This window comes from Castor canadensis, chromosome 11 (genome assembly GCF_047511655.1).
Source record: "Castor canadensis chromosome 11, mCasCan1.hap1v2, whole genome shotgun sequence".
NCBI lineage: Eukaryota > Metazoa > Chordata > Mammalia > Rodentia > Castoridae > Castor > Castor canadensis.
This window is the reverse complement of record NC_133396.1, coordinates 97499995-97572083: the sequence shown is the minus strand read 5'-3', so window position 1 is coordinate 97572083 and position 72089 is coordinate 97499995.

Below are 72089 nucleotides of genomic sequence, written 5' to 3'. Positions count from 1 at the left end.
CTCTATTTTGCTAGTTTGCTATTTTCTGTTCCTTTGTTCTTACTTTCTACTCTTACTGTGATATTTGTGACTTGATGGGATTTTTAGTGGTATAGGTTGATTTCTTCTTTTTTTATCTTTTACAAGCTTTTTTACTTTGTGGTTACCATTGAATTTATCTAACATTTATTATAGTTATAATCACCTATTTTAAGTGATAACAACTTACTTTGAATGCACAAAAAATTTAATACTTTAATCTCCCTGTCACATTTAACTTTGACATAATATTTTTATATTTGTATCCATTAATTATAATTGTTATAATTATTTCAAGTATTTTTTCTTTTATCTTTTATATTAGAGTTAAAAGTAATACATGCCACCATTCCAGTATTAGAGTATTCTGAATTGACTATATTTTTACCTTTACTTTGCTGTATTTTCATGTTGTCAATTAGTGTCCTTTCATTTCAACTTAAAGAAGCCCCATTAGCATTTCTTGTAAGGGAAGTTTAGTGGTAATAAACTTCCTCAGCTTTTTCTCTGGGAAAGTCTTTATCTCTTCTTCATTTCTGAATGACAACTTTTACAATTATACTAGTCTTCATTGGCATTTTTTGTTTTGCTTTTAGCACTTTATATCTTCTTATTCTCTAATAGCTTACAAGGTTTCTGCTGTGAAAATCACGATTGATTTATAACAATTCCCTATATGTAAGTAGTAACATCTCTCTTTGCTTCTTTAAAATTTTTCTCTTTATCTTTGACTTTTTGTAATTTGATTATAATGTGTCTGGGTAAAAATCTCCTTGTGTTTGATCTATTCGGTGTTCTTTCACCATCATGTGTCTGAATGTTCAGATCCCTCTCTAGATTTGGGAGTTTTCAGTCATTGTTTCCTTAAATAAGTTTTTCTGACCTTTTCTCTTTCTCTGCTCCTTTTGGAATTTCCATAATTTATATTGGCTTACTTGATGGTGGTTCATAAGTTTCATAGGCTTTGGGCACACCTTTTTGTTCTGTTTCATGTCACATGACCAGTCTTCAAGATCACTGATTTTCCACTGGGGATGTAACACATTTGTGCGTGGAAGCAATGCTAGGAATGCTAGCTATCCTTATCTCAACTATCAGAAACGCTTTGTCTTTCTTATTATTGCTTATGTTTTCTCTTCAACAAAATTAGAGATAACAGCAGAACAGGTTCTGCCTAGAAGCGAGGGGGAATGGAGGAAGAGGGAGGGAGCGGGAGGTGAGGGGGAGAAATGGCCCAAACAATGTATGCACATGTGAGTAAATGACAAAAAAATCATTGATTTTTTTCTTTTGCCATATTCCCAGCATCACAAAAATTAATTAACTAAATTAACGTTACATTGTGATAATATGAACAAATAAAGATTATTGACTCCATTTTGTTTCCTCAGGAATGTATGAATTCTACCCATGGTGCATAACCAAATTCTACCAGAGTAAACAAAGAAATGTTAAAGATATTATATAATGAAAGAAGGACATGTTTGGCTATTTAGTAATAGGTATATAAATACATTTTATTAATGACAACACATAACCACATAGGCACACACATTTTGCATATACACAGTAAAATTTCCTAATAACTTCTGAAATGTTTTAGCTAGTTGGGAACATAGGCAAATTGCCTGGGATAAAAATTCTAGCATTCTTCATTATTGATGTTTGGTTTTATACAATTTAACCTTTCTTTCCAGCCTCAGTTTTCTTGTTTATAAAATGGAGATAATAATAATTTTCCCCAGTGTTGTTATTATAATGAAGATAGTACACATAAAAACACTTAACATAGTACCTAGGACTTAATAGTTTCCATCTGTAGGGGTTATATCTAAGAATCTTTCAAATTGCCATTATTTATCTTATTAAAGTTGATTTCTTCCTACTTATCATTACATATTTACCTATATTTGCTATTACTATTATACTCTAGACTATTCATAAATTGTCTCTTGGTTTCATTTTTTTAGCCTGTAAAACTTAATCTCTATAGCTGTTTTTCATGGGATAGATATTGCACTTTATTATTAAGATTGTCTTTGGACAGATGGAACAAGATAGCAGAAGAGTGAATCTCCAACAGACTGTATGAGTCTGGATAACAAAGAAGAGACTACATACAGAAGAGCAAAAGAACAGAAGAGCAATGAGAACCACAAAAGAGGGAGAGGATAGATGAAAATATGGCAAAGCAGAAAATGACAGAGTAAAATAAAATCAAATTTGCAGCTCCAGTCCCAGCTCCCCCAGGGAGGGGAAGCCAAAGACTCCACCTCAAGTTCTCTCTCATACTATTGTCTTGAATACCACCTCCCTTCTTTCTATTTACTCCCCTCTGTTTCCCATGTTCATCTTCTATATTGCTCAATTTCCAGTCTTTATACCTTTTCCAGTATTAAGCTCCCAGAACATGCTGCAAGGAGCCAGAGTTTTGCTCTCATACAAACTTAGTGGAAAGACAGATAAGGGTTCTGAAAGTTTTCTACTCATTAAAATATTTAGCTTACTGCTGAATTGTTGACCTTGTTTTTGAAGTAGTTTCTCAATTTATGCAAGGAAATGAAAAAGCACTTATTTCGATAGATGCACAAACCACAGTGTAGAAATTTTTTTTTGTAATTTTTTTTTATTCATATGTGCATACAATGTTTGGGTCATTTCTTCCCCCTTCCCCCTGCCCTCTTCCTTACCCCCCTCCTTCTCTTACAACCCCTTCCCCCTCGCTATCTGGCAGAAATTATTTTGCCCTTTTCTCTAATTTTGTTGACGAGAGAGTATAAGCAATAATAGGAAGGACCAAGGGGTTTTGCTAGTTGAGATAAGGATAGCTATACAGGGAGATGACTCACACTGATTTCTTGTACATGTGTGTTACCTTCTAATTTAATTCTTCTTGAACTAACCTTTTCACTGCTTCCTGGTCCCCTTCTCCTATTGGCTTCAGTTGCTTTAAAGTATCTGCTTTACTTTCTCTGTGTTGAAGACAATAAATGCTATCTAGCTTTTTAGGTGTCTTACCTATCTTCACCCCTCCCTTGTGTGCTCTCGCTTTATCATGTGATCAAAGTACAATCCCCTTGTTGTGTTTGCCCTTGATCTAATGTCCGCATTTGAGGGAGAACATATGATTTTTGGTCTTTTGGGCCAGGCTAACCTCACTCTGAATGATGTTCTCCAATCCCATCCATTTAACAGCAAATGATAACATTTCGTTCTTCTTCAAGGCTGCATAAAATTCCATTGTGTATAGATACCACATTTTCTTGATCCATTTGACAGTAGTGGGGCATCTTGGCTATTTCCATAACTTGGCGTTGTGAATAGTGCCGCAATAAACATGGGTGTGCAGGTGCCTCTGGAGTAACCTGTGTCACAGTCTTTTGGGTATATCCCAAAGAGTGGTATTGCTGGATGATATGGTAGATCAATGTTTAGCTTTTTAAGTAGCCTCCAAATTTTTTTCCAGAGTGGTTGTACTAGTGTACATTCCCACCAGCAATGAAAGAGGGTTCCTTTTTCCCCACATCCTTGCCAACACCTATTGTTGGTGGTGTTTGTAATGATGGCTATTCTAACAGGGGTGAGGTGGAATCTTAGTGTGGTTTTAATTTGCATTTCCTTTATTGCTAGAGATGGTGAGCATTTTTTCATGTGTTTTTTGGCCATTTGAATTTCTTCTTTTGAGAAAGTTCTGTTTAGTTCACTTGCCCATTTCTTTATTGGTTCATTAGTTTTGGGAGAATTTAGTTTTTTAAGTTCCCTATATATTCTAGTTATCAGTCCTTTGTCTGATGTGTAGCAGGCAAATATTTTCTCCCACTCTGTGGATGGTCTCTTCAGTTTAGAGACCATTTCTTTTGTTGAGCAGAACCTTTTTAGTTTTATGAGGTCCCATTATCTATACTATTTCTTAGTTGCTGTGCTGCTTGGGTTCCATTGAGAAAGTTCTTGCCTATACCTATTAATTCCAGAGTATTTCCTACTCTTTCCTGTACCAACTTTAGAGTTTGTGGTCTGATATTAAGATCCTTGATCCATTTTGAGCTAATATTGGTATAGGGTGGTATACATGGATCTAGTTTCAGTTTTCTTCAGACTGATAACCAGTTTTCCCAGCAGTTTTTGTTGAAGAGGCTGCTATTTCTCCATTGTATGTTTTTAGCACATTTGTCAAAGACAAGTTGGTTATAGTTGTGTGGCTTCATATCTGGGTCTTCTATTCTGCTCCACTGGTCTTCATGTCTGTTTTTGCGCCAGTACCATGCTGTTTTTATTGTTATTGCTTTGTAATATAGTTTGAAGTCAGGTATTGTGATACCTCCTGCATTGTTCTTTTGACTGAGTATTGCCTTTGCTATTCGTGGCCTCTTGTGTTTCCATATAAATTTAATGGTAGATTTTTCAATCTCTTTAATGAATGTAATTGGAATTTTGATGGGAATTGCATTAAACATGTAGATTACTTTTGGGAGTATCGACATTTTTACTATGTTGATTCTACCAATCCATGAGCATGGGAGATCTCTCCACTTTCTATAGTCTTCCTCAATTTCTTTCTTCAGAAGTTTATAGTTTTCCTTGTAGAGGTCATTCACATCCTTTGTTAGGTTTACATCTAGGTATTTGATTTTTTTTTTTGAGGCTATTGTGAATGGAGTTGTTTTCATATATTCTTTCTCAGTTTGTTCATTATTAGTGTATAGAAATGCTAATGATTTTTCTATGTTGATTTTTTATCCTGTTACCTTGCTAGAGCTATTGATGTTGTCTAGGAGCTTTTGAGTAGAGTTTTTTGAGTCTTTAAGGTATAAGATCATATCATCTGCAAATAAGGAAACTTTGACAGTTTCTTTACCTATTTGTATTCCTTTTATTTCTTCTTCTTGCTTAATTGTTCTGGCTAGGAGTTATAGGACTATGTTGAATAGGAGTGGGGATAGAGGGCACCCTTGTCTTGTTCCTGATTTTAGGGGGAATGGTTTCAGTTTTTCACCATTAAGTATGATGTTGGCTCTAGGTTTGTCATATGTAGCCTTTACAATGTTGAGGTACATTCATTCCTTCTCTTCCTAGTTTTCTTAGAGCTTTTATCATGAAGTAATGTTGCATTTTGTTGAAAGCTTTTTCTGCATCTATTGAGATGATCAAGTGGTTTCTGTCTTTGCTTCTATTGATGTGCTGTATTACATTTATAGATTTGCATATGTTGAACCACCCCTGTGTCCCTGAGATGAAGCTGACTTGGTCATGGTGTATGATCTTTCTGATGTGTTGTTGGATTTGATTTGCCATTATTTTATTGAGGATTTTTACATCAATATTCAATAAGGAGATTGGCCTATAGTTCTCCTTTTTGGAGGTGTCTTTGCCTGGTTTTGGGATAAGTGTAATACTAGCTTCATAAAATGTGTTTGGCAGTTTTCCTTCCCTTTCTATTTCATGGAACAGCTTAAGGAGGGTTGGTATCAGTTCTTCTTTAAAGGTCTGATAGAATTCAGCAGAGAATCTATCAGGTCCTGGACTTTTCTTTTTGGGGAGACTCTTGATTGCTGCTGCAATTTCATTTTGTATTATAGATCTATTCAGGTGATTAATGTCCTCTTGGTTCAGTTTTGGATGATCGTATGTATCTAGAAATCTGTCCATTTCTTTAAGATTTTTTAATTTATTTGAATATAGGTTCTTGAAATAGTCTCTGATGTTTTCCTGGTCTTCCACGGTGTTTGTTGTTATCTCCTCTTTTGCATTCCTACACTTGATCTTAGCCAAAAGGCCGAGAAGCGATCTCTTTTGCATTCCTGATTCTTTATTTGGGTTTTTTCTCTCCTCATTTTAGTCAGGTTTGCCAAGGGTCTGTCAATCTTGTTTATTTTTTCAAAGAACCAACTTTTTGTTTCATTAATTCTTTGTATGATTTTTTTGGTTTCTATTTCATTGATTTCAGCTCTTATTTTTATTATTTCTCTCCTTCTATTTGTTTTGGGGTTTGCTTGTTCTTGTTTTTCTAGGAGTTTGAGATGTCATTGATTTGGGATCTTTCAGTCTTTTTAATATATGCACTCATGGCTATAAACTTTCCTCTCAGGACTGCCTTTGCTGTGTCCCATAGGTTCCAGTAGGTTGTGTTTTCATTTTCATTGACTTCCAGGAACTTTTTAATTCCCTCTTTTATTTCATCAATGAACCATTGTTCATTAAGCAATGAGTTATTCAGTTTCCAGCTGTTTGCATGTTTTTTGTCTTTACTTTTATTGTGGAGTTCTAGTTTTATTGCATTGTGATCAGATAGAATGCATGGTATAATTTCTATTTTCTTATTTTTGCTGAGGCTTGCTTTGTGCCCTAGGATATGATCTATTTTGGAGAAGGTTCCATGGGCTGCGGAGTAGAATGTATATTGTGTAGAAGTTGGATGAAATGTTCTGTAGACATCAACTAGGTCCATTTGATCTATGGTATATTTGAGATCTAGGATTTCTTTATTGATTTTTTGTTTGGATGACCTATCTATTGATGATAATGGGGTGTTAAAGTCTTCCACGACCACTGTGTTGGCATTAATATGTGCTTTTATGTCCTTCAGGGTGCGTTTGATGAAATTGGGTGCATTGACATTGGGTGCACATAGGTTGATAATTGTTATTTCCTTTTGGTGTATTTCCCCTTTTATTAGTATGGAATGTCCTTCTTTATCTTATTTGATCAATGTAGGCTTGAAGTCTACTATGTCAGAGAGAAGCATTGCTACTCCTGCCTGTTTTCGGGGGCCATTGGCCTGGTAAATCTTCTTCCAGTCCTTCATCCTAAGCCTATGCTTATTTCTGTCAGTGAGATGGGTCTCCTGTAAGCAACAGATTGTTTGACCTTCCTTTTTAATCCATTTCATCAAACAGTTCCTTTTGATGGGGGAATTAAGTCCATTAACATTAAGTGTTAGTACTGATAGGTATGTGGTGATTTTTGTCATTTAGTTGTCTTAGTTGTCTGAAGGTTTGATTGTGTGTACCTAAGTTGAGGTTACTTTCTACTTTCTTGCTTTTTCTTTTCCTGTAGTTTGGTGCTGCCTGCCCTTTCATGTTTATGTTGGGTTCCACTTTCTGTGTGCAGAATCCCTTGAAGAATCTTTTGTAATGGTGGCTTTGTGGTCAAATATTGTTTTAATTTCTGCTTATGGAAGACTTTTATTGCTCCATCTATTTTGAATGATAGTTTTGTTGGGTAGAGTATCCTGGGGTTGAAGTTATTTTCATTCAGTGCCCGGAAGATCTCACCCCACGCTCTTCTTGCTTTTAATGTTTCTTTTGAGAAGTCTGCTGTGATTTTGATGGGTTTACCTTTGTATGTTACTTGTTTTTTCTTTCTTACAGCCTTTAATATTCTTTCTCAGGTCTCTGTACTTGTTGTTTTAATGATAGTATGGCATGGGGCAGTTCTATTTTGTTCTGGTCTGTTTGGAGTTCTGGAGGCCTCTTGCATCTGTATGGTAATAGATTTCTCTAGATTTGGGAAATTTTCTATTATTATTATTTGCTATTTCTATTATTTCTATAATTTCTATTATTTGCTTGCATCTCTTCTCCTTCTTCAATGCCCATGATTTTCAGGTTTGATCTTTTGATGGAGTCAGTGAGTTCTTGCATTGTCTTTTCACAGGTCTTGAGTTGTTTAACTAATAGTTCTTCAGTTTTTCCTTTAATTACCATTTCATCTTTGAGTTCTTAGATTCTGTCTTCTGTTTGTTCTATTCTCCTGGATTTCCCTTCCATTTTGCTTACAATTCTGTTTCATTCTTTTTTCTGAGGTTTTCCATATCCTGAGTCATTTCCTTTTTAATGTTGTCTGTTTTCATCCTGAGTTCATTTATCTCTTTATTAATCATGTTCTTTGTTTCACTTTGGTGTCTATACAGTGCTTCTATGGTTTCTTTTATTTCTTCTTGTGCTTTCTCAAATTCTCTATTTTTGTTGCCTGGAATTTCTTGCATGTCTCCTGTACATTTTGGTTGACCATATCCAACATCATCTCTATAAAATTCTCATTGATTACCTGTAGGATTTCTTCTTTTAGATTGTTCTTGTGGGCTTCATTGGGTTCTTTGGCATAGTTTATCTTCATTTTGTTGGAGTCTGGATCTGAGTATCTGTTTTCTTCATTTCCCTCTGGTTCCTGTACTAATTTTTTGCTGTGGGGAAACTGATTTCCTTGTTTTTTTCTGTCTTCCCGTCATTGCCCTTGGTGTTGTTATTGTCCCTGTACTGTTTGCAATTAAGTATTTTCTAGCTTGTAATAATAACAATAGTGATATTTAGAATGAAAGGGTGAGAGGAGAGGGAAAGCAAAGAAGGTAAAGAAAAAGGGAAAAACAAATATACAAACAAGTAAAAAAAAGCAAATAAAAAAGTTTCAGAGATATAAACAGGGAGAGATAGTGTACTAATCAACAGTAAGCTAAACAGGCATTAGAGAGACAGACAGAAGATTGAAAAAAAAATCCAAGTTCAAATGCAATAAATTTCAGTCTTAATAATTTTGGTGTTAGTCCCTCAGCTTCCAATCCTGGAGATTGTGACTCAGAAGTAGTTCTGTCATTGTCTTATCAAATGGGAAAAAAAAAAAAACAAGAAAAAAAAAGCAAAAAAATCCACAAAGTGTCCCAAGTTCAAATGCAATACAGTTTCAGTAAGTTTTTCAGCATGCAGGTGTAGTTTGGTTGTTGTCTCATCAAAGGAAGTGAGGAAAAAAAACTAGTCTGGAGACAGCTTTGTGAATGTCTACCTGAGGCTACAGCTCACCTGCCCACTGCTGTCAGCCTGCTCTTGCTGCAGGTTTTATTTATGCAGATCTCAGGAGTGACCTTAACACTCACCTTGCCCAGCATGCTTTGTTTACTTAGAGTTCTCCAGGGCTTGACCACCACTGTTAGAAGCTTTCCCCTTTCCAAGCACACTGGGGGAGGTGACACTGCACCTGCTTTCTCAGGCTGGCGTGTTTATTTACAGTTCACGTAGGAAGTGGACCTTACCCCCTCTCCTGTGGAGTTTTCCTCCCTCCGCCACTTTTACAAGCATTCCAGCTCCTGGTTGCTGGGCAGGTGCTGCTGCTCCTGCCTTCTCTGGCCAGCTTGTTTATTTACAGTTCTGTGAGGGGTTGCCCTTCCCTCCCTCTTCGGTGCTCAGAGCACCCCACCTTCTTTGCTAAGTGTCTTTTTTGTTGTTGCTTATTATTCAGTTTTTTTTTCCCTGGGTGGGGGTCAGTCTTTCCAGGGGGCTATGCTGATCTGGCCCAGGGTTGTCTGTGGGAGTACCATGTGCCACTTAGCTCTCCTTGTGGTCTGCATCTTCCCTAGTAGTCTGGGAGCCTGCATCTGGCAGCGTGGGGGCCCTCCTGGTTTCTCCATTTAATGTGGAGTGGGGATGCTATGCACAGGCTGGGGGTGTGGAGGAGTCAAAGTTTTGCCTCCTCTCAGTGGTTTTTCCTGTAAGGTGTACCTCCAATGTCTCTCCAAGATTTTACTTTAGGAAGTACACTTTCTGCTTCCTCCCTCTAGTCGCCATCTTGGAATCTCTCCCAGTGTGGAAACTTAAATATGAAAAATCAAGGCAGGGGGTCTCTGCTTCAAAACCTTGCAACAACTCAACAACAGAACATAAAGAAAAGGAATTGATTGAAATAGCTGATAGAAAATTCAGAAGCCTACAGTTAGAAATGACCAAAAGATTCACATAAACAGATAAATGATATTAAGAAATCAGTCCAAGACCTACACAAGAAAGTCAGCAACATGGAAAATAAATTTAGCTAGGAAATAGAAATTATGGCTAAAAAAAAAAAAAAAAACAAGTAGAGATGTTAGAAATGGAAACTTGAATAAATCTAATAAAAAACCACAATGAATAATACTATCAGCAGACAAAATCAAGGAGAAGAAAGAATATTAAAGATGAAGGTATTGCATTCAGGCAATAACAAGGAAAAAAGGAATACATATGATTACAACATATAAGGACTCTGGAAATGATCAAAAGACTAAACCTATGAATTCACAGGGGGAAGAAGGAGCTAAAATATAAACTAAAGTCATAGGAAACCTCTTCAGTGAAATCATAGCAGAAATTTCCCCAACAGTATGTAATGATATGGACACCCCTATACAGGAGGCATTTTGAACTGTAAATAGACATAAGCAGAAAAGAATAACCCCATGTAATGTCATAATTAAAATGCCAAAGCTAGAGAACAAAGAAAGGAGAAAAAAGCTATAAGAGAACACACCAGCTTACAAACAAAGGTGAACACAAAAGAATCACCTGATGCCTCTCAGCATGAACAGTAAAAGCAACAAATGCATGAAGCAGTATAATTCAAGCTCTGAAAGAGAATAACTAAGAATACTAAGTACAACAAAGCTATCCTTCAATCTCATTGAAGAAATAAGGACTTTCCAGGTCAAAATAAACTAAAGCAGTTCATGTCTACACAACCTGCATTACAGAAGATATTCAAGGCAATATTTCACACAGAAGAAGAGAGAGAGAGAACCTGATTGCAATAATGGGTCTGTCTGAAGGGACTATGGAGAGATGGGAGAGGAATAGAGAATGATAAACAGTGAATAATAGAAAAATACAGTACAACACTATATTAAGATAATAGAACAAAATACACTAAAAATTGTTGAATAATAGGGGGCAGGGGAATAAATATTAAGTAATAGAAGGAGTTAATCTAATTAAATTATGATCTATACACATGTGAAATACTACCATTTTATGAAGACAATATTACTCTCATCCCAAAACCAGATAAAGATACCTCCAAAAAGGTTCAACATATGCAAATCTATAAGTGTAATACAGCACATCAATAGAAGCAAAGACAAAAACCACTTGATCATCTCAATAGATGCAGAAAGAGCTTTCAACAAAATCCACTTCATGATAAAAGCTCTAAGAAAACTAGGAATAGAAGGAATGAATGTACTTCAACATTGTAAAGGCTACATATGACAAACCTAGAGCCAACATCATATTTAATGGTGAAAAACTGAAACCATTCCCCCTAAAATCAGGAACAAGACAAGGGTGCCCCCTATCCCCACTCCTATTCAACATAGTCCTATAACTCCTAGCCAGAACAATTCAGCAAGGAGAAGAAATAAAAGGTATACAAATAGGTAAAGAAACTGTCAAAATATATTATTTGCAGATGATATGATCCTATACCTTAAAGACCCCAAAAAACTCTACCCAAAAACTCTTAGAAACGATAAGCAGCTACAGCAAGGTGGCAGGTTACAAAATCAACTTACAAAAATCACTAGCTTTTCTATACACCAACAATGAACAAACTGAGCAGGAATATATGGAAACAATTCCATTCACAATAGCCTCAAAAAAAATCAAATACCTAGGAGTAAATTTAACAAAGGATGTGAATGACCTCTACAAGGAGAATTACAAATCTCTGAAGAAAGAGATAGAGGAAGACTACAGAAGATGGAAAGATCTCCCATGCTCATGGATTGGTAGAATCAACATAGTAAAAATGGCTATATTATTGAAAGCAATCTACATGTTTAATGCAATTCCCATCAAAATCCCAATGACATTCATCTCAGAGATTGAAAAAAATCTACCCTAAAATTCATTTGGAAACACAAGACACCATGAATAGCCAAGGCAATACTCAGCAAAAAGAGCAATGCTGGAGGTATCACAATACCTGACTTCAAACCATATCACAAAGCAATAGCAATAAAAACAGCATGTACTGGCACAAAAACAGACATGAAGACCAGGGGAACAGAATAAAGGACCCAAATATGAATCCACACAACTATACCCACCTCATTTTTGGCAAAGGTGCCAAAAATATATGATGGAGAAAAAACAGCCTCTTCAGCAAATGTTGCTGGGAAAAGTGGTTACCTGTCTGCAAGAAACTGAAGCTAGATGTATGTCTATCACCTTGTACTAGTATCAACTCAAAATGGATCAAGGACCTGAAACTCTGAAGTTACTACAGGAAGAAGCAGGAAACACTCTGGAACTAATAGGTATAGGCAAAGACTTCCTCAATAGAACCCCAGCAGCCCAGCAACTAAGAGAAAGGATGGATGAATAGGACTTCATAAAATTAAAAAGCTTCTGCACAACAAAAGAAATAGTCTCTAAACTGAAGAGACCACCCACAGAGTGGGAGAAAATATTTGCCAGCTACACATCAGACTTATAACCAGAATACATAGGGAACTCAAAAAACTAAATTCTCCCAAAATTAATGAACCAATAAAGAAATGGGCAAGTGAACTAAACAGAACTTTCTCAAAAGAAGAAATTCAAATGGCCAAAAAACACATGAAAAAATGCTCACCATCTCTAGCCATAAAGGAAATGCAAATCAAAACCGCATTAAGATTCCACCTCACCCTTGTTAGAATAGCCATCATCAAAACACCAACAACATGTGTTGGTGAGGATGTGGGGAAAAAGGAACACTGGTACACTGCTGGTGGGAACGCAGCTGGTGAAACCACTCTGGAAAAAAATTTGGAGGCTTCTTAAAAATCTAAACATAGACCTGCCATATGATCCAGCAATCCCACTCCTGGGGATATACCCAAAAGCATGCAACACAGGTTACTCCAGAGGCACCTGCACACCTATGTTTTTTGCAGCACTGTTCACAATAGCCAAGTTATGGAAACAACTGAGATGCCCCACTACTGATGAATGGATCAAGAAAATGTGGTACTTGTACACAGTGGAATTTTACTCAGCCATGAAGAAGAATGAAACCTTATCATTTGCAGGTAAATGGATGGAACTGGAGAACATCATTCTGAGTGAGGTTAGTCAGGCCCAGAAGACCAAAAATCATATGTTCTCCCTCATATGTGGACTTCAGATCTAGGGCAAATGTAGCAATGCGTTTAGACTTGGATCACATGACAAGGGGAGAGTACATACAGGAGATATAGGAATAGGTATAAAACCCAAAGCATGAAAGCGTTTGTTGTCCCCACTCCAGAGGAACTAACACAGAAACCTTAAAGCGACAGAGGTTAACATGAGAAGCGGATCAGGAACCAGTGCAAAGATCAGTTAGAGATGAATCAACTTGGGTTGTAACACATGTGTACATGAAAGCAATTCTAGGAATATTTCTGTATGGCTATCCTTACATCAACTACCAAAAATGCTTTTTCTTTCTTTTTATGCTTATGTCTTTTCTTCAACAAAATTAGAGATAAGGGCAGAACAGTTTCTGCCTGGAAGTAAGGGGCAGAAGGGGGAGAGGGTGGTGAAAGGGGGCAGGGCGGAGAAATGACCCAAACAATGTATGCACATGTGAATAAATGAATTAAAAAAAAGAAAAAAATTAAAAATAAATAAATAAAAGAAATACCACCATGAAGCCCTCTTAAACAATCAATATGCTTGTATGTAAATGAAGGTAAAACAGGTCCTTTCTGGGGGTGGATCCTAATGGGAATGGAAGTGGTTAATGGAGAGGGTGAAGGAAGGCAAATATGGTGGATGTACTTTGTATACATGTATGAAAACAGAAAATGAAACCTGATGAAGGAGAATGATGGAGTGAGTCTAATTAAGATACATTGTAAGGATATATGTAAATTTCACAGTGAAACTCCCCTGTACAACTAATATATGCCAATAAAAATATTTTTGAAAAATCTGAGGGAATCTTTACTCCCTTTTCCTGTATGGTGAGCAGCAAGTGTTTTTTGTGTTTTTTTCCTTTTTTTCTATTTCTCCCCATTTTTATCCTGTTATACTAAATTCCTTCTCTAACAAACCTTAATATTATTTTTATTTTAAAAAACTGAATAAGAGGTACAGTTGGGGGTTGGTATCAAAGGGAGGGGGGAGAGGTGGGGAAGGCATGGAGGGTGAATATAGTGCAAATACTGTGTACACATGTATATAAATGGAAAAATGATACCTGTTGAAACTATTCCAAGAATTGGGAGTATGGATAAAGGAGAATGGTGGAGGAGATGAATTCAAGTATGACATATTTAATATATTAAGAACTTTTGCAAATGCCACAATGTACTCCCCCCCAGCACAACAATTAAAAAAAAGAGAGATGGAGTTGAAAAACAGAAAAAAAAACAAGACTGTAATTTATAGTGAGCAAGCTTGAGTATGATGCCCAAGGTTTGTAAGGATTAACATCATAAAGTATTTTTCATATAAATTATCATATAATTCAATTTTTGTTCCAAAAAATGCTGTGATTTAATTGGCTTACTCCCTTATTTATCAGATTCTAGTCTAAAAAAAGACATCAGTGATAGATGCCTGAAGGAAATATGAATAACTGGCTCAATATTGAAAATGTATTAAATTATAGTAAATACATTTTTAAGTAGGATGGTGGATATAGAGGTATTAATTATATAATCATCTGACTTTTGTGTTTGCCCGAAATACTTCATGTTGAATAAACTATTCAGAAATGGAGAGTCAGATTTGAAAACAGTGAGTTTAATTTATAAGGCTTGATGTACAAGTCACAAAACTACTGCAATTTAATGGAGCTTTATACTTTCTTTATCATAGAGTGAGATTTGTTTTAGAGTTATTTGTTTTGTGCTCCACACTGAGCACTGACTCTGAGATTTGGCCAACAGAGAAATTTATATGTAATTCTCTACATTCTGCGTATATATTTCATCTTTTGTTAAACATGTTATCTTATTCAATATGTTGTATTTCTTACAGTTTTGCTATTTGCCCTGGTTGTACTAAATTTTAATGTTCATTCTATTACATAGTCTGGTATCATTTGCATACCTAATGAACATGGTCATTGAGGTTATTGATTGAACTATTAAATACCATTATATGCAGGGATAATTATGATGGAAAATCAATTGTTATGCCATTCATGGCTAACATAGCCCATTGATATCAATCCTTTTCATATTTATTATCGTTACCTAATAAATGTACACCTTAATACATGTATGTGGTCTATTATGACAACTGAGGTAATAGATACATATCTATCATTCAAAGCGAAATTGAAAGCCTCAGTATAAATATGGTATAATAGATTAGAGCCACAATGTTTTCTTATCTATACAATCAGACATCAGTTGGTAAAGAATTTTAGCAGTCTTACCAAGCTACTTTAAAAAAATATAAAGCAGGTCTCTAAAAAGGGCTTCAATAATCTCACTTATTATTCTCATGTTAAGTGAAGAAATATGACCCTGTGAACATAATATGATTTTTGTATTTGTGGCTTCCAAATACAAATAGAGTTGCAAAATAGTTTGTAATAATTTTCCATTTTGCATTATCTCTTTTGTTTTAGGCAATAATTAATTGATGTGTTGGTTATATTTCCTTATCATTTCCCCAAGAACAGAAATTAGTGAGTCAGAAATGTTCCATTAATCTTCTAATAGTATTGAAACATATTAACAATAGGCATATAATATTTTAGATGAGTTATTAAATATTCTAAATTTGTTTGCTTTACAAAGTTTTAATATTCTACCTATCAGTTATATCATTCTTCTGATAAGACAGGACCCCAGTATAATGCAGTCATGACATCATTGATGAGGACTCGTGATATGTCAGCACAATCAGTGACACGATAAGTTTGTGGCCATCAATGTGACCCTTGACTGCATGGAGATTTAGCTTGTGTTTGCCTTCTTTCCTTTCCCATTAATACTTTTATTTTATGAATTGTTCACAATATTATTTAAAAGATAAATGATTCAAAGAAGGATATTTTCTCACATATGTTGTAAAACTTAGATGTTTTGAAAGGCACTTGAGTAAAAATGCATCATTTTCCCAAATAAAGTTGTTTTGAGATCCTCAGTCCCACAGTTAACTACTGTTGAAACATAGCAAAAGTGACTTGGTAAAATTAAACAGGATTGACAGACTTGAATAACTAGTAAGATACATTTTGATCTAAAATTTAATTTTTGAATTCTAATTTACTTTAAATAATGACAAATTCCTAAATTAACCAGACAAGTATCCAACTGGATCTAATTGAATTAAATCTGAAATAATCCAACTCTTCCTTGGGAAGATTGAGCTCATAGTATAAAGAAATGGCAAAGTACTGCTGAGCAAAACAAAGGAAGACTAAGATTATGGAACTATATAATGTTCCCGATTGGAAAGACAGTATTGTAACACCAACCTAAACAAACCACTTTAAAAATTCTTGCAATGCCAATCAAAATCCAGTGGAATTTTTGGGAGCAACTGGGATGAAAAAAATCATGTTAGGATTAATTTAAAATAATACAATAGAAAAAAATAGGTATTTTCATAAAAGTCAGTGTTGTCATAATGGGAAAGTAATCCTGAGAGACAGTAAATCATATTATTAATATTACACAGAGTTCAATTACCAAAACAGGCCAAGAACAGCTCCTGATATATAGACTAATCAACAAATAATAAATTAAGCATTGTAAAACCAATAAGAAGAAATGATAGGCAATAATAGTTTTGCAGAAACTTATTAGATACACGGCAAAAGGTAAAATTTTATGTTTACTTTCCCAATGTTTATATGAAGGCCAGATTTTTAAAGAACAAGTTATCACAATTCTGAGCACTCTGTATAAGAAAAAAACACACACTGTTACAAATAAAGTTGTTTACGAAAGTGAGTATCAATTTCTGGTGAGAAAAATCACAGTACATTACAAACCTCAAAAACTCAGAAATTGCCCAAATGTAAAATCTGGAAAATACATGTAGTTAAATAGTTTTATGATATTCTCTAATGTTTTTCTGAACACGTTTTGTGTATCAACTCCTTGGTTAATTCTCCTCAAAAATAGTAACTAAGAATATTGATAATGTCATATCAACTTTTAGGAATGTTATCAAAACGTCTATCAAGTTTCTTTTGTGTGTGAGCTATGAGATTACAAGAATTTTCAACAGATCAATTTCTGGTTTCACACACTTCACACCTTGGTGTTCCCCTATTCACCACATATCCGCAGTGCTGAGCATTACTGAACATATTTTTGTTGCATTAGAAACTGTATACATCTTAGTGTGGAACACCAAGAGGTTGTCACAATGAGCAAATTCCTGTTAAGCATTCCTGAGTAGGGACTGTACTGAAAGTGATAGTTAACCACATGAAAGAATTTGAAGAAACCCAAACTAAATGTATCCCAAGCTGAAATTCCTCTTAGCTGGATCTCAAAACACTTGCAACCATTACAATGCAACCTGTCATAAGGGGAACTATAATTGAGGGACTGTATAATGGGGGTGATGGGGGAAGTTTGATAAAGAGGGAACTGTAATGGAAAGAGACACTGATATTACCTGAATTTTGTTAAAATACTTACTTTTGAAAAAAATTCCAAAAATGTATAACTATGTGAATACAGGTCTACAGTATATTTGCTATAATATACCTTTGACTATCCACACCTTATAATTTAGGAAACTGAAACTTGGAAGGTAAAGTAGTCAGCCATCCATGATATCACAGTTTATAAATTGCAAAGCTGAGCTTGGAAGTCAAGGTTGACTTATCCCAAAGACAGTACTCTAAAACAGCAAGCTATACTGCTTACTATATGAAAAAGCTCTTTTGAATAAGCACAAATTCCTCATATTCCAACAAAAAAATGAAACATTTACTGAAGAGGAAACAAATGGTTAATAATCATTAAACATCATTCAATTTTAAAGATATTTTTATTGAATTTGAAAATTAACCTCCAAATGATAATGTACAACATTGATGAATTAGGAGAGGCACATAAACTGCTTCTAAGAATATAAATTTATACAAGTTTCAGTAAATTAAATTTGTCTATTTGGCATAGTGAATTAATAGTTCTAAGAATGTCCATTTCATGCAGTTATTCTACTTCCAGGAAAATAATCTGAAATAAATATATACAAAACTTTAAAAAAGATACCATAGCAGTTATAAGAGGGGAGAGGAAGAATCAGCATCAAGGTATTATGATATAGAAAATGAAATGTTGGTATGTGTCATTAACTTATATTTATAGTATTTCCCTAATATGCCAAATAAAAATATATTTTATGTGAAATATATAATACAATCTCAATCACAGAGACACACGTGTGCATACACACATTTAAACAGAGCTACATAACTACTCCTACAGATAAGGAGCTGTAATTTCAGAAATGACATTATACCATTTTTACTTAAAACAAAAATGCAATTTTACAAGTAATTGCTCTATTCACAATCTACAAAGTAGAATGTCCATTCTTACCTTTCTACCTCTCATTGGCAAGTTCAAAAATGGTGAGGGTGTGTCTACCTTGTGGTGCTCAAAGCATATATAGCTATCAAAGCATTCAACTCAGAGTAGGTGTCTGACGTCTTCAGGGCTAAGCTCACACCCCCCTCCCCACTGCACAGCTGTAGTTGTCTGACTGGTGGTCTCCCAGAGGTGACTGTGTTTCCTTGTAAGACTGTAATAGTGAAGCCCCTGGGCTCTTCCGTGAGGAAAGGCACTATATAAATGCAAAATAGTCTATTTTTATTCATGCTGTCATATGAATAGAGATCTACTTTATGCTAGCAGTTTTTCAAGGAAACTGGTTATTTTGAATATTGGGTTTCTTCTTATTCTAGGGCCTCCATTATCTATTGGGCAAGATTATTTTCTACCCCAGGACAACAGGTGCCTTCCTCAGTACAGAACAGTCATTAGAAATGTCACCCTAAGCTAGCAGTAGTCCACACAGAGAATTATATGATTATCAGATTAATTCCAACAATAGCTGCTCCCAGCTGACTCTGACTCTGACTCTAGTTGCTGATGACTGGCTGCAGTGACACAATAAGCCAACTCTTTTCTACTAATCTCAGCAGTGGTCACCACCTCCAGCATAGGGACATAGTGAAATAGACAGGCTCCACACTCGTCGTATTTGAGCTTAAATCCTGGTTTTCCTTTCAAGACCTGTATCTTTGAATTTAGTTCTTCATTTTGAAATGAACATATCTAGCCATTATGGATGTGACAGAAGATTACATGGGACATGGGTGAAAGTCATTTGGCACAGTGCTAGACACACAGTGATTTAATTCATGTGATCTGTTGTCAATGTACTTCTGCTTCTCTCATTTGGCATCAATGAGAAACGTGTTCAGGACACTATGCTCAGGGAAGGGGATAGGAGAGCAGCTGGAGGACAGGAGTTATGTGGTCTTGTATCTGCCTCAAAGAATTTATAAACTCTAGACATAGAAAGGTCAGAGTTAGTAGTGACCTTAGAAGCTATCTGTGCCACTCCCTTCATTTTTCAAATAAGGATACTTTATTAAAATAAGCCAATATGGTTCCATTGTTCTGACTTCAAAATTATTAAAATGCATACACTTGGCTCGGAGATTATTTGAGTACTATGCTCTTCTTCTGTTCCTGCTCCCCTTTTTCAAATGCTGCATTAAAATTTTCCAGTGCTGAGACCTACACTCCTTTCATAATGTAAACTCTTTCGGCCACCCTGCACCATCATTGAATTATCTTAACTGCAATCTTACCAACCTTGTGTTGGTAAGCAAAGCAAACATGCCCCAGCATTAATGCTCAAGCAAGCTTACAGTTTACCTGAAGTGTTTAGGAAAATCACAACCTTGGGGGGGGGGTGTGCATTAGTCGGGTCTGAATTCAGGGCCTCATACTTGCTAGACAGGTGCTCTAGCACTTGAACCTCACCTCCAGTCCTTTTGCTTTAGCTTCTATTTTAAGAAAGTTTGCCTGGGGCTGACCTCCAAGGATCCTCCTCCTCTGCCTTTCACATAACTGGGATTACAGTGAGGGCCACTTCACCCAGACTCACAGCTTTTGATAGCACCTCAACTTACTGTTTTAAATTCTGAAAGCCTTAAGAATGAAAGAATGTTTAGAGAAGGAACTTTAAATTTATAAGCAAGCCATATGGCAAGGAAAAAGCCCACATTTCCCCTTCATTGTGGCAAACTTCTCACCAAATCAGTTTTAAATTAGGCAGAATGCATTAGCCTTCTGTCCCAAGGAATTTATCTTTCTCATTCCATAGATCTGTAATTCAACTTTGAGAGAAAGAAACTTCCCCTCTATCTCACCTCTGTGGGAGGGAAACCTATTCCTCTCCCCTATGCCTCCACCTCTCTCATCCCATCTTTATTTTGTCTCAATTTTTAAAAGGGAGGATGTAATACTGTAGCTGGCGTCTTTAGTCCAGGCCTTTCTAGTAGTCTCTCTCTAGTCCAACAATCTTAATTTTTCTGTACTATATACTTCTTTGCAGAATGGAAACCCTGTAAATCCTTTCACTGGATAATTATTTGAAATTCAAAATGCAAAATGCATAAATTATAGAAGAAACTAATTATATTGAAATAGTTATCAAATTAGGAAAAAATGTGATATGGGTCCATGTGTGTCTTATTAACATATTAAATAAGACATAGTGTCCAGTCTAGTAACCAACATAATCTCAAAATAGAGATGAGTGCAAGTGTTATTTCTACACAGCTGCAAGGACTGTAATGTGAAATGAAAATATCTGATTTCTATTGATGGCAGCTATAAGTTCTGCCAATCCTACTGTGATTTCTTCTTTACATTTATAATGGAAGGAAACATTAAATTCTAGTTAGAAGAAAGTGAAATGAAAAATGTAATATTTCTCCATTTACATTCAGGGACTCCATGAATTCTTTCCAAGAATCCTTTAGTGTTTGGAGCCCTGTTTTGGACTCCAGCTGATCCTGCCACAGACTTCACTAAGCCTGGCCAAGCCTGGTGTTTTGCCTTATAGCTCTACTTTCTCTCCCTAAGCAGAATTTAAGAATTGCTTCAGGCTTGCTCTTAGAGACTGTTTCTTCTTTCCATACTTTACTTCAAGAACATCTTAAGAAGGCTGTGAGGCATGCCGCAATCCCAGCACTTGGAAGACTGAGACAGGAGGAATTGTAGATTCAAAGGCTAGCCTGTGTTATATAGTGAGACCTTGTACAAAAAAAAAAAAAAAAAAGAACTTAAAAAACTTAGGGAGAGGAGCCTCAAATTTTAAATAGATTAGCAGGAAGTAAATTGACTTTACAAGTTAGGAAATGCTTCAAACAGTAGCAAGCTCTTTCTTCTGTTACCTAAAGTCTTCACCTCAGATATTTACTATAAATAGATGAACTTAATGGTTCATGAAATCTTATTCTCTCTCTCTCTCTTTGTCTCTCTCTCTTTCTTCCTAGATATATGTCCTATATGTTTAGGTTTGCATTTTTCATCCTTTTGTGTTTAGAGAAGACCCCAGAGTTTTCTGTAAAAGGCACATTACTAGAATGGAAGCTGCACGAAGGTTAGGACTTGTGTTATGCCTTGCTGCTTCCGAATCAGTTGGAATTGTGACTGGCACTGCTTCACTGCTTAAGTATCCATTACAAGGGTGACGATGACATTAGAAGGAAGGAAAGTATTGTGCAAATATGAGTGGGGTTCTGAGCATTTTTGAGTTTCCAAGACCAGTGCTGAGAGAAAACAAGCACCCTAAAAGCAAAACAAAACTTTAACTTTACACCTTAGGAAAATATATAAATGCAGGATATGTGATAACCAATCCATTCTTTCATGATACAATCAAAGGTTTTATACAACTTTTAAACCCTACACTGATAGTCTACAAGACATGAAACAAGAGTTACAACTAAGATAGGTGAAGTAAAGTACATAGTTAGCTTTAGTATGTTAGCTATGTGCTTTACTTCACATGCTTGCCAGTGCAGAGGGAAACTGAGGCAAGTGAGTGAAAATCATTCACTGAAGTCTTGAACATCAGTAAAGTAGCTGTACCACCACAGGTGTTCAATACACCTGGGTTAAATAAGTGAATATCTGAGCTAAGAATTCAACCCCAGGCAACTTCTTCTTCACCTCAACCTCTGACATTGTACAGAGATGCTAGACTTAGCATCAGTGGCATCAAAGAAGAACAAGGGGAGCATATTTCACAAAAGGAAAGACTGTAGAGGACAGAGGAGGAATGAGTGGCCATAAAATGTAACTTCAGGTCAATGACAAAAAGGCAGGTTGTGGCGGCACTAATTCAGATTCTGATCTGCTAAAGGAGAGAAAGATGTACAAGGGCACCGAGTCCATGAGGGAGTTTAGAGGGACTCAGCTCTTTTGCACTGCCCAGTGAGGGCATTAAAATGGGAGTCCCTGAATTCACTGGATGTAATTTAGATGCTACTTAGTAGAATTCATTCTCTACATCCATTATTTCTTGAGCATGGCTGAAAAATATTGCCCCTTGGAATGTATCCGCTGACACCCATCTCACCACTTCTAATAGGCAGCTCTATTAGTCACAGATATAATTTTTATAAGCTTAATTTTTATAACACTTGAAATTTAGAACCCTATAATTCCACTGAAACCAAGCACAATGGCTCACACACAGAAATCACTCAATAGTTTCTTTTATTGAATTAATAGTCTCATTTTTGCCCTGGGACAGGGAAAAACTCTGCTCATTCACAAATAACAGACTGTTGTTTGTTTCAAAAAGACAAAATAATTAGGAGCAGAGCCACAGTAGACAGGAGTTCCACACTTCATGATCACAATTGCATTTATGCATTCAAAAATATATAATCAATATTTTAAAAACACCTTCTTGTTTGTACTCTTCAGATGTTAAAAGGAGCTTCTAAAGTTCTCAAAATGTTCCCTTTTACAAATAAAATGTTCCAAATCTCTCAGCAGTCATGGTTTACCTAATCATCAGACTTTAGTGATGCTTGGGTTTAGCTATTTTGCCTTTTTTAGAAAGCAGTGCCCCAAACTCGACCAAGACATTCAGATTTGGTATGACTTGGTCAGAGTACAAGAGTCCATCATAACACTAGATTTGACCTAGGACTTTCTTCTCAACAATTTCTTTCTGCCTCTTTATTTTTTAGTTATGCCTTATTTAAGAACTTATTTTTCAGACCAGGTGAGGTGTCTACAACTGTAATTACAGACACTTGGGAAGTAAAGATTGGGAGGATCACAGTTTGAGGGAGGCCAGCACAGGCAAAAATTTAGTGAGGCCCCATCTCAACTAACAAACCCAGCATGATGGTACATATCTTTGTCTAAACTACACAGAAGGCATAGGGAAGATCATGGCCCCAGTCCAGTCCAGGAGAGAATGAGGAGGTCTGTCTAAAATATAACTAAAGAAACAGGATCATGGCTCAAGTAGTAGAGTTCCTGCCTACCTAGTGGAAGGCCCTGAGTTCAAACCCCAATAATGTCAAAATTTGTTTTATTCTAAATGCAGAGCTTAGTAACTATCCCTGCTAAAATTTTCATTTTGTTGGTTTTTATGCAATTGTTTGATTTTGGGGGACCTTCTGCACTTTCATTCTCCCTTTCTTTGTTTTTCTTTTAGCTCAGAGGTTATTCCTCCGTTTTGATTGTTTTTTTCCTCCTGTGATGGATAATCTTGATGATCATTGAGATTGAATTGAAGATGCCTAGCTCGTTAGGAAAGCTCATCTCTGGTTGTGTCCAGAGATGATTAGAAAAGGAGGACTCTGACCTAATCAATGGTATAATGATTCGTTGATGGATTCAAATTTTGAATAGATTGGAGATGGTGATACTGTGGAAAGTGGTGCGTGATTGGAGAAAGTCAGACACAGGGCTCTGTCCCTTTCCTGACCACCATGAGGTGAGTAGCCTCTGACACAGGCTCCTGCCACCCTGGTTTTCCACTGACTTCAGGCCCAAAGCAAGGGCCAACCTTGGACTGAAACTTCTGAAACTGTGAGCCTCCTTTTAAATTGTTTCCCTCAGATATTTTTCATAGTGATGAAAAGTCTGACTTGCACACCCCCTTTTGCCAGCATTTCACCTGCCTTCCTCAATCATCCCGTCTCCTTTCAAAATGTCTCCTTCCCATGTCTACACTGTTATCAGTGATATTAAGTTCATCAGAAACCATTTAACCATCAAATCTAATGTGTTTTTAAGTCTTCATCCTATTTGAGCTTTCCTATCTGATTTTGGCAGCATTGATCACCACTTACTTTCTTTTCCTAACTTTCACTACAGTACTATGTCATAGTTCCTCTTTTACAACATTAATTTTCTCCTTGATCTTTCCAAATTTGATCACCATTTTTTCGACTTCCCCTAAGGTTTCCAAATTTATGTCACTAGTCTCAATCTAAACTTCTTTCCAGGTGCTGGAAATCTAAATCTAGCACTCCTAACATCCTAAACTCAATTGAAAAACAAAACTATAAGCCTTTGTAATTTTAACCAGAAAGAATCTCTTCTTTCTGTCCTTCAAAATTCATCCTGTGTCATGACCATCAGAGAGGACACACAGATTTGATCAGGTCACATATTACTACAGAATCTAGTACATCCCTGGTCTCTTTAACTTGCTCTACAAAAACCTTCACAGTTAAGTGTTTATATCTAATTTACTCTCTGCCAGACCCAATTCCAAGTGCTTTACTTGTATTCACTCATTAAATTCAGCAACTCTACAAAGTTAAGTACCATTACCACCATTTTAGAAATGAATATGTATAAAAAGAGCAATAACTCATCTAAGGTCAGTAGCTATAAGCGAGGGTCCAGGATACAAACCTAAGGAGTCCGTCCTTTTGATTACACACAATATTATTTTCCAAAATATTGCCTACTTCTTACATTTCCAGATTTGCCTTATCAAAGTCCTCACAACACTTAGGGTTTTCCAAAGTCATCAAATCCCTTGCCTTCTCCCAAAGTCCATGCCTTTCCAGAATACCTGGCTTTGCTTTTAGTGTGAATGTGATTGAAATACTTTTCTGATTTCCTTGCTATCTTAGCATTTTAAGGAAAGAAACAGAGAAGCAGGCAGCTCAGGACCTGGCTTCAGATGAAGTGTAGCCTCACTTTAGACCTTGGGGAAGTCTGATTGCCTCATGTGAGGCAGGACAGCAGGATTACAGACCTTTGCACCTGTCAGCTATTAGGTAAACAACATGGGATGGGGTACTTAGACTGTTGCAACTCTCAGCATCTCAGCATGAGGCAATTTCATTAATCCAAAGAAATCAGTCATCTAATTACCTCTATTAATAAAATTTTCATTACTCTTACACAACATAAGGTTTTCTTAGGAAAAAAGTGGAAAATAAATTATTAATAAATTGATTATTTGTTCATGGTACCATATCAAGGTAAAAGTAGGGATCTTCTGAATTCAAGGTTTTGTGCAAGCAATAACAATAAAACACAATTGGGCTCATGAAGTCAATAATAACCAATACTTGGTTTATTAGCAGTTAACTGTATGTAAATGTACAAAAGCATATACAAAATATTTCTATACCTTGGGTCAAGGGCCAATCTTCAAATCTTTGTTACAATAGTAAAAGAGATAGTCATCAGGAGTACTAGCAAAAATAAATAACATTCTCAGAGGCTCGTATTCATGCAGCACACTACTTCCATCCCCTCTGGATTCTCTTCCATGTTCACAGTGGTTGGCACTCACAAAAGTCCTTGAGTGCCTAACCTTGTCTCAAATCAAGATTATAAACTTGGTGAATAAGTTTCAGCTTGTCCACTATTACCCAAAATTCAGCATTTGAAATTCCATAAATTACATACACTCTCTGACCAGAGCTTTATTTATTTTTCTTCTTTCTTCCTTCTGAACAAGTCTGTCTGAAGAGTATAACTTCAAGAAAGGAAATATCATTTTCTCCAACTTCAAAATATCAATAGCTCTGCTTTTGTGTGCTGACAAAACAAACAGAAACCTCGTGCATATTTTTCCTGAGGGGACATTCACAAAGATGTTCATCTTGGCATGTTTAGTAGAATGAGAGACAATCTAGAGAGCCATTCGACAGAGAATTGGTAAATAAAATGTATGTGCCTCAATTTATGCAATACTAGGCAGCCATTAGAAATAAGCATAACCAAAATGAATACATCATTAAATTTTTTAGTCATATATGCACACAGTCCAAGTGAAAAAATAAATAGCAAAATAAAATCTGAAGCACAATATTGTTTCTGAAAATAATAATTTAAAACTCTGCATATAAACAAACATTGATGCATATTTTATAAGGTAACATGCAAACAAGGATGTACATATTGTACTGCAATTGTTGCCTTTGGAGGCTGGGGAATGGGAGTGTGGAATCAGGACACCAGAAGATATATAAAATGACAGAGCACTTGCTTCAACTACCAAGACTTATACAACATGAACCAAAGAATGTTTCTTAGTCTATTTGAACCGTTAAAACAAAATACTATAATTGGGCACCTTATAAAGCAAAGAAATTTATTTCTTACAGATCTGGAGGCTTGGAAGTCCAAGACCAAGTAATGGGCAGATTCAATATCCTGTCTCATGGATCTTCTCACTGTGTCTTCATGTGGTATGGAGAGGCAAGGTAGCTCTCTGGGGCTTCATTTATAAGTGTATTAATCCCATTCAAAATGGCACTGATGAGTTCTGAAAGACTCTGTCTCCTAATAACCATAATATTGGGGATTAGGTTTCAACATATAAGTCTTGGGTGGTATACATTTTCAGACCATAGCAGAGTGTGATTAAGTAAACTTTTACATTTGACTTGACAATATCTAACATCCATTTAATAATACTTCTTTTACTCTGCTACGTGTCCCACATATTATTAAAAATTGCTTATTTAAATAAACTTACAGATCATTTTATTATAAAGTAAATTCATGAATCAAACAAATTGTATCATCATACTTTTTTAGTGCTGCACCAAGTCTACTCAAAATCAATCACCTTGGAACAGTATAATGAAACCGACATAAATTGAAATTTCAGGTTGTCTACTTTCAAACGCAGTTAAACAGTGATTACCTTTACATTTATCTTCCTTGCTTATTCCTTTGTGGCTTCTCGCTATTTGAATTTTCTATTTAAGCAACCTCATCATGTAACAGGTCTTATAAAGCCACAAGCCCTCTGGAAAGCATCATTTCTTTTAGTGGCTCTAATAATAACTCAGTCACCCTTCCAACTAAGTATGGTGATGTTGGATAATCAAGCCAGATCCTGGAGCAAAATATGCCACTTAATAGTGTGTAATAAATGACAGATAAATAAATAAATGACAAGTGATATTATATTTGCTTTACACACTTTGTGTTCCAATATATTTTCCCTAATCTCAAAAGTAATACATATTTTACCAATTTCAAAAACAAAATATAGAAAAGCATTAAGATACACAGAAGGCAAAGAGAAAGCATTTGTAATCCAAATATCCCGATACATACTTGGCTCGCAATCTGGTATAATATGTCCATAACAAAAACATATATTGTTAAAACATAGACGTATTCTGTTGGTTTCCTAGTTTCCTTCTCTTTCTAACAATGGTAAGAGTGTTTCCATATACATTTCATTCCTACTCCCCAGCACATTAATTAGTTGTACACAAGCCATTTATTGAAAATTTTATCTCTTTCATCAATGACTTGAAATACTACTACTATTATATATTAAATGTATTATATATTAAGTGCCCATTCATAGTGGGTCTGTTTCCTCATGCTCTATCTTGCTCTCTTGATTCACCTATTAGTACTAAACAGTTAAATTGTAACTATAATTTTTACTAGATAATTTAATTAATACTTCCTTTTCTTCTTTATCAGAAGTTTCTCCAACAAACCATAGAATCAGCTTTCTTGTCCCTACCTATAAATGATCATCTTAAAGATATTTTTATTGAAATCACAATAAAATTTCAGCTTAGAAACAGCTGATGTATTTATAATTCATATTCCTATGAAAAAGAATGCAAATTTTTTAAATGAAGGAATTTATGTCCTTAGATTACAGAGGGGGCTTCCAGTTTTCCTAACACAGATCTCGAATGTTTAGTAATAGGCCCAACCAGCAGTATTTTATCATTTCCATTGTTATTGAAAATGCTGTCTTTTCTTCCAAGTGATTATTGTTGATATGCAGGAAAATTCTTTCATTTGGAGTATTAATTTTGTTATCCTGCTACTTTTTGAACTGTATTATAAATTCTAATAGCTATTTTTCTTTTGAGTCTTTCACAAATACACTATTATAATCATAATTTTTCTTCCTTCACCTCACATTTTATATATTTCTTTCTCTTCTCTAATTTATTGGCAAATACATTTAGGTTCTAGAACATTGTTTAATAATCCTAAATCTAGTTGTCTTATGAATGGCTGATTTTAAGGGAAATGTGACTACTTGTCTCTTGTTAAACCAAATACTGATTCTTAATTAACAAATGTGAGAATATGGAGGTAGAGAGAAGGAAAGAGAAAGAAAACAAAAACAGGAGATATGATTTTTTCAGATAATTACATTTTCATAAAATTCAATGACAAATTTCACCAAAAGCTTTTTTCATCTATAGAGAGGATCATATGATTTTACAACATTATACATTTTTATTGATAGATTTCTAACACTGAGTAAACTATATATTCCTAAAATCAATCTGACTTGCTCAAGGTAATTGCTTTTGATGTGTCTTTTAGACTTTGAGTCTCTTGAGTAATGTCTTAGCATGTATGTTCCATTAACATTTATGTATGTGGCAGATAAATATAATCATATTCTGTCATTTTATTTTAAGGTCTTAAAGCCCTGCTTTTATTTCTTCACAACATGTTTTGTATTTTGTATGGCTGTAATTTTACCATGGTTAGTTTTGACATTTCTTATTTCTTTATTCTAGTGATGACTTCTACAACTTGAGGTAGTCTTTAAACCTCTACTTCTTGAGTTATAATCTTTAACCAACACTGATACTCCCATTTCCCACTTACCTTTCTTCCTTCCTCCAATCTCAGTTCTCCTAATGATTATCTTTATACATTATGGTAAAACACTTCAACAGCAATTCATCTACTTTAACAGTGCATGTTAGCATTTACACATCTGCTCTGAATGATGAACAAATTTTCTTATTTCTACTCTCTTCTTACTACTTCAGAATTTGTGATCCTTACTTACATTTTCATTTCTACATCATTTCCTCATTAGTTTCACCACAGTCTATATTAATTTAGAACAATTTCACCATCTCAGCTAATTCCGTGAATCTGCTATTGATTTTCTAGGTGTTTGAATTTTTTTAAGCTCATTTTTAAAGAAGTCATGCTAATTTGCAGGATTTTTCATGCTTAAAAGGTCTAATTCTTGCCTTAATTGGAATGGTTCTGGCTTTATCTTGGTCAAAAAAAAATTGCCACTTAGAACTCTATAGACATTATTCCACTGGATTTTGCTGTAGTTAAATCTGTTACTAGTCTGATTCTTAATAAGTGGCTTAATTGGGTGGGGTAAAGGAGTGCTTATATCCAGTTCTCTCTGCTATTGAGGTACAATAGTTTACTAGGCTATGTTTTGATGTTTATAATTGTATATTCTGAGACATATTGTGTATCCAGTAGCTCATCTATTTCATTATTTTTTCTTTTATAACCTTAAAAATTTAAGTATTTAATCTGTCCCATTATTTTCCTAAGTGACACCAAAATGATGCACCTATTAGAGATTCAGATGAATTCCATATCTATTACTTTCCTCTTAGTCATTTCCATTTGTTTTCTCAATCCCATCCTTGTGCCCTCTACTATGGCTTCAGCAGCATCTATCATCCCTTTTTTGTTGCTATTAATGTCTTTCATTTATGAAATTTTTCCATTTCTATTTGAGTCTTGAACTCTGTCAGCTCAATTTTCATCAGATTCTGTTGTCTTGTTATTTCTACTTCAAGCATTTGTATACATTTTAAAACTCATTTTGAACTCTTTTGACCTCAAGAGATCATTTTCTGTTTAATTTCTTTGCTGTCCTAGGATTGTGTTGACCCATAATTGTTATCTATTTCGTGATGTAATATGCATACTTTGTATTCTGCATCTTCATTTTATTTTTTATTTGTGGTCTTTTTTCAACATCTTGTAGGAACTATGTCTTTGTTCTCATTATTCCTGTGAATGGGGACCATTTATTCATATGTTCAGCTATTTGTTGATGTTTCATATAAGAGAAAAGAAAACTGAGTGGGATTAACAGACAGCTTTAATGTTAGTTTGTAATCTCTTCCTTACTAATTTTTTTAGTCAGTTAAAGCTGCTATCACACACAAAAAATGTTTATTTCTCATGAATTTAGAGACTAGAAGTCTGATATAAGATGCCATCTTGGTTGTGTTCTGCTAATGGCCCTCTTTTGATGCAGACTGTCAACTTTTCATTATATCCTCACATGGTAGAAAGATGACAAAAGAGCTCCCTGGGGTCCCTTTTGTAAGGGTGCCACTCATTAAGGTGCCACTCTCCTGACTTCCCCCTAAATGTCTGTCTTCCTAATATTCTTACATTGGTGGTTAGGATTTCAACCTGTAAGTTTTTTAAACATTCAGTCCATTGTACCAGTCCTACACTTTGTAAATGTGTCTTTGTTCTGGGCTAGTAGGAAGTTCTGGACTTAAAAGTAGAGAATACCCATCTGAATTTTGTGTCTGCTGTTAGTCCTATGACTTTTGGCAAGTTACTTCAACCCTCTGAGCCTCCTGGTCTGCACTTTCAAAATTGCATAGCAATAAAACCCATTTCACAGGGTTCTATTGAAGAATAAAGAAGAGAATTCATGTAAAGTACTTAGTATGGTGCCTGCTAGATGGTAAGTGCTTAACAGTAATTATTTTTATTATAGCAAAGCTCTATGTAGCACTCCGGTGCAAAAATTTAGTACTTTAACATTGCATGTCTGATAGACTAAACGTGTCAACCGCAAGATTGTTTACCATACCCTTTTTTTAATTTATTTTATAGCACATCAGTGTCCTATTGCAGATGAACCACAAACTTAGTAGTTTAAAACAACATGTATTTATTGTCTTCTAGCTCTAGGGGAGAACCTCTTTACTTGCCTTTCCAGTTCCTATGCACTGCCAGCATTCCCTGATTGTGGATTCTTCCATCTGCAAAAGCAGCAATGGCCAATTAAATCTCTTTCTCAAGGATTTCTTTCCAGCTCTGACTCTTTTACCTCTGTCTTCCCCTTTTAAGGATTCTTGTGATACATTGGGCTTACCTGCACATTCCAGGATAATCTCCCTATCTCCTGTCCAGTGATTAGCACCTTAATTCCATCTGCAACCTTCTTCCCCCTTGATATACAGCCTAACATAGTCTCAGGCTTCAGGGCCATTGTCACATACCAATAGCCTGCTTTCTGCAAAAATGGCTATCTAATTTTCCAATAAGCATCTGTCTTTCTGTCTCTAGTGTCAGGCTGGGTTGTCTAAGAAGTCTTCCCCATACCTAGACATGAATACCAAGCCAAGGGCCATGTATTTTTGCCGTCCAGTGTGTCTAACTTTTTGGGGGGAATTTTGCACAGGGTTCTAATCTGTTCTCGGTTTCTCCTTTGGTTGTTTTTCACAGGCTCTAGATGCTCTTCTTTACAGCCTCGAGGTTGTGATTGCTTTGTAGCTTGGCTGAAGACAGAGTTTGCTGCTTTCATTATTCTTCTGGTTTTCAGGAAGGCAGGTAAAAGTGCCTTTACTCTGTCATCCTTACCAGACACATCATGGCATATGTGTCAGAAATGACTTAAAATCTCTACAGGTAAGAGGTTCTTTTCTACCTTTCAATTGGAATGCAGGTTTTTCTTCAACATAATATTTTTTTCGTCATTTCCATAGGTTCAATGTTATATTCAAGGCTCAAAATGCCACTTTACCTGAATGCTCCCCACTTAATTGCATATTTCATATTTCATAAGCTGCAATCACATTTCTCTCCATACACACACACACAGACATATATATGTGTGTGTGTATATATGTATATATATAGCTCTTACTGTTTTATTTTTCTGGAAAAAAACAGCAAAGATGTGGACATATGGCAATCTTATAAATAATTATAGCCACCATTTTGGACTGTTGAGCTAATTGCTAAGAAAATTCCCATGTTAAAACTTGGAAGATTTTTGGAAATTCTCCTCAGATCTTCTGATCACTTATTGCATTCAAAGATTGGTAACAGTAATTCCCTAATTCCAAATATCTTGTTCTTAACAACATATTAGAATCCAAGGCAAAAGTGTGTTTGGGAAGTAAATTATCCCCTAAATAGGTGACCCTGAAGCCTCTGGAACTAACTGTGCCTTCTTCACTTATTAATAAGCATCATTTCCAAGCAACCAAGATGTATTGAGTTGGGAGTCCCTAAGTGCGAGAGGGTCCAGAAATAGCTTTGACTTTTCCTTTTTTTAATTTACCTTGTGGGGCTATGGGGAATGAGCAATCCTTTAGTCTGTCAATATCACCAGCAACAGCACCACATGAAGAGAGGATAGGGAAGGGGGGAGTGAGGTGATGGGGGAGGCTCAGCTGAGAAGATGGAATATCTATTTGACACAGAAGAGGGTCCTCAGAACTCTGCAGAGCTGAAATGTCAAAAGCAGCCACTGAAAAAGAACTGAGTCATCAGAATTTTGACATTGACAAGGCTCTACCACATACAATATGTGTGACTTCTAACGTCTCTAACTGTTATATTCATGGACTAGGATATTTTCTGTTTCTGTCTTTACTCTCTGGTGAGTTTACGTATTTATTTTATTAGTTATTTTATCAATTATATTTCTACTTATCTGTCTATGATATTTCTTTTCTTTATTTTCATTTTATGCCTTTCACTCAACAAACATATCCTAGTATGCATTATGTCCTTAAAACCATGTATCTACATAGCCTCATAAAGTAATTTTTCTTATCTAATTTTAAGGGTTATTCAAGGGGTAAATGAAATAATACCGAAAAAAGTACTCTAAAACTACAAAAGAATGCAAATGCATGTTTCTTCCCTTAATCAAAATTACAAAATAGATATAATATAACATACTGCAGAACTATATTTTATTTCTAGAAAGCTGTTTTTCAATTTCACTAAACAATATAATAATTTTTAACAGAAAGAAGTAGATGCCCCTGTTTTCATGGCTTCATCTTATTTAGCAATGTTTTCAGGCAGGATGCAACCTTTGGCAAAATTATTGCTAAACCAAACATGAATTCTGAATAAGGAAAATACTCTCATGGTTGCTGTAGAAACCTGCTATTAGAAAACAATACAGTGTTGTGCCATGGAGACACTTCCAGGGCCAACTCTGGATCTGCCACGAAGAACCCATGTCTCCAGATCAACCTCTGTATCTTTTCTAAGTCTGTTCACTCATATATAAAATATAGAAAGTAATCACTGCTACTATGGCGATTTTAAGACACAAAAATAAATTATATGTTGGAAATTTTATGTATAAGTAATCGTACACAGAACATGCTGGCTTGAGGTAAAAAAGGGATCTCCTAGGCATGCACTCCCCAAAGTGATATCAATGTACTCAGCATGGCTACTGGGAACTTTAACATGAACTTGAGAATCTAAATTTTCATTTTTTCTGTAATATAATTTAAATTTTAAAACCTGAGCCAGGCCTGGTGGCTCATATTTTGTAATCCCAGCTACTTGGAAGGTGGAGATCAGAGGATTGTGGTTTAAGGCCTACCTGGGCAAAAAGTTAGTGAGAGCCCATCTCAATCAACAAACAGAATGTGATGGTACATGCCTGTGATCCCAGCTACTCAGGAGGAGGTAGTAGGACTGTGGTCTGAGTCTGGCCCTGGACTCAGATTCAAATTTCTCTGGGTTAAATTTTATTTATTTGCTTTTGCAGTACAATCTTCTGTTAAGGACAGAGCACCAAGGGCATTCAGAGTGGTTTCCTCTTTGGTTATTTAACAAGTCCTATTTTGTTTAAGAAAATAAAACTTAAAGCAGACACATCTCCATTCCTTTTGAAGGTAGGAAAACCAAATATACATACAAAAATGACCTACTATATTCAAAAGATCTTATTAATTTATATTCCTATGCATACTCCATATGTAGAAATCATTCCACTGAGCATTTGAAGTGTAGTATTTGCACAGCACTTTTTTACTCAAGTGTTTACAAATATAAACCTGTGGGGTTTTTGTTCCCTTTATGAACTACAATATCATACTGAGATAGACATCTGAGTGAGGATTGGGGAAAGATAATTCATGGTGCATGGTTTCATGTTTCCGGACTTACCATTATGTACATCAGCCAACAGAATAACAGTGATTACAGGCAGCATCCTGTAATGAGGTAATTTGGTACAAATGATCTCCACCGTGACTCTAGGAACAGGATCCTACAGAGGCCCTGCAGACAGTGAACTTCTGATTGGCTAGGTTTTATCTGTCCATGCGCCCATTTCAGACGGTCGGGGCTCTTCTCTCCTTGCTTTAACCATATGAGACAGCACGCGGACACTGGGATCTTTGCTGTGTTCTGTCTTTTTGACTGGTGCCTTTATCCTTTTTTTTCAATACTGGGGATTGAATTTGAATGCTAGGCAAGTGCTCTCCAACAGAACAGCAAGGCACCCCAGCTCAGATACCCTTTATGTTTTATAAGAAGAAAAAGGAGACTAGAGAGAGGCAGCAGCCCCACTGCTTTCCAGAAAAACCTCTGGTTTATGACAAATTATCCTTCTTGTTGTTAGAAGGGATTACAGAGCTTCCCTAAAACACCATCTATCAGAGATGAACTCACTCCTGCACTGTGGCTCTTCCTGTGTGTATTTGAGTAATTTCACATAGTACACATTGTGTCAAAACAGTGCCATTCTCATGACATATAATCACGTCCCTTTCACATCATCCCTTCTCATCCTTGTGTCTTTCCTAACTACAATCTGCTGACCGAACATATGCAATCCTTTCCAAACCAGAGCTGCTCACCCTGTGGTCCCAATCACCTTTCTAGTTCATAAAGCACTTTATTGAGTTATGATTGGAATACAGGAAGCTATACATATTTAATGTATACATTCTATGAGTTTGGGAATAGGTACATACCCTGAAACCATTGCCACCACCAAAGTCATAGATACATCTGTCACCTAAGTTTCCTCCCATCTCCATTATTATTATTTGTGGTTGTTTTAGTGAGAACATAAAATCTACCCTACTGACAACTTTTGAGTGCATAGCATGGTATAGCCACAAGGCTGTGTAGTAGGTCTCCAGATCTACTTAATCTGGAATTTGTACATGGGAATTAACATCAGGATCTCACAGAGATACCTGCACTCCTGTGCTCACTGAAGTATACCTTATAACACCTAAGATATGCAAGCAATGTAAATGTCTATTGAAAAATGAATGAATAAAGAAAATGTATTATATGTACATACATTGACAGATTATCTAGCCTTGAATAAAATCCTGCCATTTGCAACAGCCTGGTTGGACCTAGAAGGCATTATAAGTGAAATAAGTCAAACCCAGAAATACAAATATCATCTACTCTTACTAATGTGTGGGAATTAAATAGTCAAACTCATAGAAATACAGAGTTGAATGGTGGTTCATGGAACCCAGGCACAGAATGGGAAAATAATAGTCAAAGGGTATAAAACTTCATTTATTGCCTTTAAACCTGATATTACTGGGATACTTTTACAGACCATTCAGTCTCAAATCTGTTTCTGTCCCCCTCTCCCTTCCTAACCTACCTTTCACAGTATTGCCATGTTAAGTTTAAAGTCAATGATTAATAGCATTCCCCCAGCCAGTGGCTCCCAATCCACTAGGAATGAGTTAACAGGCCTTGTTTTAGCATTTAAATCTCTTCACAATCAGACCTCACTCCTTTTCTCCACACCTCTGTGATATCCCCTTCATGTACCCAATATTCCAAATAAGCAGGACTTCTTGTCCTTTTCCAGGCTTTCTATTCTCTTTCATTCCTTTATAAAGTTGCTCATGTGATCCTTTTCCTTTTTTCCAATATCCCTCCGTTAGTGACAGTTTTTACCCATCTTTCATTGCCTGGCTCAGATTACCCTTTCTCCAGGAAGACATCTATAATTTCTTCTATTGAAATTGACCTCTCTCTCTCCTCTGAGTTTCTTTAGTTTCCTAAAGAAATAGCCACATTCTGCCTTATCTTGCTTTATGGGCATGTCTCAGCTCCATACCAGAATGGTAAATTCCTACAAGTAAGGAGCATGTCTTATTCATCCTTTCATTCCCTGTGGAGCCTGGCAGATGCTAGCTGGGTATTCAAGCAGGGGACGTGGACTGAAACAGGTCAGTCTGGGTTTATGAGTAAAAGCAGCGCACAGTCACATTGAACTTAAACTTCTTGGGGGTGGAAGCTGAATGGAAGACCTACAGGACAGTAAAATGCAGTTTCCTGAGTTGGAGGCAGGCCAGAGCGATGGGGTTAATAGCCATGCTCTTAGGCAAAGTGCTTGACCACATAAACTCATTAAAGCTCCTTTGCTCCCTTCCTGCTGGGAAATCCCTACAAGAGGGATTTGCTTTGAAAGAAGGAGGGCTGCACACATGATTATTCCTTCCTTCTAAACCCCAGGGGTAGGATGTCAGTAATTACTTTTGGATCTACTCAGTGTAATTACACAATAATCCACAGCCACCTATAAATAGTGTCATTACATGGCATTGTCCTGGTAAACTCTACTGAGTTATCTTGTTGGGTAATGAACTTCCAGCATTACACTCATATCTCAGCTGCAGGACACTTTCCATTTGTAGAAACATAAACTGCAAAGAGGCAGCCGTGTGTAAAATTTGGGGCAATGAAAGAGGTCTCCCACCACACATCTCAAGAACTGGTAGGAAAAAAAAATCAGAATATTTTATTTTCATTTTTTCACAAATCAAAGTGGAAAGAATTAAAGACATAGTTGGCAGATATCTATGCAAGTTCCTTTAAACAAGAGAGTGGAAAGCACCAACAAAATATACCAAAGTAGTAACTTATTTGAATTGATATCAAGAAGTAAAGAACCAAGCCAACAGTTTGCATGTCTACCTTCCTCACTGTAGTATATCACCTTAGAAGAACATTTAAAATTTTTTCTCATCCATATATCTTCATCATTAATAAGTGCTTAAAATTGGCCCTTTTGTACAAGATATTCAATAAACAATTAATGGAGAAATAAATAAAGGATAAGTAAAGGGGGAAAAGCAGGAAATAAAGTAACTAGGTAGAATGAGGTGGGAGGGAGGGAAAGAAGGAGGGAGGGAGGAAGAAACAAAGGAAGGAAGAGAGGGAGGGAGGGAGGAGAAAGGGAAGAAAAGGAGAGAGGGAAAGAAGGAAAGAGAGAAGTTTTATTGCATCTGGAACACTATTTGTATCTAGGAACACTAAACATAAGATCAACCCTCTTAAAAAAAAACTTAATGTCCTTAGCAACTTACTATTAATCACTATGTTGTACTCAAAACCTCTGAAATTTACCATCCTACATAAGTGTAACTTCCCCCTGTACAATAGCTCCCCGTGTCCCCGTTTCCCCATCGTCTGGTGACCATCACTGCATTGGCTGCTTCTATGTTTGACAAAACTGGAGGCATCTGACTTTCTGACTTCAAAATATATTACAAGATATACATCAAAACAGTATGAAACTGGCATAAAAGCTGACCAATGTGTTGACCAAAAGAACAGAGAATCCAGACATAAGCCCATGCAGATATAGTCAATTGATCCTTGACAAGGATACCCAGAACATGTAATGGGGAAAGAATATTCTCTCTACCAATTTATTTTTAAAGGCTGCTTAGAATAGTGTGCTGAGAAAAAGAATAATTCTTGTAATGTATACCAGTTCCTAGAAGCCACACAAATGAGTACCAGACATGGAATTTCTTTATTCTGTGTGTTTGAGTCCTTTAGTCAATTGCCCCAATCTATGGGTAGACTGTGGTGCTCACTGGATTTCTGAGCCCCAGGATATGCACTGAACATCTAGGGCCATTTTTAACAAGAATGACCATAACAGAGTTGGTATGGCAGAGACATGGGGAAGTGTTTTGGCCATATTGATTAGCTAATTCCATATTATTTCATAAATCAGATAACCAACTTATGCAGTCAGGAAAATGGGTGGTCAAGGAAATGATGAGGAAGTAAAAGCTAAACATTTGTTTTAAAAAAAAATTGCCTGGAAATTATAAATGTCGACTGCATTTCTGTACTTCATTTTTTAAGTTCTAAATTATGGTTAATTTAAATCTTATTTCCTAATATTGCTAAAATTAATTTGTTAAAATATTGGAGTAGATTACAGCATCCAGTATTACTGTTTCTACATAAAGAAATGAAGACTTTGAGGTAAAGTGGCAGGTACTTGGTAGATGGTTCTAGATTAGAACTCACATCTCAATTTCAATGCTATTATTTTTATTATGTTTTTAACTGAAGGATATTGACAACTATGAATTTAATTTCAAATTTTAAAAATGTTGCACCTTGTCAAATATCAAGTCTGTAAAGACATATTATAGTTGTCGTGCCCGGGAAGAGGAATTAAGGTGAATCTCATTTTTGTTTCCTTGTGTATGGCCTACATTTTCATAATGAGTATGCAAAAGTTTATATTCCTATAATTTTTCTTTTTATATGAAATTTTTGTGAAGGTGGCACTGATAAGGGTTATATGGAAATTCGTTGCACTATTCTCTGTACTTTATAAAAATTTTATCAATAAAAATCTCAAAGTATATTAATGATTCAGACTAGCACAATGTTAGAACTGAAATAAATTTCAAAATTGCCATAAGTATTTAATTTTATGCATGTTACAATTAATGTAGGGAAAGATCAAGTGATTCGCTTCATTGAAATCTGTATATAACATGAAATAAAAACATGCATTCTGCAATCTGAAAGGCTACAGTCCAACTATAAAACATTCTGGCAAAGCAAGAATATGGAAATAAGAAGAAAGATTAGAGGTTGCGAGGGATTAGTGGAGAAAGGAGGGAAAAATAGGTGGAACACAGGGGATGCACTGAAACTACTCTATACAATGCCATAATGGTGGACACCTGTTATCAATTTGTCCAAAACCTACAGTTTACAATGTAAACTGTATACTTTGGGTGACTATAATGTATCAATATAGGTTCATCAATTATGTCAAATGATGTTGATAATGGGAGAGGATTATGTCTATGTAGAGGCAGGTAATTACATGGAAAAATCTCTGTACCGTCCTCTTGCTTTTGCTGTGAACCTAAAACTGCTCTAAAAATACAAACATATATATATATAGCATCTATCTATTTGTATGGCATAGATATAGTACCCATAAATACATACACAGACAGATACATATATACATATATATATATATCATATATGGAGAGAGAGAGAAGAGAGAGGCATTCTATAACACAAATCAAATGACAGTGTACTTAAATTTTAACTCCCAATTTTTTTTCTGATATAAATGAAGGAAGTACTATTTCCTCTTAGAAATAAAACTAACATTTATTAAGAAACTTTTCCAGAGCAGACACATACACAATCTTTTTTTTTTTTTAATTTTTGGTAACACTGGGGTTTGAACTCAGGGCCTCATACTTGCTGGGAAAGTGCTCTACCACTTGAGCCATACCCCCAGTCCACACATACATATGCAATCTTAATCTCTTGTTTTTGAAATAATTGTACAAAGTTTTATTATTTACAATTTAGGAAAGCAGTGTTTCAATGTTAAAAGTAGAAGAGAGTTCAGCTACAAATCCATGTCATTGAATTCTAATTTGACAAGCCTTTCCTTGTTTTACTATCCTCCTTTTGAGCTGAATTAGAGTTTGCATTCTATGCAATGGGGATTAGCAAAGGATTGATCATTGCCATTGCCCCTTTCTGTGACCTTCTCCTGCTAGGCCAACACCAGGCATTTCCTGTTAAAAAAGAAGGTCCTTTTTTGATATGCATAGAGACTCCTTTGAGACTTTTAAAGTCTACAGAAAGGAAAGGAACATGACACACTCCACAGGACAACCATTTTATTAAAATTATATCACTTTATATTTCTAACTCATGTTACATTTTTAATGGCTTTTGCCAGGTAAATGCAAAAATAATAGTGTCATCAAGCACCTTGGTTTGCCCAGGACTAAGGGATTACCTGGGACTTGAAACTTTCAGTACTAAACTCAGGACAGTTCTGGGATAACAGAAATAAATTGATCACTCTGGGGAACAGAGACACACAGAAGGGTTATCTCATCCAAAATCACACAAAAAGTTAATGATAGAATTGGACTAGCCCCAGAGCTTCACATAACTACTTCCAAGCCCTCCAACTAAGCTACAATGATTACTAGATTTTGAAATATAGAATTTGAATTCTCCTTTGATCTCATGTGCTGAAGTCAAATGTAGGCAGATTAACAATTAAAAAAAAGACATGCAAATCTATTCTGCTTCAAAAAATCTATATCCAACTTTCTCATTTTAATCCAGGTGTTCTCACCCTGAGCTGTGGCAGGAGGCCACCTTACACCAACTGGAAACTTACTGACCTGTCTTTATCTTCCCCTTTCTAGCTGTCGCACAAGTAAACAACACAAGTTCACACACAAAAGATGCTGCAGTGGTAGCATTTTTCTTGTACATGTTCCATTTATCTTTGGCAAAAAGCTTCAGCCCCAAACTATCTTAAGTGATCTCAAAAAGACAGTGATAAGTACCTTCCCCCGTCATTATTGTTCCATTTTATCACAGTGGTGATAGCAATAATGGTGGTTGTAACCCCCATCAAGTCCATTTAACATGGCTCATTTTCAAAAGCCACTCAATGTCTTGTGACAGTCCGGCCAGGTGGTATGAAAAGATCACTTAACCCCGATGATCTGAGGAAGACTCTGAGCGGGTAAAGAAGAGCCTACAGTGAGAGACCAGACAGCAGAAGAAGGGCAAGGAAAAAAAAAGATCATTGATTTTATGACAAGGGGCAGAGCCACTGTCAAAACTGAGCAGCACAAATTGAAGGAATGTTTCAATTAGCTGTTGGGATTCACTAGCTTCTATTTATTGTCTGTTATGTTTATTCTTTGACTTTTCCATATGCACATATCTGCTGATTTTTAATATTAAAAGAGGAATCTAAAATTAGATTGTCTATTAACAATTGCAAGAAGTAAAGGAGATGCATAATAATTTCAATAAGAAGGAGTTTTGTGGTGCTACAGTGGACTAGATAATAACACCCTGGCTGAAAAGGGGAGTTAGAGGCTGTGGGCCTGCCCACCACTCACACACTCTGACAGAAAACTGTAAACTGCTGCCTTTTCTGCAATCGCTGAGTCAAACGAGTTCATCCATAACCTTTCTGTGATTTACGTAGCAGATGCTAAAGTTGTGACCAAAGCACACTGATTTCTGTAAGCAATGGGTGGGGATGAGCACCAGGGAAGAGTGGGCAGTGACACAATGAAATAAATCAGTTATGTTCCCTGTTTTGCAACTCTCACTTTCTGAAAGCACAACTGGGGCTGGTGTTGCCCGAGATCTGTCAGACTAAAATCACAGAAAAAGTCACAGTGAAAACATAGCTAGTAAGTCAGCTGACTCTAGAGTCAGAGTACATCGTTTGAAATCTACTTCTGCTACTCACTGCCACGTGATCTTGAGTTTTGATTCTATCTTTTCGATTTCTTTGCTAGAAAAATGGGAATGATAAGCCCTATTTCATAATGCTTTTATGAAACTTAAGTAAAATAACTCATCTGGTGTTTTTAGCACAATGTCTGCTTTATAGTAATTCCCATAGACAGTGACCTGATTATGACTAATCCATGTAATATACATGTCCTTGATAAATTAATTTCTTTTTATATATTAAAAATATAACACTTGCCATAAAATATAATAGTCAGTGAAGAAAGAAGAAGAAGAAGAATGAGAAGGGGGAGAAGGAGAAGAAGAAGAAACCTTTATTCTATATTTGAAAATTCAAGCACCATTACCCATGGGCCTTATTATCTTGATAAAGCATTATCACCATATTAACATGAAGGATAATATTACATGACGCCTAGAAGTTCAAGTTTAGGGAAATAGTAACCTGTTTTTGCATACTCATTCTGCCACTCTCTAATGACGTGTTATTCTCCAGCATCTGACTATCCTTCAAATTTCAAATTAAGTAACATTTGCTCTAGAACTCTCCACTGACCTTCTATTACATCTTTTCACTGCTCCTTATACTTATCTCTTATGACAGTGATTAGAATTATTACACAATAACTGTGTAATTGTCTGTCTTTCCTGATAAACCACAAGTTCTAGGAAGACATGAAACTTCTTTACTTTTGTTCACACCAGTGCACCCTCTCTCACTGCTATACAGTAGATGTAGTTATTAAATGAACGAAAGCTTTTGATCAGAAGAGTGGTGGGATCTGACTTTCACTTTGGAAGGATTTACACTGGCTGAGGCCTTTGGAGGACCAAGTGATAATAGGGAAAAGAGTTTGGAAACCATTTCAATGACTTAAGCAAGGTGTTGGTGGCATAGATGAGATGGAGGTGTTGAGAAGGTGTTCTCTATATTTTCATAGTCTGACCCAAAGTCTATGCTAATGAATTTGATGTGAGGTATAAAACAAAGAAAAGAACCAAGAATAATTCCATGGCTTTTGGTCTTGGCAAACTGAATAGGTGAACTGCCATTGCCTTAGATAGGGAGACTACAAATGGGCAGATTTATCATGGAAGTTCAGGAATACATTTTAAGAATGAGTTAAATCATAATGCCTGTTAGAGTTTCAAGGAGACCTGCCAATCAAGCCATTGTACACTTGTGCGCGGTTTAAATGGGAGAGGCCCAAGCTGAAGACCAAGAAGTCACATTTAAAGCCATGAGATTAGGTGAGTTCACCAAAGAAAGAGAAGAGAGACAAGGAGTAAATGCCAGAGCAATCCTGCCCTGGAAGTCAGGAGCATCAGGAAAGAACAAAGAGAAAAAGTTAATGAGGAAAATGAATAGACACTAGGAGCTTTTTTAAAAATGAGAGTAACAACCCTTATAAAATAATAAGGGAATGAAGAATTTCTCATATGATATGCAAATCTTGACAATACTATTTTAAAATATATTAGAACCAAACAAAAAGAGTCCACGTCTGCAATCCCAGGGAGGCGGAGATTTGTATTATCATAGTTCAAAGCCAATCCCAGGCAAAAAGTTAGCCAGACTCCAATTCAGCAAACAAGCTAGACCCGGTAGTAAGCATCTATAAGCCCAGCTGTGCACAAAGGCATAGGTAGGAGGGTTGTAATCTGAGGCTTACCCAGGCAAAAACATGGGACCCTATTTTAAAAATAACCTAAAATTAAAAAGGGATAGTGGTGTGGCTCAAATGCTAGACAGCTTGCCTACAAAGTGCAAGGCCCAGAGTTCAAACTTCAGTACCAGCAAAGAAACAAAAAATCATAAAAGAAAATGAGAAATAAGCCAGGAAAATATGATGAGAAAGCACGATGATATGCCATTTATACTCACGGGATCAGCCAAAATCGAAGAAGCTATCTAAATGTTGGTGGGGATGTGGAGCAAAATGAACTCACATTCCTGCTTAGAATGTGAAGGGTTAGGACCACCTAAAAGGATTATTTGACAGTTTTCTAAAATTAGGCATTTACTTCCTATAAGACCCAACACATCCACTCCCAGATAGATGGATGTATGTACCTCCTCAAAAACTTGCACACAGACTGGTAGAATGACTCAAGTGGTAGAGTGCCCACCTAGCAAGCATGAGTCCCTGAATTCAAACACCAGTACCATCAAGAAAAAAAAAAGACAAGTAAACTTGCACACAAGCACTCAGGAAAGCCTCCTCATAATAGCCCAAACCAGGGAACAGCTAAAATATCCATCAACAAGAGAAGTGAGATTCAAGTAGTGCTGTGTCCATACAGTGGATTACTTCTCAACAATAGACCAGAATAGACTATTGGTACAGCAATATTGATAAATCTTCCAGGTGTGGTGGTACATGTCTGTAAACTCAGCTACACAAGAGCTAGAGGTAGGAAGATTGTAGTTTAAGGTTTTCCTAGGCAAAAATATGAGAAACTGTCTGAAAAATAACAAAAGCAAAAAGGGCTGGAGGTATGGCTCAAGTGGTTGAGTGGGCCCTGATTGATTTCAATACACAGTGCCACCAAAAAAAAAGAAAAAGAAAATGAAGGATAAATCTAAATAAACATTATGTGGAGGAAAATAAATCAGGCTTTCAAAATTATAATTATTGCATGATTCCATTTAGACATGAAGTCCAAAAACACGCTATACTTAATATATACTATATACTATTTAAATATTATATAAATGGAATTCATGTAGGGAGGGCACTAATTGGTCATAAAAGAGCACAAAGAAACTTTCTGGTGTATAAAAAGTTTCTGTATCTTGTTTGAGTTGCTAGTCACTTGAGTGTAAACGCTTGTCAAAACTCGTTGAACTGTACACCTCAGAGTTTGTGTTTTGTTAAACGTTCATTAAACTTCATTTAAAAAAAAGAGAATCAGAGAAGAGGAGTCGGACAGCAAGTTTTCTTCAACAGTGAATGGAAAGATCTAGAATGGAGATGAAACAAGTTAGGGGATTGTTGGAAAGGCAATTGGAGTTAAGAGAGTTTATTTCTTTTTTTTACGATGAGAGAAATAATGTCATATTTTGATACTGATATAAAAGATTCAATAAAGATAAAAATAAATCATGATTCTTTGTTTATAATATCTAACTTTCAAAATTGTTGTTAGGGAATAATTAGATAAGTGGGAATCAGTCAACACAGTACCTGACACACAGTAAGGACTCAGCATTTACTAAGCTGATATCATAGCCGGTATTATGGTAACCACAAAATAAGGATGTCAAGAACCATTGAAAGCGATGGACTCTCTGCCTCTACTCTAAATGCAGCACACAGAAAACCTTTTGGTTCTTGTGACTTTTGCTTCTGCTTTCTCTGATCCCTCCTCACCGTTAGACTGTCACCCCTGCTACTCTACTGACACTGTCATGACAAGGTCATCCGTCACTCTGTCAGTAAGTCTGAAATTTGCAATGCCCGCTTGTCCATATAATTTGCTATTTATAATCTGCAATAAATTCAGAATTAAGCTTCAGAATTATCAGACTCTTAGAAAAAAAACTCAGAGAGAAATCATTTCCCTCAGCAATTTTAACTGATCCTTCCTCCCAACACACTTGGCCAGGTTAGTTCCTGCTTGTTCTTCAAATGTCCACTTAATTTTACTTCCACTAGAAAGCCTTCTCTGCTCCTGAAGACTAGATTACCTGTCTTTTTAAGTCAAGAATTTTTCAGCTACAAGTGATGAAACTAAAATTACAATTAATTAAAAGAAGTGGTGGGATGTGTATTGATTTATATGACTATAACATTACATAGGCAATGTGGACAGATATTGCCACATTGAGGAGTTTAAGAATCTCGGTCTCTCACCCTTCACCTTCTCTCAACCAATCTTTGGGCTCTGACTTCCTCTATTTTTATTTTATTATTTTATTATTCATATGTGCATACAAGGCTTGGGTCATTTCTCCCCCCTGCCCCCACCCCCTCCCTTACCACCCACTCCACCCCCTCCCTCTCCCCCCCACCCCCTCAATACCCAGCAGAAACTATTTTGCCCTTATCTCTAATTTTGTTGTAGAGGGAGTATAAGCAATAATAGGAAGGACCAAGGGTTTTTGCTGGTTGAGATAAGGATAGCTATACAGGGAGTTGACTCACATTAATTTCCTGTGCGTGTGTCTTACCTTCTAGGTTAATTCTTTTTGATCTCACCTTTTCTCTAGTTCCTGGTCCCCTTTTCCTATTGGCTTCAGTTGTTTTTAAGGTATCTGCTTTAGTTTCTCTGCGTTAAGGGCAACAAATGCTAGTTAATTTTTTAGGTGTCTTACCTATCCTCACCCCTCCCTTGTGTGCTCTCACTTTTATCATGTACTCAAAGTCCAATCCCATTGTTGTGTTTGCCCTTGATCTAATGTCCACATATGAGGGAGAACATACGATTTTTGGTCTTTTGGGCCAGGCTAACCTCACTCAGAATGATGTTCTCCAATTCCATCCATTCATCAGCGAATGATAACATTTCGTTCTTCCTCATGGCTGCATAAAATTCAATTGTGTATAGATACCACACACTTTCCCAATTCATTCGTCTGACTTCCTCTATGACCCTCATTTTCCAACCATCTCTTCCTTGATAAAGATAACCAGGTATTTATAAGACCTGAGAAAATCCCATGAAAAGAATTTTCCCTTTCCCCACCACAATAGTTCCAGTTTTAAATCAAGTTCCATTTGCTTGATTTAAATCAACTGTCCATCAACTGTCTCTTTGATATTTTGGAAGATCATTTACCTGCATGTAAAGTAGGATGATGGGGTAAGTCTCAACTGTAACTCACGAATGTGCAATAAGAAACACATTCTAGGCATGTTAAAACATAGTTTCTCCATGTTGCTCCTCCAGTGTAACGCTAAGTTCCTTACAAAAAAAGTACTACTGATTTCTAAGTTATAATGTCGCCATATACAAAAGTGGATCTAAGTGGCACAGGGAGTGGAATGTGGTAGAGAGGGAAATGTGTATTCCAGATCATCCTGTAAAGAAATACTTGCTGCCCATTGCAAGGAATCAGACAAAAGCTCCTTCAGGCTTTGTTGCAACTGCAGAAAGTGATATTACTCAGGTAGTACCCACAGAACAACTGATCTCCCATGCCTGAGCAAAGCCAGGTCAGGAAGTCTCACCATATTGATATGATGTGGCTAGTAGTGTGCTGAAGTCAGTTAATCTTACCTTCCAAAAGCCATTTCACCCATACGTTTCCAATTCCTTGCTTGAACTAAGCCATGCTAAAAGTATTCTTCCCATGGAATATAAATAGGACTTTTCCCTCTCTAGAAAACTAGTTATTAAATATTTATCAGCACAGCGCTGAGGACATCCTGTTAGGCAGTCTTCACTCCATAATTCACTGCCAGGTTGGCAAAGGCTTTACTGAATAATGTCAAAACCTTCTACTTTCCTGTGCCCAGTGTTGCTTCTTTCCTCTTACCACCAAGATATTAATCCCTAGTAAATACTCTGGACCCCAAAATCACCTTAGTGTCTGCTGCCAAATAATCCAGTTCACAACATGAAATTTTGTGGTGTTAATATAATCAGGAGCAATCTTGGCATATATATATATATATATATATATATATATATATATATATATATCTTATTAAAAAGTTAACTTAGTTTAAATGGCATTATGCACAGTAATGTTTGAATATCTCTATTATGTATGGAATCTTGATTCTCTACACCATAGAAACCAAGTGATAAGCAGTAAACAGCAAAACTTAAGATATGAAATCTTGTGTTCTTTTTGATAAGCACATCCATATGAAAATAGTGATATTAGAACAAAATATCAAGGAGAAGACCACTGAAGTACAATTAAAGACCCAAGATTAACATTTGCATTTCAATGTCTGAAGGAAATTCTTCTAATATCTACCTCAGTACATAAAACCAGCTGCAACAAGGCCTTCTCAACTATACTTCTCAGCTAAGATCTTAAACTACACAAAATCACTAACTTAAATACAAACAATTCAATAAAAACTGGATTAAAATCCCCAAACAGTCTTAAGCCTTGAAAATATTTTCTCTCAGGGATGTAGTCACTAATTCTTGATGACTTTGGGGAAATGGGATTGTAGATATACCAATGCCAGGAGGAACCAGTCCTGACTCAAAATGGCTTGGTGAATTAATGGAAAGAATACAGGGCTGAGACTCAGTCTAAAACACGATGAAGGTATCTTCTAGAACCTATGTTGTTACACACTACACACATACACACAGAGTATTGCTTCAAGAATTCCTCTGGACTCTTATTCCAGAGCATGTACTATTGTCCTACGTATTTTCTTTGGCCTCCTCATTTTGAGCAATTTTATCTTGTTCCTTATTTATCCATGTGAACATGATATTTGACTTTTCTGTGGTTTTTTTAGACTGTTCCTGATTCCCAAAGTAAAGTCCACTTTCTCCTTAATACCTTTCCAGAACAGTGGGTCTGCCCTAACCTTTAGCTTTGGGCAGCAGGTACAGGTGAGCTCCACCCACTTGCACACCTGGCTCCCAAGGACACAGTTTGGTGGGGGCAAGGGGATTTACAACCCTCCCACATTCTTTTTCCCTATGTTCCCAAAAGAGGAGACCAGGAAGTCAGACAGTCTTGATGGCTGTGGGAACAGGAGAGATGGCACCATTCCTAGAACAAGAGAGAAAGTTACATTTTTCTCAACAAGTTGTGGAATTTTACTCATCAGAATTCCTGTAAGGCTGATTCTTGTGATTAAAAACTGTCATAGTGAAGACCACATTTTCCCAAAGGGCTGTTCCCAGCAGGAGAGACCATGTGTCAAAGCATAGTGTTTGAAGGTACAGCTTGGGGTTGGAAAAAGTGGACAGAAAAGCATAGTGAAGACAAGACAGTGGAACTGGAGGTTGGGGATAAGGGAGGCAAGGAGAGAAGTAAAACTTTGATGGAAGAAGGTAAACTTCAGGAGGAATTCAAACACCTGTTTTGATTTTCTATATCATGGAGCACCTGCACCACAACACTGGTGGGACTGAGAGAAGACTTCTGTTAACTCAAGGCTTCTGGAGACAATTTCCTATTTTCTTAGATGCCATGGTGCTGCAAGGCTGGGCTGTGGGACAGGTTTATCTAGTTTATGTGGTATACCCAACATCTAATTCTTTCCCTTGGCTAGTGATATACATTTAAACTAAATTAGCTGGAAATGAAAAACAAGCCAATGGAAATTCAGGCCACACACAATGGGACACTCAGTGATGTTTAAGATGCTGTTCATGTTAATGAGAAAATACTTCATATATAAAATTCCATAAAGATGTATTTCCTTTTTCCTTCCCATATCGTCTATTCACACTTCAAACATTAAGGCCAAGAGTGTGGCCCAAGTAGCAAAGTACCTGCAGGCTCAAGGCCCTGCATTCAGACACCAATATTACCAAGAAAAAAAAAATCAGATATTAGAATTTAATTTTTTTCAGTAGATCATGAAAATAACTTCATTGGAGAAACTAAATGTTTTGCAGAAAATGAGAACAAAAAGATTAAGATGTTAGTCCTGAAGCATCAACCACTAACCAGTTTCCAGCCCTTTAGCTATAGTGAGGGATCAGTGTGTCCTTAGGCCCAATGCCTCTCTATTCTGCCTGTCATAGGAGATATTTTGAAGAAGATAGTCTTCAATTTCCCCATAAGGATCCCAGTCTCTTCTCTGTTCCTTACAATTCTTCATGTTCCCTTTTCCTCTTCCCCTGCCTCAGGCACCTAACACCAACGTTCTGACTTCTTGGGGAAGTGGAGGAATTACTCTGACCCATTTATATCTCAGTACAGCAGTGACGAGTGGTTATCATTCAACTTACAGTAAATTCATGTAGTAGCTACCTGAAGGTTGCCTCAAAATCCTTCTCAACACAGTACTTGGGAGGTGTGGGGATAAGGGTGCTGTGATTTGTGGTGACTGTGGTGGGTTGGTAGATGAGCAGTGTCTCTGTTCAGCTTATTTGTGAAATCTGCCTTTGTGTAACTTTAAGTTCATATTTTACCATCATCGCAATTCCACTAGAAAACACACATTTCTCAAAAAATTATTATGAAATATTTTTGTCTGCAAAATGTAACAATAATAGAATAATGGACTCAATTTATCCACCATTCTTATCCAACAAGTATTGATACATGCCCAGTGTTCTGTCATCTATATTTCTAACTACCAGCTCCCTTGCCTTAGGAGTATCTTGAAATAAACCTCAGAAATTATACTATCTAATTTTAAAATATTTCAGAACTGTATTTCTAAAAAGTCAAGGAGACTTTTTATACTTGCATTTTTTTCATTTCCTTCAAATACAGCAATGAAACACTTCCTCAAAGCAGATGTTCTTAGGAGGCAAATGTCCTCCTCTGCGTAGCTAACCTCACATAGCACAATGCTTTCCTGCCTGTTTCATGACTGGTTACTTGAGAACTACAGATGACTGGGCAGGAGTTTTCACCGGACTTTTCTGAATGGGCAGAATCCATCAGCACATGCAAAGGTAGCCAATGCAGGTAGATGAGAGTCAAAGCATTGACAAATAATATGAATAAGGCCCTTTCAAGCGCACTCAACAAAGAACAACCAATGCAACTCCAGTTTCATCAAGATAAAAACCAAATTGGCTACTGGCCAACAAAAATGATGAAGCTTAAGAGGGGAAATATTTTTGGATAAAAACAATGGTCCAATATTGGGTAAACTAGTCAATAACAACCATCTTGGATTCTGGTTCTTAATTCTACACAGTATCAATGAAGGTAGTGGAAGATCAAGAAAATTAGCCTCATGGCACATTTGCTAAAAGAAGTCCAAAGGATGAATTTTAATCATAAGAGACTGGATTCAAGTTTAACTGTAACTCGCTAACCTGCTCATTCTTGGTGAAGCCATGATAATTAAGTGCCGAACAACCAACTAGGTGACTTTAATTATCTGAGAGGGCCATTTAAAGCAGCCAACTATTTCTTTCAAAGCACTTTTTATTTTTCTCTTCTGACCATAGTCAAAGTTACAGTGTCAGATCCTGGTAAAAATAAAATTTTTTTTCTGTGCAATATCTGCTTGTTCTCTGTGTCATTACTTATTTACTTATTAATACAAGCTCCCGAATAAGACGATCCAGTCTGCAGCTCACCTTTCCTGGCGGGAGACCATCACACTACTTAGGGCCAATGTGTTCCAATTTACTCAAGCTGCTCATCTGCACTGTTTTATTCCTTCTCACCCAGATGTATGCCCATCCATGAAATTCTCATGAATAATATTCTAGTTTCATAAAGCACAGTAAATAATCCCTTGCAAGAGTTTGCATCCCTTAATCCCCTGTTCCTTAGAAAACGGATTGCTCAAAGCCAGCTTTCTGACTAATAACAAATGCACAGCACACAGCAAAAACACCATGTCCATTGTTTAGCTTGAGCTGCTCCACCTTACACAGATCAGAGCTGCTTTCCCTTGGTGAAGCAATCCAAGGATGGGTGATCTCTGCCATATGGACATCTCAACCGTGCATCACCATATGCTTTATGTTTAACACATACAGATTTCTAAGGAATTTTTGATGAATGCCACTGCAAAAATCTAAATTTTTTTAGATGTTGCTTGCATTATAGTAAAGTAAAGATGATTGAAGGCGCTTTGCCTCAATCTACTTTACTAGAACAATAAAAAAATTACATATTTCCACAATCATCAAGTAAAATACAAAATATCCTTTCCTATTCATAAAACAAGCCCATATCAGATTTTATAACTTTGACAAACATTATTTTTACTGTTTATTTTACATTATGTTTTGGTAATTTTTCTTGTATGCCTCACCCTCCTCACATAATTTAATGTAGAGAACGATCCCTCAGTGATTGTTTAGGATCTGACTATTGCAAATAAAAGAAAAGCTCCTTCAATCAACTTTAATCTCTTACAAAAGTAGCAATTGCCCAAGAGGACTCAAAGACAAAGAGTCTAAGGAGAGCATCATGATAAACATTTCAGAGGCCTCTCTTGAACCGCCTTAGGAAGAAGGCAAGCGTAGGGTGCTTCAAACCACTGCTATGGATTGATTTTTAGCAAATGAGTCATGGCATGGTTCTCATAGCTCCTTTGAGTTTTGTGGGCAGACATTGAGGCATCTGCACAAAAACTAGAATTCAGTTATAGGAGCAGTTTGTAAAAATGAATGGCCAAACATAAAAGGCTATTGAGTTAAAATTAATTATGTATTTGAATTTCAAAAACTCATTGGGAAAAAACACATCAATGATGCAGTTGGTTTACGACAGAGGAAAACTAGCCACCAGAGCTGCCTTGCAATGTGTTGGATAGATTGCCTCACAAAGTGGCAAAGACCCCAGCTTTGGACATGTTTAATCAAAACCAGATGATAATCCAGCAGGGACTGTAAAGAGAATGTTCTTCTTTTAAGTGAAAAATCTCCTTGAGACGATCTTAATTGTCTCTTTCCTTTACATTATCCCCAACTCTGCTTGTATAAATCCTATTGTTTTGCAATCAAAATATGTCAGTTCACTTTCTTTCCATTACCTAGAAAAAGTTATTATCCTAGACAAAGTCACAATGACCTCTTGCCTACCCAACGCTACCGTCCCCTATTCTGCTCTACTCTTTCTCACCCAGAAAATGGTAAGTGAAGTTGTCACTCTCCTACTTAAAATCCCCATTGTCTACTTTAGTCTAGAAAGTCTTGCAGGATCTAGTCCTATCTTTCTAGCTTTCTAGATTCATCTCCTCCTCCCTCCCACTCTCTCTCACTACATCGTCTCTATAGTAGTCTCCTTCCTATGCCTCAAGGTTCAGCTCTGTTTCTCTCCAGGACTTTTCAGTGTTATTCCTTCTTCCTCAACACTGCCTCTCCCTTTTCCCTCTCCTTATGATTAGGACTTTCTTGTCCTTGGGAGATTTCAGCTTGAAGTCACCATCTCACAGATAACATTCCTGGCCATGGAATACACTCTAAGTTTCTCTCCATCATCTGCCCTGCTTTTTGCCTTTACAAACTATGACCATCTAATTAATATATTATCATGTCTTTACTTATTAAATTGCCTATTTACTTTAACCTATTTTTCTTGTGGGAATGTTATATTCATGAGAACAAAGGTAATCCCTATGTGTTTTTATCTCTAATGCATCCCCAAGTTCCAGTGCAGTACCTGACATAAGGTGGTTCTCAAAAAAAGCAAAGCTGGAGACTTTGGCTTTTTTTTTTTTTTTTTTTTTTTTTTTTTGGCATGAGGATGAAAGGATGATCTGGGCCTCAGAGATAGAAGGTCTTAACCTCATTGAAAAGCCAACAACTTAAAGCATATACATGTGTAAGGAAATATAGGCCCCAAAATGACCACGTAGAGAGGAGTGATCTGGCCAAGAGATTCTTTATTGCCGGATGGGAGAGGGAGAAAGCAGAGAGAGCCAAGAGAGAGAAGCAAGAGGGGCAAGGGCTTAAATACCCCTCAGTGGGACTCAGCATGATCTGATTGGTTAGGATCTTATGGTTCATGCTGATTGGAGGTTGGGGCAGAAGGAAGATTCAAGCTAGACTTGAGGCAGGACTGTGACCCTGGAAAACAGAAGCTTAAGGGTGCAGTAAGAACTGAAACCTATCGGTGCCATTATTGCCAACAGTATGTTTGTTTTATTTGAGCTAACGAATTCTGAGTTTGTGATCATGACAATTTTCAGTCCAATTGCATAGAAGTGGGGCAGATGTTATGGGTAAGTTTTTAGGATTGACTCAGGACCCATAAGCAGGGACATAAATCAAGTTACAGAAAGCTGGGCTAGGAGAATAGGGGTAAGGGGCAAAAGAACAAGGATTGAGAATACTTATATCCACCCTCCAACATACTCCCCAGTGGCACACTACTTTAATCTCTGTTAAAGTCACAGATTACCTTGTATAGACAAATTTGTCCTCCACAGCCAAAAAGTTCTTGTCCACTGCAGATAAGAACTTATCATATTCAATTCTTTCACTCCATCAGCACTTAAAATTGCTCCAATAAATTTGTTCAATAAATATTGAAGAAATCCTATCCTCTCAAACTTTTGCCTTTGAAACTAGGTAGCTCATGATATAAGAGTAAGCCAATAAAGACAGAAGACACATGTGGGCTGGGAGAACATTTTCAGAACTACTCTCTACATTAATTATTTGCTACTTTTTCTTCCAGATCCATTTTTATTATTATTTTATTAGAATATAATAGTTGTACAGGGGAATATATTGTGATATTTACATATGAGCTCATAATATATCTTAGTTAGATTTACCCCCTCCATCATTCTCCCTCTTCCTCCATCCCACCATTCTTAGAACAATTTTGACAGGTTTTATCCTTCCACTTTCATATATGGATAAAAAAATATATTCACCTCATTCCCCCTTTCCTACACCCACCCACCTCAGACTGGTACCCGCCCCCAGAAAAGATCTATTTTTATCTCCTGCCCTTCATTTTTTTAAGTATTCCTTGATATTCCAAGGGAGTTTCACCTTGGTACTTCAGGCCTGTATATATTGTATATTTTGATTAAGTCAAAATAACCTCCCATGCTCCCCTAACATTCAACAACTCACAGTATAATGAATTATATTACATTCATATATAGATGGGTTATTTCAGTATTTTTCATTCTCTAACATTCTCTTTATCACTCCCACCTCCCATAGTCTCCTCAGACAGACTGACTAATATAATTTTGTTCACTCTCACTATCTATGTGTGTATATGATCATATATGTATCTATATATACATTTAACTTATAGGTCTAGCTTCTACACATGAGGGAAAACATGTGACCTTTGACTTTTTGAGCCTGGCTTACTTCACTTAACATAAAGTTCTCCAGTTCCATCCATTTTCCTGCAAACAAAATAATTTCATTCTTTATGGTAGGGAAAAACATCATTCTGCATATATACTATGTTTTCTTAATCCATTCATCACTCATCTTCCAGATTCATTTTTGTGTTTGTTTCTGTCTTCTGTGTTTCTTTCTATCACATAAAATACCAGGAGTTCTTTAAAATTGCTGATAAGTTCAACTGTGAAGTATATACTTTTGTTTGGATCCCTTATTTCTTAATTATAATTATTAATGCATATGGATTGTACAAATTAATGAATTTCACTATGACATTTGAATACATGCATATATCATGCTTAGATTATATCCATCCTCTCTTCACCCTCTCTTGCCTCCCCTCTCCTCTTCCCCTTCACTAATAGTTCTTCTTCTATGTCTGGCATCCTTAATTCATCAAGATAATTTTGAGATGCAGCAATGTTGTATCATGTGTCAGTAGTCCATCATTTTTATTACTGAGTAACAGTCCATTGCATGGATACACCACAATTTGTTTATAGACTCACCTATTGATGGCCAATTGGGACATTTCCAGTTTGAAGCTCAATAATTAAAACTGCTTTAGATAGACATATGCTTTCATTTCTTTTGGATAAATACATAGGTATGAATGAAATGGCTGGGTCAAATGATAGATATTTTCTTATTTTTAATAACTTTTTCCAAAGTGGTTGTACTCTTTTATATTTTTACTAGCAGTGCATGAGAGTCCCAGTTTCTTTATAGCTCCATCAATATGTGACATAGTCATTCTTTTTCAATTTTAGGTATTCAAATAGCATTGTGGTAGTATTTCACTATGGTTGTTTTTGGAATAACTGTTTTTAATTTTGTTCATTATGATGGAGATTTTGTTATAAATTTCTGCTCTGTTATTTTGATTTGTGGTACATAGACCTTCCTTATCCATGCAGAATACATTCCAAGACCGCAACAGAATCCTTAAATAATAACATATAGTACCAAATCTTATACATAGCATGTCTGTCCCCTAAGTACACATACTGTGATAAAGTTTAATTTATAAATTTGGCAGAATAAGTGATTAGCAATAATAACATAATAAAATAGAAGAATTATAAAAATATATTGCACATTATGTGAATGTCATTTCTGTCTTCTCTCAAAATCTTATTATACCATACACACCCTTCTTCTTGTGTTGATGTGAGATAATACAGTACCTACATGAAGAGGAGAGGTGAATGGAGAAGACATTCTGACATAGTGTTAGACCTCTATTGACCTTCTAATGATACATCACAAGGAAGATCACTTGCTTTGTATAGTCCTGGATCATTGAGCCACGACAATATCGACAGTCAGAATCAGGTGTTGTTGACAGTTAGTTATCTTCAATCTTTGAAGTGTTTTTAGATGAAACCTTTTAAAAGAACATTTTAATAGGAAGTTGTCTTTTGTTAACTATTAAAATATTGCTTCAGAGTTGGCAATCTTTGGTAACTGTATGGTTTTTTTAATGCTGCTTTCCATCCAAGGGGTCTACTCCATGCTTTTGTCCTTTAATATCTAATACTGTGAAACCCTTCAGAGACTTTGATAATGTCCACAGTGTTAGTTCTGTTTCAGTTTTTTCATCTTTATCTTCCTCTGTCAATGGCTAACCAAGTTCTTACAATTCCTTCTTTGTTAGTTCTTCCCCATGGCCTTCAATATGTTTTTCTACTTCTTCATTGAGCATGTTGGCAAATTCTTCTCCACCCACCTGTTTTGCTGTGTGAATGATTTTACTAACTTCTCCATCAATCCCCAAGAAGCCATTAAATTCATTAATGGTTTCATTCCATAAGTTCTTTCAGCAGGAATTACAGTTTCTGGTTTTAATTCATGCACTGAAACTTGATGAATGTTACTGCATCAGCAATGGTGAGTGATTTCCAGCACTGTGCTATGCTCAGATTAAGATCTACATCAATTGCTAATCAAATGAGATCAAATACTAGGCAGGTGTTTGTGACTTTGACAAGCCAAAAAAACCCTGGTTAAGGGACTGAAGCAATGAGGTTGTATTTGGAGGTAAAACTATAACCTCATCATTCTCATTTTCATAGCAAACAGATTCACAATGGTCAGGTGCATTGTCTATTATTAATAGGTCTTTAAATTCCAACCCTTCCTCATCCGAGTAGTTTTTCACTTCTGGGATGAAATACTGTGGAACCATTCCATAAGCATGATGACTGTTACACACACTTTCTGATTATGTTGCCAGAACATGGAACAGATCATTTTTGGTTTTGTTTTTGAGAGTGGGTGTCATCTTTGCTCTGCACACTAATGGCTGGATTCAGCATATGCCCTGCAACATTGTCTCCTAGCACCAGAGTTAATCTATACTTTCTTCCATGTTTTATGCCCTGGTGCCTCTTTTATGCCTTGGGCACCTTCTCCCAGCAGAACCTGGTTTTCTTGCAAGTGAAGACACTATCAGTTCTTTGGATAGGATCCTTTCTCCTTAATCAACTTCTTCACCTCTGCCAGAAAAATGGCACCAACTTCTTTACTTGCAGACACAGTCTCTCCAGTTGTTTATACAATTTCCAGTCCAAGCCTATTCCTAAATCTGCAGCCATCCCTTACAGTACATGGCTTGGTGTCACTCTTTTCAGGGAATCCTTTGCTGAAGTTTTTGTGGTCTCAATGCTTTCTAGCGTCCCAGGTTTTCTCTTCATATCCTCCACCCACAAACTTGAAAGACTGTTCCATCTTAGCTTATCCCATATATTGTGTCTGTAACTTTTGTAGTAGGAGGTGCAATGCCAAAACTTGCACAAATTTATTTTTCTTTTTTCACTATTTCTTAGATAGTAGATTCATTCTTAGATCTTTGCAGCCGCAACATGTTTTTTTTTTTTCTCTTTCCTTATTAAGTTGAGAACATTTACTTTTTAAAATAAAAGGAGTACTTTATGGTTTTGGCACAATTGAATATCCAGCATCACTAGTCTTTAGCTTTAGACACATTAGTAAGTAAAATAAGAATTTCTCAAACATAAGCATTAAGGTACTGCAATAGGCTTCCTAGTAGCAGGCATATATAACATGGATACACTGGACAAAGAGATAATACTCATTCTGAGCAGAACAAAGTGGGACATTGTGAATTTTTATCCCACTACTCAGAGTGTCAGACAGTTTAAAACCTATGAATTGTTTATTTGTATATATGTTTTTTAGGGGGGACACAAACATTCAGACCATAGCACCTAGTTATCTCTGATTGAAGGCCATACATCTTGCATTTTACCTTCTTAAGTGCCAGATATTTTTGTTTTTCTATGAATATTATTAAGCTTCATTAGAGATTTAGTTTAGTTTCTTAGAAGCAAGTAAATCTTTTGTGATCTTGTTTCTAAGATTTGTTAAGTTGCACCTAGATTGTACTTAATCTAAGAATAATTAGTTCGAGCTATCAAGGCAATATTCTTCTATGTTTTCTACCCAATGCTTCATGAATGAGGAGGTCCTAGACCTGTGCAAGTGCTAGGCATGTTACTTTTACTTCCTTTAGTTGTTTCTTTCCCAGTCTTTGATAGTTTTCTAGCAAAGATCAGTACGATACATTGATCAACATTCAGCTAAATACCCAATGTGAGACCCTCTGACCCTCTGTAGCTCTCTAGAGTTCCCTCTCTATGTAACACTCTCTTCTCTGGTACTTTTTCCTGTGAATACTAGCCACTACTACCTTTCTGGCTTCACAATATTTTCTCTTCAACTTAGAGAGTCCATCTGGCTTCACCCTGGGCTCTCCTTTCTCACATCATAGCTCAGGGCTTTCTCCATACAGTACCATAAGATAACTATAGGTCACCTCATTTGTTTGTATAGTTCCCACTGTCTTTAAAAAATTGTTATATATATTATCAATTTTGTGTCAAATGGGAACATAAATCTAGTCCTATTATTCTGATTTATTTAAAGGATGATTGTGCTTTTATTTGTATTTTGTTTTTAGTGCAGAGTTGGGAAACTAAATAGTTTAAGTCTAGTGAACTTAAAGAATAAGAGTGATAAAGAGCCAACAGGGATAAGAAGTGAAGAGTTTGGGTACATGCCAGAGGTAAGGGTTGGGGCAGAAAGATATCAGCTGACAGGATTTGGCACATGAGGGAAAGTAGTAGATTGGGAAATAAATATAAAAACTGTAAATATGAAGTTCCCTTGCTTTGATTCACATGAAAATTTTCAGGCTTTGCATTAAATTTGACCTACTTAACAATGCTTTTGCTTTGGTTTGTTTTGAATATTGTACCACGCATAAACTTGACCACTAGCTTTTATGCAGATGATAAATTCTGTCATGTACTTTCAAAAGTGCTTTTCCATGCACTTTTCCTTATATGTGAAATATGATGCTACATTGACCTTATCAGACTCTTTACATCCTTTTGTATTTAGCAGAAGTGTCATTGACCCCATGAAGTCTTGTACCTTTTCCCTGTGGCTAAACCAATTTGTGTTCCTTCTCCGATCCTATAGTTCTTTGTTTATACACCAAATCCAACGTATATTATATTGTATTTCCCTTATGTGTTTATCTGCTATTTTATTCTGCAGACTGAGAGCATGTGAAGGGCAGGAGCCACATCTCAATTACTTTTGATTGAGCTGATCATTATTTCTGTGCAGAACTATATTTTTTTGTTCTCTTATGCTTCACTCTTCTCCCCCTCGCCCCCCGCTAAATTTAATCCTTCCAAAAGTTAGAATTATCACTTGGTGTAGTCTTCTAAGGCTATTTAAGTAATGAATTACCTTTGCCAATTTGGCATTAACTGAGACATGTACTTTATTCCATTGTTCCAAACCTTGCTGTTCACTACAATGTCCCATCCCTGATGTAAGAAATCAAAATCTCTGAACAGCAATTCCCAGGAATATATATTTGTAAATGGTCACCAGGGTGAGTCTGGTCATTGGCAGATGATGTGCAAAATCTTGGCTTGCTTTTCTGAACTGAAGAATTTTGGAAAAGTTGGTTACAAGGTCAAATTTGAAAATTTATAATAGAACCAAGATGGTAAAAGTACCAAAGATTTGGATGGACATGTAAGAATTAATATTATATAGTTAGTAAACATGTACATATTTACTGAAGGATATAAACAACTGAATAGTAGGTATCCTTGCCTTTTGAATAAGGGATCCTACTAAAAATTAAGATAAATTATGCATGGTCACCTTCCTTTTTTTTTCTGTTTCTCTTTTGCCGTTTTCTAGGAATCACATCCCATAATTTGGTTGTAATAAAATGTGACTGTTCTGGAAATGTTCACAGAGTTGGCATTCATTTGCATGCTGCTGCCATTTCAGCCCAGGGCATTCTCTCCTTTCTGGTTCTCCTGCCTTCCTCTCTACCCCCCTCCCCAGCCAGGAGCTGATGAGATGTGACAACACAAAACACAAGTGCATTTCCTGGAGATTTACCAATGTCCAGGAGGAAAGCTCGAAGGAAAAGGAACAATAGGAAAAAGGAATTGTAGAGGGAAGAAAGTTTCTAAGCCTATCATTTGCAAATGTCAGCTCCATTCTCAGTAAACTCTAGAGACTGTTAAGCAAACCTGTTTCTAATGAATACAACAAGAGCCATTTGAATCCTCTAGACTTGAGCCAGTCACATTTAACAGATCACCCAGTCTATCTTCCATTATCCTCAGAGGCAGTTTGGGCCTAGCAGCATCTTTTCAATTTCAGCTTCAAATGACCCAAGCTGTGGGCTGTCTTGGGTTTCAATAGGATTCAATGGGAAACAATGTCAGAGGGTTAACGTACTTTCCCCATTATAGTATATATTCGCTCTGTATTTTACCCATCCAATTCTCTTAGTACTTTGGGTTTCAGCAGCCAATTAGTCTCCATTATTTATCAATAGAAGCAGCATAGAAATGTACAAAGCCAATAGACCTAGAGTTTCTTCTCTCCCCTAGCATTCATCATTTGCTTTCCCTTGGGTAAGACAAGTCTGCAGGCCTCAGTTTGTGCATCTATAAAATTGAGATAGAATTTCTTCATAGCTAAAATGTTTGTATAAAGAAGAAAGAAAAAGTATGAAGTAATACAAAAATGAGTTAATGTAATTTTGGGCCTAATGATCTCTGAATGTTTGAGGTTGACTTCTTCCCTCATTGAGTTCTTTGTTGAGTTGCATTCTATAAAAGAGACTGTTCTATTCAACATTACTTGATTGAGCATACTCATCATTCCTTTAGTTGGCTGCTTCAATTCACAAATCATTCTTGTCATTCTGAATTCTCTCTTCTTTGCCACTATATATTTGATCCTAAGTGGTCCATTGAGCAAGAATATTAAATAGAGCACAGTGCTGATAAGATTCTCCATCACCTTCTTCCAAGGACATACCTTCTGATGGATCAGTTCATATATATTTCATCCTATGCAATTACTAATCCCACTATGATCTTCCTTGAATATAGAAATTCCGATTATGACCAAGATATTTGCTTTAAAAATTAAAAATATTTTTTAATTGACAAGGTATATCACTGAGTATTTTTGTCATAATGAACCTGTGAAATTATTTACATGTATTAGTGATAATGTACATGGTCTTATGCTGAGTAAATATTAAGCAAATTATTTACTAAGAATACTATGCACTGCTTCAGGTTAAAAAAATATATATGATAGATGCACCACCTCACCATCTAGAATTTCTTCAAGAACCACAACTTTCAATAGTCCCCATTATCTGAATGCTACTTAGAAAAATCTAATGATTATATTCTTTCTTTAGCCACTTGATTATGGGGACAGCAAGCAACAGAGGTCAAGGAGGAGGGGAGAGGAGATAAGTGGGATAATGAGAAGAATAAAAATGAAGAGAAGAAAGACTAGAAAGTATAAAATAGTGAAGAAGGAAATCTGTGAAGTACAGGCAAACAATTTGAGGGTATAGGTAGCACACTTGTATCTTTTTGAGAAAGATACTCATGGTAAAATATATTGACAGCAGTAAGATTTTCTTTTTCCCTTTTTTCAGCTCCCATCGGCAATGTCTGGAATTGTGAGTAATGAACAGGTATCAGAGATTTCAAATTCAATAGCAAATGTGGAGGAATGAAAAAGGGGCATAAGAGAAATATTTGATGAAATGAATACAAGCACATTGGTATAAATGAAGTATAATAATACTTTACATTAGAAAAAAATCACTTTTCAGATTGAAAGAATTCCATATTCCAATTTATCTAATGAAGAGTGTCAGAAGAATCACATTAAATGTTTTCCTTGAGAAATAGTAGATAACTCTTCCTAATCTTGCTTCAACTAAAGTGTGGCAAACTTATTTCTACACAGGCCAAGTTCAACCTCATTCAGACCAACCGTGCTCTTTAATGAGATGGTCAAAACTGGCATGTTATTTATAGTAGGATGGGGTGCATAGAGAAGAACCAGAATCTAGATGCAATGCTCACTAAGGCATAGCAGATGTGTGGGTAATAGGAACTATCCATAATGGAAAAATTGTGTACTCTGATATGTAGCAGAGAGCAGAATCTAGAATGATGCCATTGGTTATGGTTCTTATAAGCAGATAACATTCAGCAGTTGAATCAGAGACAGGAGGATGTCTCATCTGTTTAGTGAGCCAGTAGAGCACAGGCAATACCACAGCCTGGTGGTGTTGGTTTCAGTTCCATTATCCTTGCAAAGGTCTGGGTTTCAGAGATATGTGAAAAAGAGACTAACCTTGGTAGATATGAGGAGTGGGAAAGAAATTGAAATTTCATTCCCAATTAAAAAGCAGAGGATAAATTCCTAGGATTATGGAACAGTCCTGAACCAGTAGAGTTGGCTTGATGCTGTCATGTGAGGGCAGGACAAGAATTTCATAAATCCCTCTCAGGTAGACAAAGGGTCAATCAGATACTAGATGAGATGTCTTTATAGATAGACACCAATGAGGTTAGGGAGGATTATCATCTTATTGGTTTCTTACCCAAAAGTAAACCTGGGGTTCTCAAATCATCCAGTTCTTCCTGTAAAAAATAATAATACTTAATTGTTATATAGAATCAACATTTTGGAACTGACTGACAACTTTATAAAACACTATATAGACCAAACAAAACATTTCCAAAGACTGTTTACTTGAAATATCCATTCTATAACACACAATTCACCATTTGCTTATGAAGTTGTCTACTTTTTATTTCACTTTATTCTTTTGTTGCCCACTGAATTTTAAGGCAGAAATATCATCTCATTATTGGTTATAGTTTCCACCATGCCCACACTGTACCCAGTAATTACTGGAGAATTAATTTATTGCATATGATACCATATGTTCTGAAAATCAAAACACAAAAGAAAAATATTAACATCTTGTAGAAGGGAGAAGAGGGAAAACTTTGCCCTAATATCACTGAAAGAGTGAGAGGATGTCAGCAGGGAAAAGTCTCTGCATCAAAGAACACAGGGGACTAACTGTCTTAGGGAAAGAAAGTGTGCTAACACAAAATCTGGTGAAAGAAACTACTTGAGCAATAGCCCCAGCACAATATTAAATAAGATTGGTAAATAACCAGTAATAGGAAGGAAACAGACAGAGACAGACAGAGGAGGAATGAGAGACAGAGGGGAAGAAGAAAGAGGAAGGAATTTACCAAGACGAGAAGTAGAAGAAAGCGAAGATTTATTAGGACACCATTAATAGGGGAAAGAATGGCAGGCAGTTAGCCAAAGGAGCATAGCGCACTGAGACAGGGTTAAAAGTAGATTTTATATATCAGGTTAAGCTACTTTTCATTGACTGTCTCCCTTTTGTGGACCTGATGGATTGTTTGTCTCTTCCTCAGATCATGGTTTGAATTTCACACATGCAGGAACATCTCTGTGAGCTTGGCTTTTACTTCTGTATTCCATCTCACTGGCCTCCTGCACTTGACCTACTTCCGCATTCCATCTGGCCCCTTTGGTGGATTTGATCCACTCCGGCATTCCATCTGTTCTTTGGTATTTCTTTGTCTGTCATGTCTCCTTAAAATGGGGGCCTGATAGAACAAGACCAATCCTGGTTTTAGTGGGGTGAAGTTCTTGTGGTAACTGCTTCAATTTGGGTTGGCTGGTAGAGATGTCCCTGCCTACTTATTTATTGTTCTGGGAGAGGATTATGGACAGTCTGCAGGGACATGGCAAGGTCTAATTGAATATTGGTATAAATTGTATGGAAGCTAGGGGACTAAGAGGCACTAAAACTTGCTTTCAACCCTGTCTCAGCTCACTTTCCTCTTTTGCATAACTGCCTACCATTCTTTCCCCTTTCAATGGTGTCCTAATAAATCTTTGCTTTCTTCTATTCTCTGTCTCAGTAAATTGTTTTACCAACCAGCAACCCCAAAATCCATGACCTAAATGGTGGCCTATATGGGGATCAATATCAGGAGCCCAGTGTAAGGAATTCCTTTCCTTTCATATTAAGGCCTTTGGTAATACTGCACTGGGGCCTGAGGGTCTCTGTCCATGGCCACTCCCTGGTGAAATCCAAAGACCTCCTATTCCTGGGTGTCCAGAACCCATTGATCTTCGTAAAGGAGACTTTTACAGACTCTTCAGTGGAATGACCTACTTTCCCCAGATTTGAGTGTCTCTGTCCCGAGAAGCTCTCTGGCAAAACTAAAAAAAAGCAAAACAAAACAAAAAGCAAATAAGGAAAAATGGGGTCTATCTGTCTACAGTACATGAAGGCAAAGAGCCTGCCTGCCCTCTCCATTTTGAAGTCCCCATTTCCAACACACAGAGCAAGTGGAAGCTCTGTAGAGAGTCCCTTTACTCTGTAGGAAACCTACTGGTCTCCTCACACTTTTTCTTTCAAATCCTCTCATCAACTCTTCTGACATCATTTCTTCCCAGTGGAAGGAGTTTTTGAGCCAGTGATGAGGTACCACACTTGTCCCTCCTTTTGTCTGATCAGGACTATGCATCCTGACTTCACATTCAAAAGTCCTCTCAACCCTGAGAGTGGCACCCCCAGGGTCCTCTAATCAATGAAAGTCACACTCTGACTTCTGGGTCCCTTTGACTTAGTGGGATGCTCCACTGAAGCAGGCACCATAATATGTCCTTCCATGAACATTTTGGGCCTCTTCTCTCTCTGTGGGAAAAATACTCAAGTCTTTGGAGTCCCTCTTTTGTGAGCTTTGCATTTGGTCACTGGAGGTCCTTCTGCTTAGACCAAAGCATTGCTATCAGAAGTCACACCTTGGTCCTCATGGACGTCTGGTTGAGCACCTTCTCTCTAAGTGGGATGCCCTAACAAGACATAGGGCCTTAGAAAATCCCTCCCCAAACCTCAGTCCCCTCTGACTCACCTCTGGGCTACATCCTTTGTAATTAGGCAAGTCTACTTACAAACTGATCAACCTGATGAGTCTCTGCTCTGTCCCACCTTACCACCTTATACAGCCCCCTGCTCCTTCTTCCCCTCCCAGCCTTGTATGGTTTCTTCCATCTACCTCATAGGACTATTTTATCTGTCACTAGTCAAAAAGTGGTTCCTGATCTATTTTTACAGAGACCTTCTCCACAATTAAATCTCCACATAGATCCAATGGATCTTGTCCTGACCCTCTGATATGCTTCCTAAGGAATTAAACACCTCTCCTTATTTTCTCTCTTTTGGACACCTGCAAGATAGACTTCACTATGCTGCTCTCTGCCAACGGGAAAGTCTTTTACATTCCTCAGAATTTTTTTTTTCACTTTTTGTGCTGCTGGTTAAAGTCCAGACAGATTCACAAGTCTTCTATTTGTGTTATCTCACTCTCTAGGTTATCAGAAATTAGAATTAACCTGCCTTGTTTAGGAAATCCTCCTAAATTGGTCTCTAAGAACCCGAGCAAAAGAAAAAAAGAAGCTTCCCACTTGTGTGTTCTGTGCTTGTATGTTATATAACATGGTTTTATAGTCCATCTGAAAGCCTTTTGGAAAAACCTTGTGGTCAAGGACTGGACAGAAGCAGATAGGGAAGTGCTGCTGCCATAGCAGGGCCACCATGACTCCTCCAGTGGCCCAACTCCATAGCAGTCATCTCTGCTGGGATGTAGCTAGAAGGGCTAGCTTGTAGCATGAAATCTGTGTAATCTTGTTAACACTTAGAGAAATTTGTAATTAATATATGGCTAAAAGGTATGAGTACCCAAAATTAAGATACTCATTTATATGTGTTATTTTTGTATATATTTAAAAGCTGTTGTCACTTCAAAAAAATTCAGTTACCTTATTTCAATCAGGTCCAACTAAAATGCAGGCATTCAGGAACTAGTTCTCAGACTAGGGACTAAAGAAAAAAATGGGGGCTTGTAAATTTAGCTTTAAATAAACAAAAGAATTAGGGGCAGGGAACAAAAGGTATGCATAGTTAAACAGTCACAGTGACAAGTGTGTTCCAGTAGTCAAATGGGGACTGGTTGACCATTATCTCAATTGTTTTTCTCCAGGATTCCAGAGAAGTTGTTACCATTGTCATCTGTTGAAGGGAGCCATCTGTTTCCCAAGATATGACAACTCCTGCTCTAAGGTGCAGCCTCATCATTACAGGAAATTGTCCTCATTTGGAGGGGTGGTCTGTTCTGTAAGGCTCTGCTGTTCCTTAGAGGTAGTTTCAATCCTTTGTCATAAAGATGTTATCAATCTTTCCAGTTCTTCCTTGATTCCAAAGTGGCTGCAGAAGAGAATGGCTCTGAGCAAAGGACAACAGGTACAAAATGGGGACAGAGATACCAAGTCTTCTCCTACTTCTAGTTAATTCATGGGCCCAAGTAAGGAGTCAGTGTTTTACACAAAAAGAAGTTTAAGCTGAGTTTAGGAGATATTCCGATGCATTAGAAATTCAAACCACGATCGGAGGAAGAGACAACCAATCAGTAAGGTTCACAACAAGGAGACAGCCAGTCAAAATTTGCCTAACCTAAAGTATGAAACTTCCTCTCAACCTTGTCTCATTGTGCTATGCTCCTTGGCCCCCACCATGCTTTCCCCGCTTAATTGTGTCCTAATAAAAATCTTCGTTTTCTCCTACTCTGTCTTGGTAAATTGATTTTTCCAATGTGAGTCTCCCAAATCCACAACATATGCCACAAAAAGAAACTACTTTTGTTAATGGAAAGTCATTGCAGCTATCTACCTTGGACCTCATGTCCAGGGAAAAAAGAATTCAGGCAAGTCACAAAACTGTTGTGAAAGTGATAGTAAAGTTTATTAGGAAAGGAGGTTAATATAACAGAATGAAAGTAGAGAGAAATGGGGGAAAAGGGAGAAACATTTCCTTCTACTCATGCAGGAAATGGGATTAAAGATTAAAAATGACAATCCTTATCTGTAGTTTTGCATTTTTTGAGATGGGGGTATAGCATAATCATGTTACTAGCAACACTTTGCCATTAGACATTGGATCTGGGTGGCTAAGATGGATGCTAAACCATGGCGATGTCATCTAGCATCACCAAAACAAGGAATAACAGGTAAGGTTTATGATCTCCTTTTGCCAGGCATGCCTTTTGTTTTCTCTATACCTCTACCCATTCAAGAAGCCTTACAGCTTCCTATCTCAAAGAGGAAGGCAGATGCAGATCACCTCTTTATGTCTCCCTGGTCCTGTAACTTAACATCGAAAAGAAGATGGTAGGGGCTAGCTGCTGTGACTTTGTAGTTTTTCCTTTCTGTGTCCAATGTCTGAGCCTGGCCCTCTACATATTTATGAAAACTATATAATTTCCCAGTCCCCTCATCCATCTGTCCTGCTTCACTTTCACTCTCACCTCTAAACTTCTTCCCAGTAGATTATTTAACATTTATCCTGTATCCTATACAAGTCTAGGATTTTCTGTTGTTCAAAAATAACAGTTGGAAATTTAGGGGTATTGATAGTCAGCAGGCAGGAGCATCCCATCTGAGCTGCTCACATCCCTTTTGCAGAGACTCTCAGTCTCTTTCCTCTACTGGCCTCCTACTGGCTACCTTACTGCACAGATGCTGAATTTTGTTCTATGCTTAGAAAAACCTCTGCTGGGACAGGCCTGGACTATCTAGACCTGTTGCATGTTGTAGGTCAATTAATGGACCTGTCCTTCCTCTTCAGCACCAATCTGCTTGGGTCCCAGAGTAATGAAAGGAGAGACTGATAGCCTATACTGAAGAAATTGCCTTATTTTAGAAACTTTTGCTGACCTGTGAAATAGCATTCCTTCATTTGAAATCAATGTGAATATGGCTCATTAAACAAAACCTCACATAAGGTAAATTTGGTAAAAAGTATTTATTTTAATAAAGAATTCACCATAGGATAACATTAAATAACTAGTTTCCCAAATGCACTTACATAAAATCCTTGTAAGACCACTGCCATTATAGAAAGTGAGCTAATATTTAAGCTGAATATACAATGACTCTTTAGGGGAAAGAGTGCTTAACTACGGAGAATAATTGTGGAACTGCTTTAAAATTTAGGAACTTGCTGATTTCTATGGCTCTACTATAATAATTCCTTCATTCTGTTCTATGGCTGGTCCATCAGAAAGGGGACAACTGGAACAGAAGATAGTGTCTTCTGGGGACAGTGAAAATGCCCATAAGTCAGATTCCACTACTTTGTCAAGATAAAGAGATATTATTTTTACATCAATTGAAATAATTTGGACACATTTGCAACAACTGAGCGCTTTCCTTTTACAGAAAATATTGAAATTGGGATTCTATATACAGCCATTAAAAAATGTGAACATTTGATAACAATGGTGACATAAATCCTGTTGAGCTTTTAATTGAGCAATTTCATTCTGCTACTCATGAAATTCAGTTTAGCATGTTAGTATTATATGACTGTTTGAAATTTAGCCAGGTACTACTAAGCACTACCAGTATAACTTTTTCCCTCCAATGTAAAAAAGTTTATGTAGCAGTAAGGCTCTACTACTCCTACATAAGGAAAGAAAAGGAGGAAAAAATTAAAGAGGACTTACTCTGTGACAAATTGCATTGAGCAATGTTAGGTGATTTTTCTTATTTCATTCACAAAAAGAGAAAACAATCAAACTTCAAGACATTAATAAATGTGTTTTGCAAATTTGTTAACAAATTGAGAGAGGTCAAATTGTGTAAACTCATACAGAAGGCTTTTCAGTGTAAGAATTAGGATTTTGACTGTATTTAAGTCAAGAGCCTTATATTTTGATAGATATTGTTGATGTCCCCAGAATAGTAATATATTCATTTTAGAAAATTAGGAAACAATAGAAATATATAAAAATTAAACTAAAGCAGATTAAACATTCAAACCTAATTGAGGTTTTTGTGTATACACATACAATATATATTGTTTTCAATATATTTTTCTCCTTCATAATATTCTCTTCCTCCAAAAAGAGCATATCTTCATTGTAGAAAATACAGAAACATATACAGAAGGTAAAAATCTATTATTTGGTATTGTTTTGATGCCTGACAGCCAACAGGTCATTAATAAATGCAATATGTTCACATTTATTGTTTCTTCATTAGAATTTTATATATATATATATACATATATATATAATTTTGCAACCCTACAATATCATGAGTGTGCTTTGTAAAAGACTACATGATTTTCCATTAATGGATTTACCCTAATTTATGTAGCCATTCTTTTTTTGCTGTAAATTCAGATCACTTTTAGTTGTTCATTACTTTAAAAAATGCTGCAATGAATTTGCTACCTCATACTTCTTTAGTACCATTTTAAATCATTTTTGTAGGAGAAATTTCTACAACTGAATCACTAGGTTAAAGCACCTGAGGATTTTTTAAGGGGTTTTATTCATATTGGCCAAATTGCTTTCCAAAGTGATTGTACCAATTTGCAAGCCCACCTGCAGAGCCCAAGACTGATTTTAGTTATAGCAAGATTTTTATGTTGATCAAAATGTGTTCCTTCTTGCTATTATTTCTAAGGACCCTGCTCTTTCCTTCTCAGCACTTAACAAATTTATAAGTTCTTTCGATTATTTGTTTAATGTAAGCTTCTCTTAATAACCATAACCTGGTGAAAATAGGAAAGTAGTTTGTTTTTCACTACTAAACAGCCATTACTTAACATAAGACCTAACACAGAGAAAACTATCTATATTTGCTGAATGAGTAGAGAAAATTGTTTTTAAAGGAATAATTTTCTGAGTATTTAAATACCACAAATATCAAACAAGTAACTCTGAAATAGTTCTTTTAGAGGTCACCCATTAAAAAAACTCATGATAATAATCAAAGAAAACTTTGCTGTGATATTCACTATATGGTCTGGTTCCAAGCTCTGGAGAGGAAAATGTGATGTCATTTAAGAATGGTAATGCACAAGGTATTGCAGATGGCAGTGGCTCTGTGACATTCTCATTGTGGAGAAAGACAGGAGGCTGAGGAGGTGTGGGCTGTGGTCATTTATTCCCACATAAGTTGTGATGTTTGTCTTAGGGGTTTATAACTCATACAAAGAAGGTCTGTTTTCTCTCTTGGAAGCCAGCCTCCTTGGAGTCCCTTGAAAAGAAACAACACTCTGAAATCATTGAAGAATAATGTGGACCTTTGCAAATAAAGCAAAAAAAAAAATGTAGCTGTGGGGTGATGCCACATGGAGTTTAATTAATTTCTCCTACAGTCCTTTTTGTGTGCAATCCATAAAAGAAGTTTATTCATGCCTATGTATGAAAACCTGGCTTGTCCATGAATTTCCCTAGCCTTTGGGATATTAGTGGGAGTCACATAAACTAAATATTAGTAATATAACCACTTTAAGTCCTATGGTCACTTTAAATTGCCACACTTGGTCTTGATTCAGAAGTTAAAATGCTCAGTCCAGTGTATGACATAGCACAAGTTTTAGTCTTCCTGGCTTCAGCTAGGACCTGTGTAAAGGCCAGTCTTCAGAAAGGACAGGTAGCCTATTTCTTCTGTCTCCCAAAACTTCTTTCCTAGCTTTTTGTGTCTTACTACCAATTCTTAAGGAGTGACATATAAGCATAGAGAAGAGGCAGAGACTATAGTCATGTGACTGGGGGTGTTCTGGGTCCTAGCAGATGTATGAAGCCATCCATTCATCTTGCAACCATTTTGAGATTTTCTCTGAGCTGACTGTGATGGTCCTTCCACCTGAGCTCAACCACATAGGCAAAGCACTGTATTCCTCCAGGCTTCTGCCGATCCACTCCATAGAACTCTATGTCTCGTTAACCTTCTAGGCAGTTTTCCTAGGACATAATTAAACAGTTTTAGTCAGCTATCTCTGCCCATGAAATACATCTAATTTTTGAAAACCTCCCATAAATCCTTCACTTCCAACAAATGGGCCAAATGAAGCAGACTTCTCCTTTGTTTCCATCAATGCAGCAAGGATGTGCGCCTCCCTCGTGGTCCTGCAGGAATTAGTATCACACTATCCCTTGTAATGCTGTGGAAGACCTCATTCTCTGTTTGAGGAGGGAAAACATGCAGACCTTGCTTTTATACCCACTCCATTCCCCCCAAAGACTTATAATTCTTTCACTTTGGAGAGAAGTAAATGAGATAGATCTCTTGGTTTAGGATGATGAAGATAAACAACATTGTCAGCCACCTAAATCCCACCAAATGCACCCTAAAATTTTGAGCTGAAGGAGGTTCAGGTGAGATGATGCTACAGAAGAGAGGTGAAGTGCTTATATAATCAACTTATGAGACTTAGGTAGAAATGAGTGGCTAGTGTCCAATGCTATAAGAGAAGTTAAATTAAATGGCCTAGTGATTGAACAAAGGCCATTTGATAGAAAAAAGTGAGACCTAAGTACTGGAAGTGAGTGTCCATGTCCAGAGTTACAAGAGAAGTCTAGTGACTGAGCAATGGCCATTTGATGGAAAAAAATAGAAACGTTGCTCTTTGAGAGAACTGAGTAGTGAAGAAGCAGAGGTCAAATTCCAAGTTCAGACTTGATGTAAAATTTAGGCAAAATAAGTAGACAATTGTCTAAAATGACTTTATTCAGTATATTTCAACCCTCTCATCATCACCAAGGTACATCCCTAGGATGTAAATCTGGCTTTCCTTTCAGCATCCATTTATTCACTAGCTCATTTCTGGTTCATATATGCATCCAGGTTTCCTGTAGGTCTCCAGCATGATCCTCTCACACTTATATTGTGGCCAAAACTGAAGTAGTAAATATGACAGCCCTCTTCATGTGTTGTTTATGCTGTTATGAGTGTCTCCTTAATCACCTTCATCATCTGTGGTCTCTATGTTAGTCTTCTTTTGAAATGTTCATTTCCTACTTATTGAAAAGGAGTTAATGCCTATGCATGTTAATACCTATGTATTGATTCCACACCAAACTGTTCTGACTTAATTTTAAGCAAGACTTTGTTTGCATTTCCTACAGGGCAAAGTCAACAGCTCTGAACATACCATACAACTCATTATGTTATAACTAGTTGCAACATAATTGGAGTTTTATCATCA